At 39.0% G+C, this 72,089-nt stretch overlaps 4 protein-coding genes across 5 annotated transcripts; all 4 read right to left on the bottom strand.

Annotated features, from left to right (window-relative positions):
• Positions 1–1,583: 1,583 nt before the first annotated feature.
• LOC110694935 lies at positions 1,584–2,561 on the bottom strand. The gene is made up of 2 exons (XM_021872130.1): positions 2,148–2,561; positions 1,584–2,069 (listed from the first exon to the last, which is right to left on the bottom strand). Exons 1-2 carry the CDS (start codon positions 2,559–2,561, stop codon positions 1,584–1,586), a joined length of 900 nt encoding a protein of 299 aa, XP_021727822.1.
• A 24-nt stretch (positions 2,562–2,585) lies between these two features.
• LOC110694937 lies at positions 2,586–3,785 on the bottom strand. Its single transcript, XM_021872131.1, has one exon. It carries the CDS (start codon positions 3,783–3,785, stop codon positions 2,586–2,588), a length of 1,200 nt encoding a protein of 399 aa, XP_021727823.1.
• A 22,341-nt stretch (positions 3,786–26,126) lies between these two features.
• On the bottom strand, positions 26,127–27,603 carry LOC110694994 (protein FANTASTIC FOUR 1-like). Its single transcript, XM_021872186.1, has one exon. The coding sequence runs from the start codon at positions 27,404–27,406 to the stop codon at positions 26,426–26,428; it is 981 nt and encodes a 326-aa protein (XP_021727878.1). The 5' UTR covers positions 27,407–27,603; the 3' UTR covers positions 26,127–26,425.
• A 6,964-nt stretch (positions 27,604–34,567) lies between these two features.
• On the bottom strand, positions 34,568–53,493 carry LOC110694995 (probable transmembrane GTPase FZO-like, chloroplastic). 2 transcript variants are annotated; one of them, XM_021872187.1, is made up of 11 exons: positions 52,668–53,493; positions 51,170–51,735; positions 50,989–51,057; positions 47,947–48,144; positions 45,333–45,467; positions 42,070–42,156; positions 41,216–41,650; positions 40,698–40,862; positions 37,887–38,117; positions 37,566–37,681; positions 34,568–35,242 (listed from the first exon to the last, which is right to left on the bottom strand). In XM_021872187.1, exons 1-11 carry the CDS (start codon positions 53,185–53,187, stop codon positions 34,960–34,962), a joined length of 2,805 nt encoding a protein of 934 aa, XP_021727879.1. In that variant the 5' UTR covers positions 53,188–53,493; the 3' UTR covers positions 34,568–34,959. The 2 variants fall into 2 exon arrangements, with proteins under 2 accessions (XP_021727879.1, XP_021727880.1); XM_021872188.1 differs by having other exon boundaries at positions 45,333–45,464; positions 52,668–53,489.
• Positions 53,494–72,089: the final 18,596 nt, after the last annotated feature.

Consider the following 72,089-nt stretch of genomic DNA (forward strand, 5'->3'; position numbering starts at 1 on the left):
TGGTACCCCTCTTGGTGCCCTTGTTGGAACTCGTGTTGTTGATGAAATTGTTGATGCTGAAATTGTTGATGTTGTTGTAGATGTTGCTGCTCTTGTCCTTGCTCTTCTCCCTCTTCACCGGGAGCCCAAGGAAAGTCCATTGCGAAAATCAAATTGCCTTGGTCATAGATGGCGGTGGCTTCCGGGTCAGGGAGATAGGCATAAGGACGCCTACTCACCAACCAGAAGTAGGGGTAGTTCCCCTCTACATCTGTGAGCCACTTCATGGCCCTCAATGACTGCATGTCCAACTGTGTCGGTCCTGGGACAATCTCTTCATCTGCAAAATCAAGGTTAAGAGCAACAACAATAATAGTAATCATGCCACCTATGGTGATATTGCCGGATCCCATGGCAACATCTTCAAGGTGGTCTACAAACCAAGACCCCACATCTAAGCTAGTGTTACCCTCACTCAGGTGCCAAAGGAAGTAGAGCTCCCTTGTGGACACCACCCCCGAGCTATCCCCCCTAGCAAACGTCGTGTTTGCTATAGTGCGCTGTGAGAGTCTGAATGCAGGGTGGATAATGGCGGTGGCCTTATCGGACCTAGGGTTGTACTCAAAAGCCCCCCTAGATTCTTCTCCAAAAATCTCCCGCATTATAGCCACGGGGTTGCCTATCCTTAGGTCTGATGGTTCGTGTTGTGGGCCACCCAAAAGCTTGGTTAACTCTAGCTATAGTCATTTTGTGATGGGTGTTCATGAGTTGGAAAGTTATGCAGCGGGGGGTCCTCGTGGTGTCCCGATGCACATAAAGGGTGGAGAGGAATTCAAGGGTTAGTCTCCTATAGGTTTGGGCATGTAATTGTAGCCAAGAACCTAAGTCGGTACCCTCAAACAACATCCTAACATCGTCACCCACTCCTAGGGCATTGGCTACCTCTTCATCGTAAAACTTAGTGGGCCTAATTCGCCTCCTACTATTCCTAAGAAAGTTGGCCGAAAAGGCCGGGTCATTGAAAATTATTCCCATTGTATCCACTTGAGGTGGAGCAACGGGAGGAGGAGGCGATGGGTTCCTAAGTCTAGCGGAGGAGGTATTTCTTGGGCGATTTCTTCTTGACATGGTTGGTTCTTATGCAAAACAATTAAACACGCCACAAAAATTAAAGTCACCACACCAAAAAATTCAAGGCTCAATCAACACTAACACAACACCACACAAATCACGTTGGGGCTCTAAGTACACCACCTAGAATCAAGTTTAATCAATCATAAAAACAACCAAGATGGTCTTCACTATTTCAATTCACAACAATTCAACACCAAGGGTTGAAAAATTCATGCATTCATGTCAACAATTCATCACAATAACAACACAACTAGGCTAGCATGCTCTTCATTCACCAAATAAAATCCTCCAAATCCTACTCACTTACAAACACCCAATTTTCACAAAATTCATAAAACACTATCAATGTCAACAATGCTTAACATATATCAACAATTATTCCCTCACTACCAATTCAAACAATTTTACAAGCAAAATTAAGCACAAAATATCAAGATTGTAAGTATGGAAGTAGTGAGTAGAAAGAACGATTATATCGGGTCTAACGTGGGTGTAGAAAATGAAATTTTCTCATATCCCACATTCAAGGTCAATCTTCCTTCTTTCATATCAATCACCACTCTCGCGGTGTTCAAAAATGGTCTCCCCAAAATGAGGGGTACTCTTGAATTTTCTTCCATCTCCATTACTACAAAATCCCATGGCACAAATACTCTTCCAACTTGAACCGACACATCTTCAAGAATCCCCAAAGGTAGCCTAACCGTGCGGTCGGCTAGTTGTAAGGTTATTGTTGTTGGTTTCAAGTCTCCAACTTTCAAGCTCTTTGCAATAGAATAGGGCATCAAGCTCACACTTGCCCCAAGATCACATAAAGCATCCATAGCTTCCAAATCTCCAATCTTCACCGGTATTGCATAGCTACCGGGGTCACCAAGCTTTTGGGGAAGCTTGTTTTGAATGATTGCACTCACCTCCTTAGGAAGGGAGATGGTTGCACTCTCTTCAAGCCTACTCTTGTTGGATAGAAGATCTTTCAAAAATTTTGCATAGGTAGGCATTTGTGACATAGCATGAAGAAAGGGGATGTTCACTTGAAGTCCTCTCATGACTTCAAGAAATTTTGAAAACTTCTCATTCAACTTCTTCTCTACAATTCTATGAGGAAATGGAATAGGGGGCTTATATACTCTCATAGGGGGCTTTTCTATTCTTTCTTCATCTCCCTCATCTTTCTTTGTGGCTCCCTTATCACTCTTTTGCTCTTTTCTCTCAACTTCAACTACTTCATTTTCAAAATCATCCTCACTTCTCACCACAACTCCCTCATCTCTCTTTTGTGGCTCCTCTTCACTCATAACCGGGCCCTCATAACCCCTTCCCGATCTCAAAGTAATAGCCTTAGCTTGCTCCTTTGGGTTCACTACCGTTGAGCTTGGAAAGTGACCATTAGGATTGGAGGATGAACTTCCAACTTGTTGTGCAATTTGAGCCAATTGGCTCTCCATTATCTTATTATGTGCTTGGAGTTGTTAGATGTTTGCATTCATATCCGCATTGTTCCTTATTTGTTGTGTCATGAAAGTTTCAAGAACGGACTCAAGGCTAGTCTTTGTAGGAGGTGGAGGAGGAGGAGCGGGTTGGTTATATTGTGCTCTTTGTTGGTTTTGATCCCTTTGGTTAGGATGGCGGTATGGAGCTTGTTGGTTTTGAGAATGAGGTTGGTTGTAGTGGTTTTGAGGTTGGGTTTGATTTTGGTTGTAGTTATTTTGTGGGGGGCCTTGGTTGTATTGCTTCCATCCCGTGTTTTGTTGGGGCTTCCAACTTTGATTGTGGGATTGGGAGTATTGTTCATTCCTTTTCCCAATTGCCGCCGCTTGCTCTTGATTTGTTGAGTTGCAATAAGAGGACAAGTGATCATTTCCTCCACAAGTCTCACAAGACATGACTTGTGAGGAAGAGCTTGAGGGTGTGAGGGTGGCTTGATCTAGCTTGTGAGCTAGCATATCGAACTTTGATGCAATAAGATCTATTGCACTAAGATCATGAATTCCGCCCTTCTTTGTTTGAGGTTGCCTTCTATCACCTCCATATGCATAATGCTTGGCCACTTCTTCAATCATATTATATGCATCATCCACCAATAGCTTTTTGAGGCTACCACCGGCCCCAGAATCAAGGTTGGCCCTTGAAATAGGAGTAAGACTGTCATAGAAGCTTTGTACAATGATCCATGATGTAAAACCATGGTGGGGGCATTTCCTTGTGTAATCTTTGAAACGCTCCCAAGCCTCACTCAAGGTTTCATCAATGTCTTGATTGAAATTGGTGATCTTTCTTCTTAATTCGGCGGTCTTTTCCAGAGGAAAATACTTTCCAAGAAAGGCTCTAGTGACTTCGTCCCATGTACTCAATGATCCCTCTTCAACCGTTCTCAACCAATGCTTTGCTTTATCACGGAGGGAGCATTGAAACATGTGCATACGGATGAAATCTTCCGAAATGTTGTTTTGCTTGATGGTCGTACACAACTCAAGAAAGTTTTCCAAATGAGCAAAAGGACACTCATGAGGACTACCTCCGAATGGATCGCTTTGAATCATACGGATGAGTTGTGGTGAAAGCTCAAAGTTGTTTGCATTTGTGGTGGGAAGACGTATGCCACTCCGAAGTTGGAATGCGTTGGGGTGGTCATAGTCTCTTAACAATGGTTGAGGAGGATTCTCTCCCATGTTATCTTCTTCGTTAGTTCCAAAAACCTCTTCCGGATCGAAATCCGAATATACAATGGAAAACTCGGGTATGCCGTGCAAGAGTCTCCTCACGTTTCTCAAAGTCCTATTTAGCTCTGGATCAACGGGAATAAGCGGTGATTGCTTACTCTTTCGTGTCATGCAAAGTCAAACAAAGCTAAGAAAAACGTTAGCAATGACTATCACAAGTTAAACACACATAAACAAAAATTAAGGTAAGAAAACTACTATACATATACACACATCTAGTCTCATTCAACAATAATACATTCAATGTGACTTTGCTTCCCCGGCAACGGCGCCAAAATTTGATAGACCATCGTCGAGCCTACCAAAGATAATAATTCCTATCTTGGTCTCACTAACAATAGGAAGGGTAAGAAAGGGTCGAACCCAAGAGAGGCGTTGAATCAACCACCGAGTACTACCGTTTAAATAAGCTAAATGAATTCTAAATTGGGTTGGTTTTGAGTAACTTCTACTAGTTCAATTCAACTAAGACTTAGAGGAAATTAACAATATTTAGAGGAATTTAGGGCTCGGGTTATACCACTCAACTTCATCACAAATCACAATTAGCATGCAACAATAAAGGTTAATTAATGGGATAAATTAGGGGAAGTTATCTAAGGCACCCAACTACTCTCTCAAGCTAGAGGGATTACTTGAATCATGAATACAACCTACTCTCGTGGTTACAAAGCATAAAACAAGTGTTAAAGCATAATCACGATGACATAAACATTCCCTTGACTGGAAATTCCTATTCTCATGGCATTTCGGGTCAATCAAGCATAAGGGAGCTAACTCAATTTCATCTCTCGATCCTTCGTTGAGGAAGCTTGGATAAATAGTTCTAGTAATGGCCATATACAAGAACTAAGCAATTAAACCACTTAAGCTCAACTAATTAACATCCCACAACAACCAAATTAGCACATGCAACAAGTAATTAGTGACTACATTGAGGGTTTTGCCCAAACCCTAGAAATTAGACTACTCACAATCCATGGAGATTAAAGCAATTAAAGATTTCAAAAAATTCATGAACAAGTTCAAACTAATGATTAAGCTAATTAACAATCTAAACATGCAAGAACTAGCAAATAATTAACAACAAAGTAAAGAGAAGTAGAAAAGATGAGTAAGAAATGGTTACTATGAAGCTTCAAGGTGAGCAACAATGGTAGACTTTGTCTTCTACAATGATTGAATTTGAATAATTCCAAGCTAATAATTAAGAACTAACTAATGATTTGAGAATTTAATGTTCTAGGATTACAAAACTAAGAGAAAGCTATAAAAACCTTGCTTCCCCATACAAATGAGCCAAAAGGGGGTATTTATAAGACCCCCAAATAAAAAGGACGGAGAAAACAAGAATCGGGCTTGACTGCACTGGCACGTCCGTGCAGACCAAGCTGCACGGACGTGCTGCCTTATGCACGGCCGTGCAGGGCATGGAAGAAGCTGCTGCTTAGGCTTGCAATCTTACACGGACGTGCCAGTTATGGCACGGACGTGCAGCCTCTTCTGCACGGACGTGCCAACTTAAGCACGGTCGTGCAGGCCTTGGCAGAATGTAGTTAACTTTCTGGAACCTCCTGCACGGACGTGCAAGGTCTGGCACGGCCGTGCAGGGTCTTTTAAGCCCTTTTTTCCATCTTTTCTTCTATATTGCTCCTTTCCTTGGCTTCTTTCAACCATCTTCTTGCTTCTAACCTCGGCTTTGTATCCATGGGCTTCATTTGGTCGTCTTTGAACCTAGAATCTCAACAAAAACACTAACAACCCGTGAAGCATAGGTTACACAAAAATTGCATAATAATAGAGTAAAAGTGAACTAAAACACAAATTTTATCAAGTAAACTAGGTTCAAAAACACCCTAAAATCATATCAAATAGCAAGTTATCAAGTACGCTTTGGACGTGTGTCATCCGAAACGATGTCCATAAGTTCTCCAGTCGGTTAGGGACGGAGGTTATCTGACCGTTCCCTGGTCAGTGATTGCTATTGCTTCTCTTTTTTGACAGTCGCAACTGGTCGGCCTTTCTTTTCTTGCCGGTTTCTGGTAGGGCAGGCTCTTGCTCCTTGACATCGTCAAAGTCTATTGGCTCCTCACCCTGGCCGACTGCTGCTGCCGTGGGGTTGACGTCTGAGAGGTAGCACTCTCTAGCCGTCTTCTGGTCCCTGCTTAGGGAGCCAACAGAACCATCATCTTTCTCAAATTTCAGCAGCATGAGGGATGGAATGATAACGGCCTTGGATTTGTTTAGAGTCTGACGGCCCAAAATCATATTATAGGCAGTCAACTCTTCCACAACTAAGAACCGGACGACCATGTGGCGCCCCTCTCCCTTCTCTCCCAGCCGAATGGGTAGGTCAATCCGTTCGATTAGGTGCACAACTACACCCCCAAAACCAACCAAGGGGTGAGTGACCTTGTGCATGCTGCGGGGCTTGTACTTTAGCTTGGACAGACACTTGTAGCTGATGATGTCTGACGAGCTACCTGTATCAATGAGGATCCGACCAACCTTCTGGTTGGCCATCTTGCATTCAATGACAATGGCGTCATCATGCGGCCTGGCCCTCATTGACGGAGCTAACATCCAGCCGTTTGACATGGTCCTTGGTGCCCCTGATGGTCAGCCCCCCATCGATAAAGCCGTCTGCTATGGTGTAGATCGGCTCCTTGTTGGTGTCCGAACTACCAGTAGGCTTTGCTGGCTTTTTTGATGGCTGTCTGGGGTCCATCTTCAGGGTCACCTTAGACTTGAGGATGTAAGATTTCAACAACCCCTTATCAGCCAATCTATCCAACATCCGCTTGAGGCTATAGCTGTCGTTGGTGTCATGGAAAATATCCTCATGGAAGTGGCAGTACTTATCTTAATTTCGGTTTTTGGCCGGACCTTTCATAGCTGCGGGCTTGTTAATAGTCACCAGGTCTTTTATCTCCATAAGGATGGAGTAGTAGTCTTTGTTAAACTCGTATTTTGGGACGTACGGTTTAAACTCTTTCTTTTTCTTCTGGGATGGATGATCAGAGTTGTCGACTGCCCAGATTTCTTTTCTCTTCTTACACTCTTTAGCTTTGTGAGTCAGTTGTTCTTGCCGACTCCCCTTTTGTTTGTCGTACTTTTTGGAGTCCGACTGCTTACTGGTGGAGCAGAGCTTCGTCGCCTGTTTATAGGCTTCTGCCTCCATCGGCGCCTCTTGAAGAGTGGAGATCCTTTTCCGGACAAGGTCGAACTTGAAGGCCGACCCGTCTTTCAGACCCTTGAAGAAGTTTGTGTAAGCAACATCGTTAGACAGTCCTTGGATCTGGATTCCCATCAGATTGAACCGCCAGACATATGAGCGGAGCCCTTCCCTATCTCCCTGTTGTACCGCGCCCAAGTCAAGGCTTGTCTTTATGGCGGGTATGTTCATGGAGAAGTTTGAGGCGAACAAGAATGCAAGCGTCCTCAAATTTTTGATGCACCCAGCCGATAAATTGCCGAACCACTACTGGGCAATTCCCTTCAACGTGGCTGGGAAGCACCTGCACCATGCGGCGTCATCCAACCCCTACAAGTACATGAGGTGGGTGTATGCCAACAGGTGGTCTTCTAGGTTGGTGGTACCATCATACGTACCCACCATGACATTCTTAACCTTGGCCGGCTGTGCCGCCTAAGTTATCTCCTTAGAGAACACAGAAGGTTGTTCTCCAAGTTTTAGCAGACAAAACTGCCAGTCCAGTGGCTGGACGTTATATGCCGCCTGACCCCCGAAGAGGGCAGGCTGCATGTAAGGCTGGGCATAAGACCTGTATGTTTGCTGCGGCACATACGGGGCCGAGCCGATCATCTGAGGACCTGTATGGACGGACGGGCCGCCTGACAGGCTCTTTTGTGCAGATTGAGAATACCTCATCGAGGTATTCTTGAAGCTGTCTGGGAAACTCGACGTTGAAGCTGACTCAGACAGTTGCTGATTTTTCTTTTGCTCGATGTAAAGGCGAGCATCAAAAAATGTCTTCTTGGAGCCATTCGGCTGAACATGCCGAATTGACTTCCTCTTCTCTGTCACGGAGAAGCGGAATTTAGAAAAATTAATCAAGGGTCGAGTCCCCTCCTTTGTTTTAGGATACGGAGTGGGCTCTCGGTCCTTGAAAAACTTACTCTTCTCAAAATGAGAAGGCTTCTTGGCCGACTGACCCCTGCTGGGACCAGCCATCCTCTTAGAGATCAGGTCCTTCATCTCTCCCTTGAAATTCGTCATGAATTTCATGAACTCGTCTCGGGTGATGTGAAAAGACTTTCCTGCCGTCTGGGGTTGGTCGGATGACTTACTTGAACCTGCCTGACCGTCGCCCCTTTCCTTATTGTCTTTGGAACGGATGCGCCTTGTAATGAGGGATCCATCAGCGCCCGTATATGTTTCGACCTCTGGTTCTATATCATGGTCTAAATAGACCTCAGCCGTAGGCTACTTATTCTCAGGAGGCAGTACAGTCTCTTCAGAAACCACCTTAGAGGTACTCTCCCCACAGACGACGCCAAATGTTTAAAGGTTTTTGTCGCTCGGGAGAGTAACGTCACCAAGACTAATTTCTCTACGCCTGTACCTGCAAAACATTGGAGACTCCGGTTGGGTGGAGTTCCGCCTCCAACGATCATATTAGAATGGGTACAGAGAAAGTAAAAAGGTGCGGAAAAGGTAAATCTAGATCTTCTCAGATTCCAAGATCAGGTGTTTTCTCTGATGTGAGAGAATTGATTGTATTGTAATAATTGAACGTGTCCCCAAAATGGGGGTAATCTCCTTATGTATAGGGTTGTTGGTAAATGTGCCCCTACCTAGGTCATTCAGACCTAGATTTGGGGGGATGCGCCGTTTTGCGGCTTTTCTCGGGGATTGGGCCTTGAAGGCCGTCTTTTTCCCCACTGATTGAGAGTGCCACGTGTCAGCTAAGGTGACACGTGTCACCCTTTGATTAGGCCATGTGGCCTGGGTATTTTTTTCTAATACACTGTTCATCCATAGGTTGAAGTCCTTGTTCCTGGTCCTAATGCGATAGAAGCGGTGCTTCCCATTGTGCCAATTGGACGGCTTTTGCAGGACTACTAAGTAGTCAGGGCGTGTAATTAAAATAAACCAGTTGTAACACCTCCAAATCTCCCTCTACGGAATATGTAGAAAATACGTATAAATATCGTAGAGATAGACTGGGGCGTATTACCGCCGCGTGATAACGCAAGGCTTATACTTTAAAATACCTTTGCAGCGGAAAATCTTTATTCTTATTAATAAAACTTTAAATAAAACTTGTTCATAATTTGTGACACAAAAACGACTCCAACTTTTCCTAAGCTAGGTGAAATTCCCATGGACTCCCGTATGCATCAATCAACTTCCACGTAAAACGTTCACCTGCTTACCATAAATGGTAAACAGGGCAAAGCCAAAACAAAAGCACGTATTAGCAAATTATGCTAAGTAGATTATGTGTAAGATAAGTAAAAGATAATTTAAATCATTTAGATTTAATTCATAAGAATTCCAATGCCGTACTCAAGTAAGAGTTTTTCCAATTCAATTCTTTCAAGACAAATTTAAAAACTTAATCGATTACATTCCAAAACCAATTCCTCACTAAGTGTGCACACCCCCAAGTGGTTTACTTTATGAACAAAGGCCAATCTTGAGGAAAGGCTAGGTCATGCAAAGTCCATAGCCTTCTCTAATCCATTCCCTAAGTGGGATTCATAACCATATCGATTGATTGCTTAAAAGCACCTTTTAAAAAAAATACGTTATACTTGGACATCAATAAACTTGTAAATCATTTTTAATCTAGTCCTTTTAATAATTTTAATCACAATTCAAAGCCTCTTTGATTAACCAAAATCATTAATTTCAAGCTATCATAAAACACAATTTCATATAGTAAAACATAATTTCATACAGCACATAATTTCATAAGAACTATATTAAAACATAATTTCATAGTCAACTTTCGAAGGTATCAAACCACATAACGTACCTTAATTCCGAATATCAATCAACACTTCACACTTTCAAAATTCAATCACGAATACACCTTGCAATTAACATAACCATACGGTTATCACAACATCTTTAGACATAAACCCAAATCTAATGTGCATGGACTATAAAACTCTTTTAAAAATAATACTTTAATATAAAATTATAACTGTGAAATAGGTAATTATATTTTAGAAAACTAACCATGAAGAAAATAAAGGAATAGGATTAAAGGAAATTGAATTTGCGTTGGAAAGGATAGGCAGAACTTGCAGAGGTCATAACTCCTTTGATATAACTCTGAATTGGGTGATTCTTGAGCCTAACCTCAAGGATGTTTTAAGAGAAATATTTTTTTGTGAAATAGAAAAATCCAAAAACTGACCAGAAGTTCCCGAAAACTGGATCTAAAGATATACGGGCAGATTTTCTTTTAGAAAAGAGGAAAAGAAAAATAGGAAAAGTTTGAGGGAAAAGAAGAGTAAAAGAAAAGAAGGGAATTGAGTTTTTGGTGTGAATAATATGAGAGTTATGAGGGGGTATTTATAGGTGTTTAGGTGATGAGTTTATAGAAATTTAGGGTTGTATAATTTATGGAAATTTTAAAGAATAGAAATTAGGGTTTTAAATGTATGGAAGGATATTAGATTTTATTTGGTCATGAAATATATTTAGTAGGTTTTGAGCTTGGAGTGCAAGTATAGAATAAGATCAAGAGATTTTAGATTTAAGAATAGAAATAAGGAATTTTAAAGGATTTTTATTTTTAATAAAATAAATTAAAACCATTTAGAAAATTCATGAGTGGCCGAAAATATTGACATATAATAATTAATTAAATCATATTTTTATTGTATAAAATCCGAAAATTAATATATTTCATGAAAATAATTAATTTAGAAAAATATTAAAACAATTTAGATTTTATTCTATGAAAACCGAAAATACATTTTAATTAATCTACCGAATTAATATAATTTCGGTTTAGCTATTTAAATTTTGAGAAATCAAAAATACTATTTATAACATAAGTATAAAATAGTTTCATTTGTTGGATTATCCAATTTAATTAGTTTTGTAAAATAATGATTTAGGCGCCAAAATTTAAATATCATTTTGGCTCCAAAACTAAAATACTCTTTAGAAAATAATTAATTTAGAAAAATACGTCAAAATACGAGACTAAAATACCTTTCAAAAATACGGGGTATTACACCAGTCGTCTGTCTAGGCGTTCATCCGCACCATATTGTGCATTTCGCAGAAGACCGGGAAGTTGAGGGTGAAGCCATTCCTTAGGCAAGTCACCAAGTACCCGAAAATGTTGGCCCAGCTGCTCAGCACCAGCTGGAACAACGCAATATCGTATTCGTCCCGCAGCTCCTTGACGAATGAATGAAGGGAAAAGCGGAGGCCTACCTCCAAGGCGGCCCGATACACATTAAAGCTCCTACTTTGAGCCCCTTCATCATCTGAGGCAGCCACCAAATAGGAATGCTTCGGTGGCTGAATGTGGTAGCCTCTCCCAAGCATGAGAAATTCTTTGAACTTGTCGAATTTGTCATGAAGGAAGGCGGGGGCTATATCGCCGATTGAGCAGGCGTACAGGTCATCGAAATTGACCGCATTTGTTTCCTCGTTTGCCTGCTCATCGCTCGGGCTCTCTTTCTCTTGCTCAGCAACTTATGGTGGCCGAACCTAAATCATAGGACAATACTCTGTCTAATCAGCAGCTTTAGCCAAACTGCCACCCATCGAGCCTGGCCTAGGTCAGTCACCACAGTGCCTTCAAGCACTAAAGGCCTCTTTCCCTTATCTTTTTTCACTCGATCAGCGTCCGCCCGACTTTTAGAAGGTGGAACGTTGCGAGGGGGCAGGTCGGACGGTTCAGAGTTATGGATCCCAGTCCGTGGCCCGGCCGACCTGGTATTTTGTGTTGAGGGTTGTTGGGGATTTTAGCCGGACGCTCCTTATTGCCCAAACCCAGCATTCGCCCGAACTGAGGAAGGAGGTCTCTCAGAAGAAAGTAGCTCGGACAACATTAAGACCGATCTGGTATATCATGAAGGGAGTCGTTCTGGATTTTGGCCGGACGCCCCAACATCAGTTCCCCTTTTCTCCCTGGTTGAAGACTGGGAAGGAGGATTTTGGTGAGCATGTTGCCCGGACGAAGAGGCAGTTTCCTCCACTACCGAACATGCACTACCATTGAAAGTAGCATCCGTGTCCTCTACGTCCATATCATTTGGATTATAGGGAACTAAAGGATCGACCATACTGTTGTCCGGGTTTCTTGCTGCAATACGCTCGTACGTCTGCCTCGTACACACCATGTTCGATTACAGGGGCAGAGAAGAATAGGTGGGGGTGAGTTGGTATGCACTAGAAATGGACCCACTCCAAAGAGAGGAGAAGTCGGCTTCGTCCACTCTTGACTCCTTATTTCGAGGCGAACGGTCGACTTCATGAGGAGAAACGGACGAATCCGTGTGTTGTGCTAGTTTGTGTTTAAAAATAAATACAATTATATAGAAAAGGAAGCAATAAAAAGAAAAAGCAGACGGTTACCTATATACGAGTAGAAATTTTGAGAAACCTTGAAGATCTTGATAAATTGACCGACAAACTCAAGAAGCTCGAACTGAAAACTCAAGTATACGGCGGAGCTCTCGAAGATTGGGAAGGAAAGCACTTTCTCTCTCTAAAAGCTCTAACTACTCTCTAGAAAAAACAAAGTTACAAAGTGATGCTATGAAGTTAAACCAGCCCTATATATAGGCAAGATTTGTGGGGGCAAATTGTTAAAATTACCATTCCCATCTAGAAGCTCAAATGGCTCTTTTTGAAAAACCTAACCTAGAAGCTCAAATGGTTAATTAAACCGTTTTGTCAATAAAGACAGGGAAGTTGTACGGTTACCTAACGTCACGTCAAAATAGACGGTTGGGTCAGCGAACCTGAACCGTTATTTCGGAAAATGCGGAGGACAGTTGTATGAAAAAGTTCAAACATCAAATTTAAGCCCCACTGTGATCATGCACTTAAGCATGGTGGCGTCCAAAGGGAAAGAAGCTAGAGCAAAAGAGTCGCCAACAAGTTTTAGAAACTTGTAAACCGTTCACGGGTGTGAAAGTTACACCCCATTCACGATTATAGAGATCGCTAACTCCATAGTGGTCCGGAACCATGACTGGATATTCGGGGATGACGGTACGAATCCAACCTAAAAGATATTGAACCCGCCCTAAATCGGCCTTTACTTAATTCTTAGATATTCATGTGCGCTTTCCGATCAACATACATCCAACAAATTAACCCTAAACTTATTTAATCTATGTTGGTTGATTATTAATCCACAAATAAATCTATGATTGGTGATCACTTGAAATAAATCATATTAACCTAAATCAAATTATTAATTATCTTATTAAGCGTGATTTCAAGTACAAATTCTCCTTTAAACCTGCAAGAAAGGGTGTGATCAAGCAATAACAATGAATAATGAATAATCAAGCAGCATGATAATTAATGACACAACAAATCATCATCATAATAAGGAAATATCCTCAAAATAATATTAGCAAGATCCTAGACATGATATTAAACGGATTAATAACGAACCCTAGCATGTCACTAAATAATAAATATCAAAGCTTTAGCCTAAACATGATACTAGAAACCAACATGATATTAGGAATATTAATATAACACCCTAACATGATACTAGCAAGCATGATGACATTAGAAATATTAATTAAGCATCCTAACATGATACTAGGAATTAAAATAAACATCCTAACATGATTTCTATATCAAAGGAATAAATATTAGGGAGATCAAATTACTCACTTTGATGCCTCATACCTCTTTCTATCAAAACAATACACACGTTAGTAACTTCAAGAAAGATTAAATCAAACAAACCAAATAAATCAAATAATTGAAATATAGATTAGGGACCAAACCTTTAGAACTATCAACCTTTCACGTCGAGGTCAAAGGCAAATTTAAGGTTGGCTTGGAGTATTCGAAGCTCGTGAAGGAAGTATGATATCAAGAAGGTGTTGGGATGTGTTTAGGCTAGGGCTAAGGCTAGAAAGAGAGAGAATAAGCTTTAGCTTAGAGAGGGAGGGGATTAGATGATGATTGTTGGTGATCAATCTTGTTGATGATTGAAAACGGGGTGAAACGACCTCTATTTATAAGAAAAAAGAGGGTCGAACGATTAGAAAACATCCGAATTCGAATAGGAATAAAACTCCTTCGATGGACAGCAGTTTTTGCGGTTTTTATTTTATCATAACTTTTGATCAAAAAATTGGAATAAGATAAATAATATGTAGATGGAAAGCTCTTGAAGTCTACTTTCTAATTCAATTAGAATCAGATTAAAATATTTTTTAGATTAAAAGATAGTTCCGAAATAGAAGGATGGTGTCAGTTTTGGATAGAGTTTGGTATTTCATTCATATCTTTTTTGTTATAGCTCGGAATTGGGATTATAATATATCATAAGAAAGATAATTTCAAGGGATATCCAATAATTCAAGATTTGGATAAAAATTATGAGACACAAAAATATTATCTGACTGTCTTTCAATTTGAATGGAACAAGGATTATAAAAAAGAGGAGTTTTATTCAATTTCAAACTCTTGATCTTTATCTTTCGAAAAGGATAGATTAGAACCTTATAGAGACCTCTAGAAGCTCCTAATAAATCCTAATTGTTTAAAGAATGGGATTAAGGTTAATGGACCCTCCACATGATCATTGGGTCGTAGGTAAGGTGGACCTAGGTTCCGTTTGGGTTTGGTTTAGTATTTTGGCCATAACTTATTTGTTTTAAGTCGGATTTGGGCTTATAATATATCGTTAGAAAGCTCTTTTCAAAACCCATCCAAAAACACAATCATTGGACCCATATTATGGACCAAAATAGACTGGTTTGATGATTTTATAAATTGGACACGAAATGAATGATTTTAAGGACTTGAAATGAATGATTTTGGGTTTAAAGAAACAAAATGAATGATTTTGGCTAAAAACATTTTAAGAAAAGGTTAGAAATAGTCAAGGCTTAAGGGAAATTCACGAGACTCTTCAACTCATCACCTAACTCGATAATCAAAGACATGAAAGGTACTCATCACTGGGTTTAGTTTTTGGGGAGACATAATCCAGTGTCTACAGAAGCCTCCACTTTGACTGAGTTTGGAGAACGTAAGTTTCGAAAACAAAAGTCAAAGTAAGTCAATAGGGACGGAGAATGATTCAGAATGTTCTGCAATCCTAAACCATTTTTTTTTTAACACCGATACCTGTAGAAAAATGTTAGTTCTACAAATAAGGGAGTTAGAAACGCGTATCTTGCACCGTTGAGTACAAGCCTTTGGGTAACATCTTTTGCTTTGTTTGACAACCTCCACAATGCTTCGTGAACGCAGCCGAAGGTAACAATGCTTCGCTATCTTCATTTGTATTGATAATCTTCCACACCCTAGGGAACATCGTCAAAGGTGACCATGCTTCGCCATCTTCAATTTTGTGGCAGTGCCTCGCCACGGCAGTGCTTCGCCACAGCAATGATTCACCACTGTTGACAATCTCCTCCATGCTTCAGGACATCGTCGAAGAACGCAGTGTGTCGCCATCTCCAAAATATCGTCATTGCTTCGACGTCACTAATCAATACTGACAACCTCCACACCCTAGGGAAAGCTTTCCAAGACCCCAATCTTGTCAATGCTTTAAGCGAGGTTAACCCATGCTTCGGTATGCTGAATATGCGCTCCTCCAGTGCTTTGGTGGACTTAACCAGTGTTTCGGTGCGATGAAGTGTGCTCCTCGAATGCTTAGGTGCAATATGCTCTGCCAATGCTTCGACGTGTTTAAGTGTAACGAGCCGGTGCTCAAACACTTGTTCTTTGTAATGAGCTAATGTTTAGGTGCTTAAGTCATTGAAATGATCGTCATCAGGCCGATCATCAACCAAGATTGCAATCGGGCCGATTACTAACCAAGTCAATTGCTTAGAGGCTAAATGGCGCACCAAGGAGCCCAAACATTAAATGTAGTTCGCATAATCCATTTATGGGACTCACAGAGTCTGACGCTGGCTGTAGCAGGTGTATCGCGCAACTTCAAGCTTCATCACGCAACTTCAGGCTTCATCACGAAACTAGAGAAAAAGAGTCGCCAACAAGTTTTAGGAACTTGTAAACTGTTCACAATTGTGAAGGTTACACCTCATTCACAATCATAGAGATTGATAACTCCATAGTGGTCCAGAACCATGACTGAATGTTCGGGGATGATGGTACGAACTTAACCTTCGAAGTGGTCAAACCCGCCCTAAAATAGGCCTCTACTTGATTCTTTATTGACATTCATGCGCGCTTTTTGATCAACATACACACATCAAATTAATCCTAAACCTGTTTGATCTATGTTGGTTGATTATTAATGCATAATCAAATCTAATAATTGTGATCACTTGAATTATATTAAAATCATGTTAAACCTAAATCCAATAATTAATTATCTTATTAGGCGTGATTTCAATTACATATTCCCTTTAAACCTGCAAAAAGGTGTGACTAAGCAATAGCAACAAATCATTGATAATCAAGCCGTACTAAAGGTGGACTTAGGCTCGGCTTGGGCTCGTTGTAGTATTTTGGCCATATCTCATTCGTTTTAAGTCAAATTTGGGCTTATAATATATCGTTGGAAAACTCTTTTCAAACCCCATCCATATAAACAATAATTGGACTGGGAACATGGACCAAAATAATCAGATTGGACGTTTTGAATAATTTGGGCACGAAATGAGTGTTTTTAAGGACAAAAAATGAATGATTTTGAGTTTAAGGACATGAATTGAATGATTTTTGGGTTTTAAGGACACGAAATGAATGATTTTGGGTTTGAGGACACTTTGGATAAGGTTAGGGACATGGTATAGTTGTAAGGAAACTTTGCATGACCTTTCAACTCGTTGCTGAACTCATCAATCAAAACGTGAAAGGCACTCATAAATGGGTTTGGTTTTTGGGGAGATACAATCAGGTGTCTACACTATGATAAATTGGGGTTACTCACTCTTGAGACAAAATAAGGTTACCCTTCAAATGAGGTTACAAACATGAATAAATAATGGTAACTCTAATAAATAAATGTGTTACACCCATGATTTGAAAATTCAATTTCGGTCGCTATTACAAAAAGAATCGTGTTGATTTGTAACGAAATTGATGCGTAGGTCGCAAATCGCATCATGGTTGTCGCGTTGTAGGCGTCGATTGAATGCTACCTTAAGATGTGTGAATGCGCTTGACAGTCGTAGGAAGATGTGGAATTGATATTGAATCAAAAAGGATAAGAGACAATAAGGGAGCCACCAACAAGTTCTTAAGGAATTTGTAAGTCGTTCATGGATTTTAACGAAAAAGACAAATACAACTACGATTTTTTATCCATGAAGGTTACACCCCATTCATAATACATGAGATTGCTAACTTCATAGTGGTCCTGATCATAACTGGATATTCTTGGATGATAGTATAAAACCGAATCAGTAAATCAATTCTGCTCGTATTGGCCCTCTATTCGGTTCTTATAGCGACATGTATTATATTTTTAGAATTTAAAAGACATACAAACAATTATTCAATTTGCTCCAAAGTAAATTATGCTAAGTCGGCTGAATATTTAATGCACATGTAATTGCTAATATTGTGACCACTTAATTAAACACATAATTAATGGCATCCTAATAGTTTGTCCATAATTATCTTAATAGGCGTGTTTTAATTAACATGCAATATCATGATTAAACAAATAAAGCAAAAAAAAACATAATTAACATGAAGAACACATGACTAAGAATTGGAAGTAGCCTAGGTACTAGTAATAATTTAAATAATCCTAAAAGTAATAAAAATAATTAGAGTAAATAAAACCAAGAGATGAAATATTCACTTTGAATGTGCAACTTTGAATACTACATCATGAATAAATCTTTAGTAACTTGAATAAAATAATAAATTAATAGAATTAAATTTAAAGAAATAAATTGAAAAGGTTGATTAACCCTCAGGATTATGCTTTCACGTCGTTTTAAAGGAAGAACTTTCAAATATTGTTTTGGATTTCGAATTACTTGAATATGATTAGAATAAAGTTATAAGAACTATATAAATAGTAAATCGAAGCTTTATGTCAAAGCCTTTACGGTTGTATGGGTTTGAAAGCTGGTCGTTAAGGTGTCCAATTCATCTATGAAATATATAAATAAAGTGGTATTTATAGACTAAAAATCCGAGAGAAAGAATTTGGAAGAATATAGAATTTCACAAACATGTTGCATGGGTCAGCAGTTCTAATTTGCGGCTTTTGTTTTTATCATAACTTTTGATCCCGAACTTTTATTAAGGAGAATAATATACCGTTGGAAAGCTATGGTAGTCTAATTTATTTCTAACCTAATTTTAATTAGATTATTATAATTTGTAGAATTTATGATAAAGACGAAATAAAGCAAGGGTGTTGGTTTTGGACCGGGTTTAGTATTTGGCTCATTATATATTCGTTTTAAATCAAAATTAGGTGTATAATATATCATTAGAAATCTTATTTCAAGGGATAAACAACCATTTAAGACTTTCATAAAAATTGTGAATTTTAAAAATCAAAATTGCTCGGTTTCTAGATGCGGTTATGAAAAGGGATTATTAGGTTAAGATTTGTGAATTTTGGGTTAAGAAAAGGATGTGGGCTATGGAAATGGCTAAAATGTCTTAGGAAATGATAGTGAAGTACAACCAAAGAACTATTCATGTAATTCTTCGATCCGTTACACAAACCGGACCATATTAGGTAGTGAAAGTTGTTTTGTCATTGAACTTTATTTAGTGAGACATTTTTAGATGTCTATACGTTATATTTAAGTTTTATGTATTTTATGATGATTTTTCTCATTTTTTTGAAATCTTATATTATGATATGGAGTGTATTATAGCCCCCGTTATTATTGCTATAGCTCTTTTACTAAGTACTATTGTAACTTTCACGAATTCTAAATTTAAAATTCTTATTCTATAGTAACAAAGAGAGGGGGAGTTTTAAAAAAAGAAAAAGAAAAAGGGGGAAAAAGGTGGGGTCACATGAGAAAAGAAAACAAGAAGAAAGGAAGAAAAGGGGGGTTGGGTTAGTTCAAATTTCAAAGAGAAAAATAAGTTCTAGCTATCACACTCTCATAAGGTCATCCCCAACTACCCCATTACTAAAAAAAAGGATACTTTGATCTACTTTAAGCCAACTTTATTAAGAAATTGGTCGAATTTCATGGAGAAGTCGGAAGCACCCATAAAAAAAGTGCTCAAAGAGTTTAATTTTTTTATTTATTTATTTTTTTGTTTTCATCAGATCACTATTGGTAATGTTTGATTCAATTGAAATTTTGTTCAAAATATCTGGAAACCCGATATCGTTTGGTTTTTAAAAGCAGCATGTTAAACCTAAAAATCTCGAAAATCCGTTAAGTTTCGAATTATACATAAGGACCAAGTTTTTATTTCTTGTTGGTCACACCGTATGGTTAGCCAAAAATAAAACTTGTTGTTTATCATATATTTAGATAATAATTTTAATATTATTATCATTCCTTATTAAATAACATAGTTTACCTTGTACATTTCAATAAATGTTTTTTTTATATGGCTGTTTATACTATTTTAAAACATCCTTATCTTTATATACAATATTTCATATATAAAATAAAAAAAATATAAAATAAAACCAAAATATATCAGCAATGACACTGGTACAATATTTTCCCACAAAACTTCCTCTTGTTTTCCCATGTGTTTTTAGCAAAAAATAAAAAAATAATAAATGTAAATACATATTTATATATTTTATCTTCCGTAATAATTGAAACCATGAAAATAAGAGAGTTAGTGGTAAATAAACTTTTTTATTTATTTATTTATTATTTTTTATAGTATAAAATATGAAGTTATTAACAACATTTCCAATGGAAAAATAATTATCAAATTAGCTTTCCATGCTACAATGGTTAGCAGCTGGCTTTTTTGTTAAAATGATTCTGACTTTCTTAATTAATTTTTTAAATTTAATTTTATTAATATACCAATCTCCCAATCTTTTAGCAATTTTTTCACATTGCTTAACTTGGCGATGCTAATTATATATTTTATCTCCCATGGTCAAGCTAGCAGCTAAGGACGTTTGAATATTGGAAACAAGTCCTTGACTACAATCATTATGAATGTTGTTAGAGTAATATATTATTATATGTACAATAAGACTAAACAATCATAAATTCGTTAGTCCTCGTTATAATTAAGGAGAGAAATCACGAGTCAAATACCATCATAATATATCAAAATAAACCGAAATTATTTTAATCCAGATATAGACCAGCAAATATTTATTGCATTTTATTACCAGATAAGATAAGCACATGATTTATAAGCAAAAGCTAAATGCTTTAAATTTTGGTACAACAAGACTAGACCATTCAAAAAAATCAATCCCAAGGATAAAACACCTCATGACCTTTACCAAAGATACTAGGACCAGATATTCCCTTACGTTCAACTTCCCAACGAACATCCCCACAACACCTCAACCTATCTCTTCTATACTTGTAAATATCACAAACTTTGGAGCCACCACTCCATGTAAAACCACATAAATAAAGAGTAGTTCCCCAAATATTAGGCCTGAACTTAAAACTATAAACATGTCCATAACTTAGGACATGAGTACCAAGATCATCGTTCTTTGATTGGCAATGTATGGTGAGTAACTCATTTGTTTCCAGTGATTCACAATGGAAATAGTTGTTTCACGATCATACTTACACCAGCCTTTAGCAATTAGTGTCTTTTGGCAATCACTTTCATTAAACGACTCAGATACATGTGCAAGGTTGACAAGCGAGGTGAAAATTAACAATGCTAAGAAAAGTGAAGCCATTTATTAGAAGTTTTTTTTCCTTATAAAATACTTAAAGTTTATAATAGAGTAACACATACATATAATGTACCTACTTTTATATTGTGATCCCCAAACCACAATAAATTAAATTTTATATTGATGAGAACATTTAATTAAAAAAAAAAATCAAATGTATCTTTTTTTACTCAACTTATTAGCTTATTTTTAGAAATAAATTAAGAAGATACATTATTTTGTCAATAATGATCAATTTAAACAAAAATATTAATAAAAGATTATTTCCTTAAATATTTTATAAAATTAATGATGACATAATTAATGACACATGTAAGCTCTCTCTCTCTCGCTCTCTATCTCTCTCTCTATAATAATTAGAACTTATCAGCCCATTTTCATTGTATTCTCCGTCCTAATTTCTAACAATGGCAATTTCAGATTATCAATAAAATTAAAAGATAATCGAGTTCAAAATGATGGTTTCTCACTTCTTGATTGTCTTTATATTTGGTAGTTATCAAACTGCTCTCTATTATCTATAATATTATTAAAATTCAAACGGACATGCTACCACCATAGGTCATCGTACTTTTTATATGATTTGGCGCCACATGAGCGCTATGTGTTGCCTTTATGTCTCATCACTTACACCTAAAACTCTTCGTATGTGTAATTATGTAACTTTCATATTTAATTTTCCCATAAAATGTAACTCCTTAGTAATTGCACAATATTCTACAATTTAATTTGTAAGACATTAATCACACACCAATGGTTATTGATTCCTTAGATGCTAATTTTCTACATAAATTAAGTAACAAAGTCCAATCGAGTATATTTACATAGGTTATTATATTACTTCCTCTGTTTTTTTTTAATGCATCACTTCTATATTTGGTAATTATATACTATATTTTACTATTTCTCTCTATTCCCTAAAACCTCACCTAAAATATTTTATCATTTCTCTCTCTTTTTCATGTTCCGCACACACTTATATGATTTTAAAAAAATATTCTTACTCACAAACTATCTCTTTCATAGTTCACATTATACTTTTTATCAAAATAAATCAATCGCCCACTTGCATAACATAATATTAAAGCAAATAACTCTCCTAAATCTCTGCGTAAGCGAAGGGAGTATTATGTAAAGTAAAAATGAATAAAATTAGCACCCATTAATCTTATATTTATTATTATGTACTTATTCACTTACAAATATTATTGAATACTAATCTTTTAAATTTAATTTTGATCAAACTTAAAAAGTTATAGTGATCTAGGCACCGACCGGGCCAATAACTAGTTTTATTTTAAATCCTCCATTAGATTTTGTACAATATCGACATACTTTGTATATATTGTGTTGAGTAAATTGCAAGTGGGGGAATGGTTTTCTCTTTGTTGAGATGTAACTCCTCTTGCCTTTGTGTGTGAGGCTTGAGTAGTTCAGAAGAGCGTTTGTTATCATCAGTTTGAAGTGGATTTTCTAGATCCTGGTGATCCTCAGGTATGGTATTTGTATCTTCCTAATATGATTTGTTCTCTAACATGGAGAACTCTTAGGAGCCATGGGATAACTTTCAAATACGTAAACTAACATGGGTTTTGATTTGGGGATTTTACCCCCGCCACGTGGACAAATAAGAGTGTGACACGTGTCACCTTAGAAGGAGTCCAAGTGAACCTCTCAGGACTTGACACGTTGCATGCAGATATTCATCAGGGAATGACGACCTTCAGGGCCCAATTCCCGAGAAAGCCGCAAAGCGGCGCAACCCACCAAATCTAGGTCAGACTAGCCTAGGTAAGGGCACATTTACCAATGACCCTATAAATAGGGAGATTTACCCCATTTTAGGGGCACGTTTATTTTATTACAACACAATCAATTCTCTCACGTCAGATGATAGGCTCGATCCCGTATGTGCCCCATCAGCCATACAGGCCATTTGCCCAGCCTTACTAGCAGTCTGCCCTCTTCGGGGATCAGGCGGTATATAACGTCCAGCCACTAGACTGACAGCTCCGTCTGCTAAAACTTGGAGAACAACCTTCTGTGTTCTACAAGGAGATAACCGAGGCGGCACATCCGGCTAAGGTTAAGAATGTCATGGTGGGTACTTATAATGGTACCACCAACCAGAAGACCACCTGTTGGCATACACCCACCTTATGTATTTGCAGGGGTTGGATGATGTCGCATGGTGCAGGTGTTTCCCAGCCACGCTGAAGGGCATTACCTAATAGTGGTTCGACAATTTGTCGGCTGGGTGCATCAAGAATTTTAGAACGCTTGCGTTCTTGTTTGCCTCAAACTTCTCCATGAACATACCCGCCATAAAGACAAGCCTTGACTTAGGCGCGGTACAACAAGGAGACAGGGAAGGGCTCCGCTCAAAGTCAGGCGGTTCAATCTGGTGAGAATCCAGATCCAAGGACTGTCTGACGATGTTGCTTACACAGACTTCTTCAAGGGTCTGAAAGACGGGTCAACCTTCAAGTACGACCTTGTCCGGAAGGATCTCCACTCTTCAAGAGGCGCTGATGAAGACAGAAGTCTATATACAAGCAACCGAGCTCTGCTCCACCAGCAAGCAGTCGGACTCTAAGAAGTCTAACAAGCAAAAAGGGAGTCGACAAGAACAGCCGGCTTAGAAAGCTAAAGAGAGCAAGAAGAGAAGAAATCTAGGAAGTTGACGATTCTGATCAACCATCCTAGAAGAAAAAGAAAGAGTTTAAACCGTACGTCCCCAGGTACGAGTCCAACAAGGACTGCTACTCCATCCTCATGGAGATAAAAGATCGCGTGACTATTGAGAAGTCCGCAGTAATGAAGGGTTCCTCCAAAAATCGGAACAAAGACAAGTACTGCCATTTTCATGAGGATATTGGCCATGACACCAATGATTGCTACAGCATCAAGCGTTTATTAAACAATTTGGTTGATAAGGGGATGTTGAAGTCTTACATTCTCAAGTCCAAGGTGACCCTGAAGACGGATCCCAGACAGCCGTAAAAAAAGCCAGCAAAGCCTACTAGTAGTTCTGACACTGATAAGGAGTCGATCTACACCATAGCATTTGCTTTTTTCAGAGGGGGTCCAACTATCAGGGGCACCAAGGACCATGTCAGAAATATGGATGTCAACTCGGTCGATGAGGGTCAGGCATCTACTGACACATTTCCTGAGGTCATCATCTCTGAGAAGGACCGAGGCGAAGTCCGCCGGCCGCATGATGATCCTATTGTCATTGAATGCAAGGTAGTCAACCAAAGGGTTGGCCGGATCCTCATTGATACCGGTCTCTCATCTGACATCATCAGCTGAAAGTGTTTGTCCAAGCTGAAGTACAAGCCAGGCAGCATGCACAAGGTCACTCACCCCCTGGTTGGTTTTGGGGGAGGAGTTGTGCACCTAGTCGGCCGAATAGATCTACCCATCTGGCTGGGAGAGAAAGGAGGGGGGCGCCACATGGTCATCCGGTTCTTGGTCGTAGAAGAGCTGACCGCCTATAATCTTGTTTTGGGCCGTCCGATTCTGAACGAATCCAAAGCCATCATTATCCCATCCCTCATGCTACTGAAGTTTGAAAGAGATGACAGTTCTGTTGGCTTCCTGAATGAAGACCAGAAGACGGCCCAAGAGTGCTATCTCTCAGACGTCAAGCCCACGGCGGCAGCAGTCGACCAGGGTGAAGAGCCAATAGAATAGACGATGTCAAGGAACCAAGGCCTGCCCCACCACCACTCGGTAAGAAAAGAAAGGTCGACCAGTTGGTCACTGTCAAAAAAGAGAAGCAATAGCAATCACTGACCGAGGAATGGTCTGGATGACGCGCGTCCAGAGCATACTGTTAAGGTGAGGATGGTTGCCTTTGCAAAATTGGGGGCAGACTTACACAATCTGCTGAAGGAATTAAAGGAAATCTTTGCCTTTGAAGTGGAAGAGATGTCAGGCATCAGCCCGGATCTTGCTGTCCACAAACTCACCGTGGATCCAAAGAAGAGGCCTGTTAGGCAAAAGAAAAGAAATCACGGCGAAGAGAGAAGTCAGGTGGCAGCCGCCGAAGTAAAGAAGTTGTTAGATGCCGGGTTCATTTGGTAATGTCACTTCCCAGACTGGGATGCAAATGTTGTTCTTGTGAAGAAGTCGAATGGTACATGGTGCATGTGTGTTGATTACACAGATCTGAATAAGGCATGTCCGAAGGACAGTTATCCGCTTCCAAAGATTAACAGTCTGGTCGACTCTACAGCCGGACATGCTTTGATGAGTTTCATGGACGCCTATTTAGGTTTTCATCATATACCCATGCGGAAGAAAGATCAAGAGAAGACGACCTTTGTCACTGATCAGGGGTTATGCTATTATATTGTGATGCCGTTTGATTTGAAGAATGCGCCTGCTACTTTCCAACGAATGATTAATACGGTCTTCATTAATCAAATCGGAAGAAATGTAGAGCATACATTGATGACATGATAGTCAAATCCAAACTACAGACGGATCACCTTGCTGACCTCCGAGAAACCTTCACCACACTCAGGCGGCACAAGGTCATGCTCAATCCCAAGAAGTGTGTCTTTGGTGTTGAGTCTGGGAAGTTTCTCGGATTCTTGATTGATCAAAGGGGGATAGAGGCCAACCCAGAGAAAATACAGACGGTTATTGACATGAAGTCACCTCGCACTGTAAAGGAAGTTCAGAAATTAACCGGTTGTCTGGCGACATTGGGGAGATTTCTCAGCAGGTTAGGCGACAAATGCCTCTATTTTTTCCAAGCGATCAGAAAGAAGACCATGTTTGGATGGGGGGATGATACTGAGTCGGCCTTTCAAAAATCGAAAGAACATTTACACTCTTTGTCAAGGCTTGTTAGCCCTTTGTCCAAGGAGACGCTTTACATGTACTTAGCCATCTCAGATCATGCCCTTAGTGTTGTTCTCCTTGCTGAGAGAGACGGCATCCAGCTCTCGGTCTATTTCATTAGTCATGTTCTTCGAAATGCCGAACTCCGATACCCAACAGTTGAAAATTTTGGTCTCGCCTTGTTCATGGCAGTCAAGAAGTTGAACTCCTGCATTAGATGAACTTACACTATCTGCAACAATGCCTTGGTATGTATATATGCCCCTGATCACACTGATTTCGTGGAGAAGAAATTGTTCCGAAACCTTCTAATAAATGATACCCTCGTCTAATTTGTAACAGATGGCCGGGTTTAAATTGGAGCATGAATCTAGTTTTGTTTATGATTTATAAAGTTAGTTGTCAAGTTTAAGAGTACCGTGTCTTAATTGCAGGAAAGATTATTAAAATACTACGTAAAAGGCATATACTTCATCAAGTTGCCTCATTTTAAATGCAATCATCTCAATCATCAATTTTGAAACTAACATCTGATCAATGAAGGCCTAATCAAATCACCATTATAAACTTCCACTTATCTAAACGATAGCTAGGGGGGTCAAACTCGTTCCCTCGTTCGACATATTAATATAATCAACTCAACTGTATAGGTGGAAGAAAATAACAAAGAGTAAGGTGTTCTTAAAAATGCACACTAGCTTGAGAATCAAACTATAAATTTGATCAAGAGCTAGCAACCCAAAATGGCTCCCAATTTTGCAATTCTTTGCACCTCCTAGCTGCTCGTTCTTCATTACACCGGCTTCTTCTACTAAAATTACTTGATTCAACTTCATCTACAACATTTCCACTACTTCCTTCCATCTCATTATATAACTGTCCATCATTAACTACATACTCATCATCATTGGCATCGCCTTCATTGTTGTCGTTACCATCATAGAATTCATCTCCTTGGGAATATTCTCGGTTGCATTCATCTTCAACCTCACACGAGTTTTCTAGGAAACGAAGCGTAAGCCTTCCATTAGTCCTCTCAGCCTTGAAACAACTCTGACTGGTGCCAACACTAACTGCCTTTATAACTAACCTCCCATCTTGCCGTTGAGATTCAACTTGAAATCCACCCGAACAACCACTCCTAAAGGTACTTATTGGTGGTGGGAAGCTATTGCTGCTCGTCGACCTCTCTTTGATCATAGTAACACAAGACATTCTAGGAGATTTTTCAAATTCGGATACAAAAGATGAAGAGATTAGTTCATCCCCACTATCACTGATAATGCTGCCAGTTTCACTCCCTAGGCTTTCAGTACACATCTCCAAGCTTTTCTCACTCAAAACTGAAGCTGATTTTTTGACAAGAGGATGAACATACTCTTTCTCTTTCTCCTTATCCTTGTCTCCCTCTTTCGCAGTTTCGGAAATATGAGTTGGGTTTGTAAGAGCTTGCAAGAAACTCCAACCACCCAAATCACCATTTCTTGAGGTCTTCTTTGGGTTGATTATTTCACTACAAATGTCAGTCTTGTGGGAAGTTTGTTGTTGGGTATGTGAGTTGTCTGACCTTGGAGACCTAGGAAAACTCACAGTAGACAGTGAAATCTTGGGTGCTGGCTGAGATAATTTGAACCCGATGATCCGAGGCTCGGCGAGCCACGGATCAAACTGTGATTGCATCCCTTGGCACACACTTGTTGACATAGTGTTAAAACTGAATACGGAGGAAATAAAACAGGGGGAAAAATCAGAGTTGATCAAGTTAACAAATTTATAAGGCTAGAAATTAAGTTTTGCTGATTATTTAAAGCAGAAATAAGAAGATATGTAGATGGAATTGTAGTAAGAGGAGATATGAGGAGAAGAATGGTTTGATATGAAGGAGAAATGGAAGAGGTTGTGAATTTATAGGCCAAGATTAAGTACTGTAGTAGTGATGAGAGAGGATCTTCCATGCCCACCAATACTTTTTTTTTTTTTTTTTTTTTTTTAGCTGTTGAAATCCACCTCACACTATATACATTAAAATAAAAGAAAGAGAACAAAGGAATCAAATTAAATTGGGTAAGAAAATTTTTAACCAGGACGGTTAATTCATAAAGTAGCGATTAAACTTTGTAAAACACTCACTCACTCACAAGGAAGACACTAACTTATATAGCTGGCTTTATTGAATTCATAAATACAATAAACGTTCTTTGTACATCACGATGGGGTTTTTGTTATCTTAAGACTCTTGGCCTAGTGAAGATTTTGGATTTTTTACTAAATTGAGCTTTGTTGGCTAACTATTTACCAAATTGGTCTCGTGGCAAAAGTATTTCCCAAACTGAGCTTTTGAGGTAAAACGCTGTCTTTTACACCTAGAATTTTTTTAAAAAAATTCAAGAAGTAAAACGCTATCTGAGACAGCGTTTTACTTGGTTGACTTTTTTTACCCAAACTTCGTATTCCTTTATTTATTAAAAAAAAAATACCTCAATACAGTAAAACGCTGCCTGAGGCAGCGTTTATACCTTTAGCATAAAACGCAGCCTGAGGCAGCGTTTATATCTGTAGCATAAAACGCAGCCTGAGGCAACGTTTCTTGCGGAGCATAAGTTCAATTTCTGGTGTGTTTTTCACATTCTCACAAACGCATTTTACACTCTTTCTCTCACTAAAGTAACCCTCATTCTCACAAACACCGAACCACCGCCGCTGCCACCGCCGCCCCTGCCGCCGCCCAAGTGAAGGGAAGCTATTGCCGGCATTGTCTCACTCACTCACTCTCTAAATCCGGCCTAAATTCGTAGTATAATTTGACATTGAATAGTTGGTAGTTTTTGTATGTTGTAGCAAATTGTGATGTAAATTGTACTAATTTGTTGCTAATTAGTAATGAAAATGTGATAAATTGTTGATAATTATTGATGATAATGTGGTACATTGTTGAGGAAAATAATGTGGTTTATTTTTGATGAAATTGTTGATGGTAATGTGGTTTATTTTTGTGAAAATAATGATGAAATTGTTAATGGTAATGCGGTACTAGTATGTTGATAGTTGTATGCGGTACTAAGAGTTAATGAATTTGGTGTTGATAGTGAGAATGGGCTTGTTTCATTGTTGTCATATTAGCTAGACATGTAGGTTCTTGAAATTTGATATAACTTTCCATTATCAAAGCTATGTATGTTATGTATTGTTAAATTAGGGTTTATTTACGTTGTTTTAGAATTCGATTATCCTTAAATGTGTTTTGGTTGTTATGTAGAATATGGCTACACAAAATGTAGTGTTGTTATGCCGGTGGGGAGGTGAAATTATGTGTGATGGATCAAATGTTGAGTATAGTGGAGGGAATATGGAACTTATAACACTTGAACCGAACATGACTGTGATTGATCTGATGAATGAGGTTCACAGTAGTATCGGCTCAAACACAATGAATGTTGAACTGAACCTTAAAATGAGGTGTGAGACTGGCCATGGGGTTCAATTGTTACCTGTCTCTACAAACAAACATTTAAAAGCTTTGAGAAGCATTGTTGCAATGAAGGGTGTTCCCAATAATATATATGTAGAAACGGGCTATATGTACCTAACAAAGTACTTGGGCAGAACAACATCCTACATATGTCTCCGATTACAACACCGCGTCCTTCCAAGGCCCCTCAAACCACATTCCACCGAATGAATATGGGATGGGAACTTTCAGTCGCTTGCTGCATGACGATCAATTTCAGATGCCGTTTAGTACTCATATAGGTTTATCGGTTCATGCGGGGGGGTGTGGGACAATGTTCGGCCAATCCGGTCCGTCGACATCAAACACCGTTGCTCCGTCACCGATGTGAGATGAGGTTCAAGCATCACCGTCTCAAGAAGAGCCAAGTCATTTTGATAATATTGTGAATAACGAATTGTCGGTGTACGATGTGTATGCGGATACTGATGATGAGGACGATAATGGGGAGGAGGATGATGGGCTTGATGACATGGATCTTGAAGCTGGGCAGATGGAAATTGATGAGCCCTTGGTTAGAACTGCAGTACCCTGGTTTAGTCAGATAACTGAGAATTATGAAGTTGATGAGTATTGGGCCGATTCAGGAAGTCATACATCATTTGTACCAGGGGGAGAATTCGAGAAGGGGATGTACTTTGACAGTAAGAAAACGCTTCAAGAAATGGCGAAGATGTATTCTATACAGAGAAATCAATTCTACACCACAGTGACCTCAAATGAGAGTGTCCTTCATCTGCGTTGCAAGAAGAAATGTGGATGGTCTCTAAGGAGTACCAGGACAAGTGAGCACTCGCGTGGCTTCACCATAGTCACATACAAAGGCCCGCACCGCGAGAACTATGTTACCAAAGTACTATCTACTGATCACCCACACTTGGATTCATCCATAATATCTGAGTTTGTGAAGTCCTTTGTGTAGAAAGATCCGACTCTAAAAGTTGAATTCATACAGGAACTCATCTGTACAATACATGAGTCCGGATAGTATTAGTTAGTTGATCTTTTTGTGGTACTCAGATATTTAACAATGTTGTATATAACGCTTACATTATTAATACAAGAAATGTTTTTTAAATGACTCTCTGTACAATTTGAAGATCATTTCCCTTATTTGTCCGAATTTGACTTTTGTCAGTAAAACTATATCTTTTATCGCCGTTATATATATCAAGCAGCATATATTTGGTCTCCTGCACTTAAAGTGTTGTTTCACGATGGTTGTAGTGCTGTTGGGGTTATTTCCAGTGTTTGATGGTTGTCGGTGGTGGTCGATGGTGGTGGAAAGGTTGGGGCTGGTGGTGGGAATGCTCTTGCATTGTTTAGGGTGTTTTGCATTGCATATGGGTGGTGGAGAGTGGCGGCCGGTGGTGGTGGGGGAGGTGGTTGATGGTGGTGGGGGTGGTGGGAATGCTCTTGCATTGTTTAGGGTGTTTTGCATTGCATAGGGGTCGTCGAGAGTGGCGGCCGGTGGTGGTGGGGGAGGTGGTTGATGGTGGTGGGGGTTGTGGTTGATGGTGGGGCTGAGGCTGAGGCTGAGGCTGCTGGGTGAGGATGATGTCTAGGGGCAGCAGCAGAGGGACATGAATAGCAGCAGATGGACAGGAATAGCAGCAGATGGACAGGAACAACAGCTGGCTGCTGGTGATGCAGTCAAGCAGAAAAACGCTGCCTCAGGCAGCGTTTTATTCTTTAACATTAAACGCTGCCTCAGGCAGCGTTTTAAAGCCCACATACATATTCCAGTATATTTTGCCAAAATACATACCAACAGATCAACACCATAAAACGCTATCTGAGATAGCGTTTTACTTCTTGAATTTTTTTTAAAAAAATCTGGGTGTAAAACGCTGTCCGAAGTTTAGTTTGGGAAATACTTTGTCTGAAACAGCGTTTTACCCCAAAAGCTTAGTTTGGGAAATACTTTTGCCACGAGACCAATTTGGTAAATATTTTGCCAAATTAGCTCACTTTGGTAAAAAAATCCGAAGATTTTAAGGAACATTGCATATATAAATTGTTTTTTGTAAGGGGACAATTTCGGAAGAGATTTCTATGTTCCTCACAATAATAATTTCGAATTGTAGTTAGGTGATCTTGACTATACCTATGGACAATAGTAATCATACCCTTTATATATATATATATATATATATATATATATATATATATATATATATATATATATATATATATATATATATATATATAATTTATGTTGCTGGGGTGTGGGGAAATGTATTTTGAAAGTTTATTTTATTGTTGTATCATTAATTTTAGGCATAAACTAGTAAAAAATACATAGAAAAACCTTACCCTTGACCATTTCACTTGACCATTATTTTCCGTCCATCCCTTGCACTTTATTTTATGTCCTAATCTCACATAGTTATTGCACCTTTTATTTCCAGCCCTTATTCCACATTTTGTTTAATAATTTTTTTTTCTAAAACAAAAATAGTCATGAAAGTTTAATAACAGGACAAGGACAATTGCATAAAAAAAAACTCGAAAAGAAAAACAACGTCTAAATTTTATAAAACACGGATTTATCATTAGTGGTTATGTTTAGTAACGGGTTCGGTTCTTATGTGGTTTAGTATTATTTGGAGTGGTTCAATTTCAGGTTTATTAAAATACGGTTCGGGTTGGTTTTCGATTTCAAATAATCGGTTTTTATCAGTTCAGTTCTCATTTGGATCGATTGGTGTCGGACAATTATACGGTTTCGATTCGAAATTTGACATTGCTATTAATCCTTTTTTAGAAAAAAAAACATAAGAAACAAAGTTGTATCATAATGGAACTTATCTAACAAAATTAGATACCACTAATTTTTGTGAATTATCAACCTAATAATAAAATTACTCTTCAAATGGGGTATTTATATTTGCATTATTCACGTGTCTTACATTGCTCATATATTCCATTAACTTATGAAAACAAATATTACTACGTGTATTACGTAATTATTGGATTTGTTACCGTATAATTTACTTCCTTCATATTTTTTTAGTTAACACCGTTTGACTTTTACACTATTTATTCACTACACATTAACTAACTTTTGTGATTTATAGCTACGATAAATCATAGTCAAATGAGATCTAATTTGAATCATCTCCATGTATATTTTATTAATATCCACTTTTTATAATTTTACAATGTCGAGAATTAGATATATTAATCGTTAAAATAGTGCGTTGGCAACCGTGATAATAGAATTGTGTCAATTAAATAAAAACGGAGATAGTATTAGATTGAAGGGAGTAATTTTATGTCTTTATTTCTTAGAGGGCCAAATACATCATAATAGAGAAAATACAAGTTTATCGCTTTCATAAATCCAACAAATTTTAAGCAAAAAATAAGTGAAATATCAGAGGCTAAACCAGTTGAAATATCAGAGTGTAGGAAGCATATGATATCCATGTGAATTGAGCAGCTTTACTCGACCAACTTTAGGCCCTCAATTTCGTATCACGAAAGGTATCCCTCAATATAAAACGCAAGCTCTCTTAACCACAAACATTTTTGGCTAAGCCAGATAATTTCAGTTGCACAAATTTGCTCAAACTGTAGATACAACTTCACTGCATAATCCTATCATGTAAAATATACCTTTACATTTTCACTAATAACGTGAGCATATTGAAAGTTGATCAAAACCTGAAGAGTTTATTCATATTCCTTCCGTTCTTAAATACTCGCAACAATTTGATTTTAAGACTTTATTCATAGATTAACATTGACTATATATTTTACTATTGTATTATATTAAGCCCCTATTATCTTCATTTGAGTTTTTGCTTAAATTAAATTATTTTGTATAAATTTAAATTATTTTTGTTGAAATTCAGTTATTTTTTACGAACATTTATTATTTTACTAAATTTAAATAATTGTTATTTTAGGTCAAAGTGTGCATTCACAAGTGTTTCAATTAAATTATTACGAGTATTTAAGAATAGAGATAGTTTTTCACTTTAACGGGAACATTAGGCAACTAGGGTAGCATAACATTTACAAAGAAGGGTGATGGGACGATGTACTTGTAATTTTACCTTATAGAGACTAATAAATCCTGCATCCTAAGATTAAGGATAGCTTTAGTAGTTAGAGCTTTCCTCCCAATCCCATTCTCATCATCAGCCCATGTGGCTCTCTAAACACCAAAAAATCCTAACTTCAACCCCACAATCTATCTACGGCTTAATTTAGACACTGTCACTCGAAATTAATCATCCGCAATTCAAGCACGCCCTTGTTGTCGAAAATATCATTTACTATTCACAAAATAACTGCCATTTCCCCAAGTTAATAACATCATACATACCAAACAAAGGGTAAAAGTCCAAAAAGATCTTTGGATTCACTTTCATTTTGTGTGGTATAAAAAGCACATCAAATTGAAATTCACCAAAGAGAAAGCTGAGTAGCCAGAATCCAACTAGGTATACAACTAGCAAAAAGCAATTTCAGCCAGTACACTAAAGATAATTTAAAGAGTCAAATAGTCGGCTACTAAACAAACATACAAAAGCATTTTTAGCGTAATCTTGAAAAGCCTATGTTATTAAGGAGGCTAAGAATATGTGCTCCTAAGAGCCTAGCTAACGCACAATTTGGAGCCTAAACCGTCGAATTTGCTGCTGTAATCCATCTTTAGCAAATAATTTAATCGATGTGAACTAACTAATCAAGGGTATAAGTATCTTGCAAACTAAGCAAAAAAGTTCTTACTGTTTGTTTCGTCACACGGCTTTTCCCTTGAGAGACAAAGGGACTATCTCAACTCGACTTTCTTCGTCATGGCTTTACAGTAAGCTCACCATATTATATGGATTATATAGGACCAGCTTTATTAATTTCCAAGTACCTTTAATCGGGAAGACAAAGGAGGAATCAAAAACATCGCTTACACAAGCATTTCAAAGCCTCCATCTTCTTCCCGTCATCTCCTTTAAAGCTTTTGACTACATTAAAGTATTGCCTTTTTTCTCCCACTGATAATTCAGACGTACCTTTCACATAAGATTAAAGAAAAGTATGTACGAACGCAACGCTTCATGAGAATGCAGAGATGTCAGCAGACTGATGATTGTTAAAATAACAATTCAACAGATAAACATATACCCTGCTGGACGGTCCTGAGAGAATTTCGGTTCTATAAAAAAAACACGTAGTGGAATGCAGCAGAAGCTTGAAGGCAGCTTGATGGACGAATCTGAATCTCTCACTATAAAATAACATCATTATTTTTAGTATAGTGATAAAGACTAGAGTCGTGGAGCTACCACATTTAGTATAAGCCAATAATCACTTAGAAGAAGTCAAAACTTGTTTAATCAAGGAACTAAAAGAACAAAGGAATAAACTTCATTTAAAACAGTTTGACACAAAGTATTCGTTTTACAGCATGCAACGTTCCATATCCATTAGCGAAAAGCCAGCAGCAACTGACACATTTTTGTGCCAAGATTCAAAGCCACGAGAGCCACACATTTAATCACCACAAAATATGTTGACTTACAAGCCTACAACCACATTATCTGAGAACGTTTCGGGAAAAAAAAAAACTAATGCAGCCGTTTCTGATTGATCATTTAAACAGCCATCCATATTATTGTATAAAATAACAAAACAATTTAACAGAATATAGTCATATAGAGTTCACGAATCACTTACTATACATTATATACCAATGACGCAAGATTTTTCATCAGTAGAAAGGGATTGCCAAGAAAGCTCATGATAAATGTAAATTCTGAAGTTCAACCTGTAATGTTTGTAGTTTTTTCTCAACAACGGTCAGTTGTTCTCGAGTTTCCAACAACTTGTGTAATCTTTGTTGTGCTGCTTCCTCATATGGTTTCCCGACTAGGGATACAAAGTCTTCCATATTCTTGACGGTGGTCGACAAATCCTTTTGCATGGCATCCACAATTTCTTTTTCTACAACATCCGCTATATTTTTAACGCTATCTAGAACCTTTTGCCTACGAGCTGGAAAATTTGAGATAGCCAACAAACTGACAAAAAAATGAGGACCTGTTAGCTTAAACCATATTTAAAGAGCATGAATTATAAAAGGCTCAAAAGTCCACAACTTCAATTCCCAAAATTTAACCAAACTGAAGGAATTGAGCACTTAACAGTCCCTAATTTTAAATCCCCTGATGGAATAGCTACTTCCAGTGCATAGTATGACCATAGCTTTCTCAATTGAGCAGATGAATTACATAGCACCTATTTCGGAATCATCTAAAATCCATTATAATTAAAAGCAATCTCAAAACACATGAAAAGCCATGCAAGACAATTCTAGTAGTCAAATTTTGAATTCATAAGGCTTACTGATCTTTTGTTTCTAACAATAGCAAGACAATTCTAGTCATTTAGTAAGCAAATCAAAGTTCAAACTTGTAATATTGGTAAAGATACTGAAAAAACATGTGAATTAAGCGCACATCACCTTAGCAGCTTAGCCTATAGGAGGTGACCAAGTAGGATAGACTACTATTCAGACCAACTTTAGGTTAAGCTTTTTACTCAGTTTTTTTAAAAAAAATTACTTATTGAAGAAGGCAATAATAATTCATGTCATCCAAATTAACTCTACTACAAGTGTCAGACTGAGATGTAGGATATTTTGTCTAAAGTTAACTCTACAAGAAGTGTCAGGCGCAGCCGCACAGGTATGTGTCATCCAAGTCTCAGACACCCATTTACAAGTGTCAGACAGCCCATCTTAAATTTTGCATATTTGGTCCAAAATGAATTGTCCTGCATGTTTGGAATGAAAATTTGAGGAGCTGGAAATGAAATCACAAAAATATTTCCATTAAAAGTTGTGTTGTTGCTGAGGGGTACAATTCTCCTTGCTTGACGGTAAATGATTCCTTACCCTCCACAATCTCCTATAACCCTCTCAAACAGAGTTAACACATCATGTACCCTCCTTAATCTTCTTCCTCCCTCATTTGTTTCCATTCCATGGTAACATCAAACAATCCATACAAGTGATGTCATCACCCATTCCCTCTCATTTGATTCCACACCATTACATTTTCTCCAACCATACCAACACACCCTAAGTGTCATACCCATGTCCAAGTTTCAAGTATCCGATGTGGGTACTCAGGGTGAAATGTAGAGTCAGAACAGCCTAGATGTTCATATAATGCATTTATGCCCAGAAAAAATACACAAGGATTCTTAAAATCTCGAAAAAGACAAGAATTCAATACTATTTTTGCATATAGAACTACATTAAATTTTAATGCAATAGTATAAATCAGAGAACTCTCATTAAAAAATTACAAAAAATTACAACGGTTTTCTGTAATGACTCATAATATAAAACAGATAATGAAAAGTTGCATGTCTTTTACCCTAAAACAGAGGGAGTATATCATTAACAAGGAAAACAGTTTGATTGAGGTCCCATTTGTCATGCAATTGTTTAGTAAAGATAAGAATATATTTGTATATACATATATAATATGTCAACTCCTACCATTTTCATCAATAATAATAAAAAAAATAATAAAAAAAAAATATTAAAAAAAAATTCTACATCCCAGTTAAAGCGTCCGCTTTTGCTTGTCACAAAATTTGAGAGAAATCATACGAACTTGTCACATTGTATGTTGTTGTTTGGTTTAGATTGAATCATGTGTTAGATTACATCTTGAGGTAGAAGTGTGGGTGATATGGGATATTGGATAATATTATCATTTATATAAGACTCAAGTTTAAATTTATGATAGTAAGCCTACATATTTAATTACTAGGTTAGTCCCGTGCACAGTTATAATAATAAAAAATTCACTTGTAAGTGTGTAACATAAATTTTTAAGTAAAACATAATAAATCGTGATCCCTCTCGTTAAATTTATTGAGCTAAAATGAAGGACATAAATATTCTAATTAACTTCATAGCTATAATAAAATTTTTACAATGTTAGCTTTACCTTAAAAAATAAAAATAAAAAATTGATGTCAACAATAGTTTTGGAGGGAAAATTTTTTATAAGAAGCTGTCACGTGGATAGTTATGATGTCAGCTGTAATTACTTTAGTATTAGTTATGGATGGATTGAAACATCACTTCAAAGAAATGTAAACATATTTTTTGTGAAGGAACTCAGGAATAAAAACTACCCATAAAATACCAATTAACATGTTCAAATAAAATTCTGATAAAGACCATTGATAAACTATATAGACCATTAATGATGCTCCATCAGGTAATAGGCCATAACTCTCATCATTAAAAGAACAGATTCTATGTGCACAGCAGATATTGTGGAATCAGACAATTCAACAAGGAGATGGAAAAAGATATATTACCCGCCAGCAGAACAAAGCCCAAGTGCTAGAAGGTCTTCTAATGTAGTTGGCAACACTGATGTGAGTAGTGAAGCAGATAAACCAGCAGCTCCTAGACCTCCAAAGGCTCCGAAGAACTGCAGAAAGAGAAGAAAGGGGCAGTTAGAAATGGTTCAACCTGTACATTAAAAAACAAAACAAAGGTGAAAGTAATATTATGCTGTGGTTGTGGGAAATATCTATCAGGTAATACTAATTTGAGGTAAAGAGTAACATAGGCTCATAATTTCCAAATGTGAACTCAAAATATATGAAAGAAGATTTGCAGAAGACAGCACTCACCACTTGACGAACTTCTTGGTCAAACAGTTTTGAAGCTGCAGTACCACTAAACTTTTCTATTGATTTTAAGCTCTGGGTATCAACTTCTCTCAGCAGAAGATTACTGGTAAAGTCCCCTTTGTGGTGTTTGTCAAAAAGTACAGACCATCTTTTCTCAAATGTCTCCTTATACTGCATACCTTCACGCATGTTGTTTTCTCTTAACCAGGACATATATTCCCTAAGAATTCTCTGTTTTTGGAACCAAATTAATTAAAGAAAACAAAGACTTCTGTTATAATTATAAAGTAAAAGAAAATAATTTAGTGCCAGACAGGAAAACAAAAACGACTAGAGAAACTTGCTCTGAGTAGACAAACATTAAAACAACTAAGTTGACCAAAATTAGGAAAATCTTTTTGAACACGGCCATAATAAAACTCGCAAATTTCAAATTTTCTCAATTCCATCCTCAAAAAGTATTAAAAGCTGGCCTAATTTCTTGCCCACTTGATCCACAAGCTTTAAATATATCATTCGAACCAACCTATTTGAATAGAATAAGCTAAAATATATACGTGCAAAGAGATCAGCATTTTTTTCACATCAATTTATAACAAGGAAATTAAAATAAGTATGCGACCATGTGATGATCAAAAGTACAATTATATTATTCCAATACATCTTCAGAAAAGTATTAATTGTAGTTTAAGTGTATTCCTCCATTCAACATTTTATTTTTTGTACCAAAAGAGGAAAATAGATTAATTACTAGAAGCATATTTAAATGCTGAGCAGTTTTAGATCAACTAATTAATCCACATATCTTCACATAAAGACATATTGGTTGGTTGGAGTAGTTAATACAAGGTGAGTAAGATAGTCTCATTCTAGCCTCTTTGACAAGAGCATCAGCTACTTTGCTCACTTTCCTTGCTCCATGCATGTTACTTAGCTTGATAAACCAATGCAGTGACTTTGGCCTTCTAAATGAAGGTTCTTAGCTACGATAGCCAGGTAGATTGTGAACAGGAATGATCTACATCTAAACAATCCAGTATTACGGAATTCCCGTGTTCTTTGTCAGCAAAAATGAAGCCAGTTTAGAATAAAAATGCAGTTCATCAATCACATCTCACTAACATGTCCCACTAAGTTAAGAGGCAATTCATTGAATGGTTTTGTTAACATATATGTTACCATAATGCAAACCACAAAAAACCAACAACCAAACAAACAAAACGAAGAAGAAGAAGAGGGGAAGTGTGGGAAGGATGGGGGGGGGGGGGGGACTATTCTACTCTTCTTGAAGAAATGATTGATTTAGCTTTTTAATGAAGGTTCTTAGTTTAAAGAACCAGGTTCACAGTGAATATTATGATATCAAAAGATGATCTACTTTAACGCATCATATCAATTGTCAGCAAATACGGAGCAGGTTCGATAAACCATGCAATTCATCAAACTCGTCTTAACTAACATGTCCCATTAAGTTGAAATGCTGTCTTGTTGTCGTGCAAACCACACACACACCAAAAAAAAAAAAAAAAAAAAAAAAAAAAGGATCTACTACCATTCATCCTGTAATAATTGAGCCAAACAGAAACACCTGACACTCGTGAACTACAGTCAACTAAAAAACGGAAATGGTTTCCTTCCTCCCCTCTTATTAGCCCAATTTCAGAATATCTGCGCCTGCTGGAATATGTATCATTCACTCAAATCTAAATTTACTTTGCTGGTGACCTAAAGTTTGGAGTGCTATAAATGCTACCAGCAAGATGGCCAAGATCATTAAATCCCGCAATCTTTCTTCCTTTCTCAAAAAATTGGAATGCAACATTTCATTGATTATCCAACTTTGGATTTTCTGTCATTTATATGTGAGGATGGCTTCTGTCCTAATACTCTTGTGGATAACTACAGGAAAAAAAGACGCTAAAGTAACAAAATAATGCAATCCCCATAGTGAATCATCACAAGCAAAGAGGTTCGGAGGACTTGAAGACAAATCAAAGAGACAGTAAGCAAGCACTTAACAGATATCTCTATCTGTCCTGGCACTAGAGTCAAAAACAGTAATAATTCCAAGAATTGCTAGAAATAATCCTCCGTCATTTTTTATATGGGCTAAAAAAGAAAGTTAAGGGATCAGCAGAGAATATAAACCACTGTCAATAGATGAACAAGATAACTGAGGTGTCAGACCCAAAAATCAGACATTTAGATGTAAACACAATAAGTATGAAAATTCACGCCAGATAGAAGCAACGTAGTTTCCATACATGATATTCGAAGAACTAAATTTGGAGAAATTCAATTATTTGAGACTAACAATTCAAAAGTAAAGAATTGGAGAGCACCAAAGGGTGGGAAGAGAAAATATGTCTTCCCCCCCGCCCTCCCCAGCCCTCAGCAAATTAAATAGTGGAGGTAGCAAATTATTTTATCCTATACACCGTACTGATCTATGCAAGCTGGTTAAAAGGAATCCAGTCAAAAGACCCAGCAAAATCCTCACAAGGAAGCTAAGTTGGCAAGGAAAAATAAAATAAATCAAAATCTACATCCTAATTGACTATAGAAAAAGATTCTCATGCCAAACAACCTTCTTTTATTAACCAAACACACCCTCCCTCAAATCAAAAAATCAAAGTAAAAGCCCTCCACCAAGGTTCCAAGTAAAGTTTCCCTTTGTAATGACCCAATATGGTAGCAAGACACATTCACTTCACCTCATTGCAACTCCACATAAAAGGCTAAAAGCAGCAGCAGTGCATAGCTGCTTGAAGGGGAAGATACAAGTGTATAGTCACTAGGAATCTAACTTACTTGAGCATCAGCAAGTGCAGGGTTGACAATGTCATTTTGAATACTCTGTGTGGCGGCTGATGCAGATTTGTCTCCTCCCAAAAACATTGAAAAAGCAATATCCAAATTGGATAGCTGCAGGGTAGATTCCACCAGTTTTAACATACGCTCTTTTGCACTGCCAACCTACAGTTATACAAATTACACCCAGGCATCAGTTATCATCTCATAGATTTTTTTTTCAGATAATCAAGCAAGTTAATACTATAAATATAGACTCAGACCAAGTGTACTTTTCGCACAATTTCTAAATATACTTCATCTACCAAAGGCTCAATTATTGCAAGGGTGGAGAAAAAAAATAAACAACTTTCTATTATGTTTATGGGATCCAAGACTAGAGAATCATGGTAGCAAGAATAAAAAAATCTAACACTCTTTTCAAATTTTCATTTTATCCCAGTTGATTCAAAAGTTCAAATCAATAGACTAGTGAACAAAGCAATGATGAAACAAGATTAACTAAGCCTGCCGTATACCAGGGAGAAAATTTGCCGCCTCCACGAATTGCTCTCGTTTTCCATTTTCATTCCATACTCCTCAACACTGCGAACTAACTCCTTCACTGATATTAAGTCCTTCTGGGCATATCTGCAGTCTTGTGTCACCAGTGTTTGACAGGCAGACAATAGTCGCTCAGCAATTGCAAGAGGTGTTTGAAGCTTAATTGTCATCCTCTCAAGACCAGCAGTTGTTGAACCATCCATGAAGTCATACAGAAATTTCTCAAATTCATCAAAAGTCTTAGAGCTTGAGTAGGATTCAGACATTAACAGATTTTGCTGAACTGTTCCATCAGTGCTCGCAAGTTTTGCTTCGAGAGCAGAGCGTGCAGATACAGGAAATAGTGTTACATTTTCTACATTCAGCAAATTCCGCACATTATCTCTTACAAATGTAATGGCTTCATCAAGCTGCATCAAATTAGTAGAAAGGGTTATGTTACACCTCAGGAAGGACTAACAGGTAAAAACAAAAGGCATATCATGCGCAGTAGCTAATTAGGACTGCAATTCACAGTCCCAATTCCCAAACTCTACACAGTTCTCAATAAAATGTCTGGTTCCTCTACAGCGCTATGCTCATTGCATACCTGCAGAGGATCTAAGGCAACAATGAGATCCCAAATCTAAAAATTCAGTGTACATAGGTCATGAACTCTGCTGGCTCATACGTCTACTAGTTGTTTTTCAATATTCAAGAAAAAATATTTAAAAAGAAAAAGGGAGCACTTTTTTTATTGTATCTTGTCTCCTGGTCTATTATTTGCTTATAACTAATCACCAATTAGGTTTGTGATAAATTCAATGCTCAATTTAAGTTACAATTATACCTCATTGCCATTTCTGTACAGATCGGCTTTATTCAACAAGAATAGTACTTTTTTCTTCCACTGCTGAGTATAGCGTAGGAATGCAATCTGAAAAACATTAAATGAGGTCCAAAATCAACACCAGTTTGAAATAATATTCAAAAGCATCAAGTTATCCTAATGTGTTAAGAGGATAATAGCTACACAAGACTAGCTAGCATAAGGTATCTATCATTTGCACCATTTACTTCTACAATCAACCATACTAAGTTTCATCAATACTCTTATCAGTTCAGAAAACACAGTCAACATGCAAAAAAAAGCTTATTTCTGACCTTTAAATAAAATGTAATAACAATTGTTTCCAAAGGAACTCAAATCATGTAAAACATAGCCTAGGCATTTAGGCAAGGATATATGAGCACAGATTGGTTGATTTCATCTAGAATAAGGTCAGCTCAGGATTTCCTAAAACCTTAAACTAGAAGAAGGAAATCATCATACCATAAGAAAACACAAACATAGGAAATACTTTTTCTATACCTTCCAACACCAAAAAAAATGTGGCGTGTTTATCAATTATTTGCATACCTACTGATTAATAGATGATCTAAAAAATATTCCCATTGCAAGGTCCATGTTTTACTTAAACATCCAATATTTTAGTAATTATTTGCTATTTCTACAATAACTACTCAATTTCTGTTATTGTAGTTCCATAAAGAGCAACTCATTATGTTCTTATTTGGCAGATGAAATAAATTATTTCACTTAACTTGGCACACCATTTTTCTCTTCCATACTCTCTTTTTATCTTCAGAGGAGTAGTATCAACAATGTATTCTGCAGTTTTCTTTGCTTTTATTAACAAACTGGAGAAAGTATTATATGCTAGGACCTGCAAACTCTGTTGAGTGGCATTAATGCAACAATATTGGTAGCATTCTAGCATGTTTTTCCCCTTTCTAGGCCCACTTTACCCTTTCTTTCCTATTTTTAATCCTTTTCATACTTATTCATCTATTACTTAGTTAACCCTATCTTACCCTTTTATGCCCCTAATTACACTTTTCCCCTTGTTTTTTCAGTAGTTTGATACTCTTACGTGCTTTGTGTTGTAGGAAAAGAAACCAAGGATCAAAAAAGGGCAATAAACAACAAGGAGGACTCAAATAGGAGCAGTGCAAACGCTCCAGCTACAATAGAGCAGGCTGCAAATAGTTTCAAGCGGCCTCGTGGCCTTGAGTGACCAAAATCTTGGCATTCACGAATCTTCTGAAGGAGAGCTCAAAACTTTTATCTACCATCCAATTTGTTTTAACCACTTTCAAGTTGTAATTTCAGGGGTAGCATAAACAGTTTCATACAGAGTACATCAATAAATTAGGACAGCTTATATTTTTTGGAAAGCTCAGCCTTTAAAAGAGAGTAATTTATTAAGAGAGAAGTTGAAGAGTTCTTGGAAAAAATTGAAGATTTATTAAACATATTAGTAATTTTTCTTTAAAACTTTCTCATGTTTATCCTTCTAGTATTTATTTAGAAACCAAAAGCATAAACTTTTAGCTCTCTAACTCTCTTAATCTTAATTTATTCTTAATCTAGCTATTTAGTGTTGATTGCTTGAAACTAGTATGTTTGATTAGTGATAGATTATTCTATAAATAATGATTTAGTCCATATGGCCTATGATTTCTCTTTTTAGTTCCCATCGAGCATGATGTTATTTACCATAGTGACTAGTTGAATCTCAACTCTAGCAGAACTATGCCAATTTCCAAAGACATCTTGATTAATGCTATGAAAGAGTTTTTAAACATAAGTAGTGAGTAGTCTCTTAGTTAGGGGTTAATTGGAGACCCAACCATGCATGTTTGTGACTACTTGGAGGATTTGGGGGAATAATTAAATGGTTTTTTATGATTCTTGAGTTCCCGTTTAGTTTGATTGCATTGATGGAACCCTCATTAGTGCATGTTTAGGATTCTTGATTTAGTTAAGCTAAGTGTTACCCTCTTAAATTGATTGATTAGTTGGATTTAAATGTGTCCAAATAGGTAGAGCATGTGGATTTAATATTGTGTCAATAGCAATCGTGGCTATAAAATTTATTAGCTAATGTTATCTTAATGTGAAGTAAAAGAGGAATTCTTGCTTGTCTATCAATTTGTCATCATTCCAATTGTTCAATCTCGTAATCTATTTATGGTTCGAAGTAGGTTATCAACATTTAATTCTCTTCTTTGATTTTCACCGGTTAAACTTGTGCACGTTGTGTGTTGAACCTATCCTTAACGTTTTTCCCTATTGTTAGTTCTTTTAGATTTCATCTTTATAGTAGTGGAACTAATCAACTCATCCATTTTGATCTAGCTTGTCACATGCTTTATGGTGTATTATTCTCATGACTCCTTTGGAGATGACCCTTGATTATCACTTTACTTAAGTTGGTGATTGGCATAGTTGGCAACGACCAATTATCTCCTCATCACATTGCACTTTACATTCATAACATTGAAGAAAATTAAGAGAACATTTCTTAAGCCTCAACCTTTTACAAATATTGAGTTAAGGTACAATCAACAAGTTGAGGCTCATGAGTTTTAAGAATTACTTTACAAGGAATCAAACGAGGAAAATATAACCACTTTCCAACCTTCATTTATACGTATTCTTTCAAAACAATCAGAAATTTCAATTGCACTCTTTAGATGTTCATGATCCTACATCTGCAACAAAAAGCTCTCCACATAATTATGACGCCGCACAATACCTGCTACAATTAAAACAATTTATTTATGTTTATCCATATTATAATGGCTAATTGACCCCTAAAAAAGAAATTAAACTTAATTTTTCTTGAAATTAAAAAATCACATTCTTAGTATATTTTTACATAGATCAGAAATAAAGCATTCTGTCTATTTAATTGCTCACTTTCCTTTTTGGTCCATCTTACTTTATATTGTTAACCATAGCTCACTAATGTCAAGTCTAAATAAAGCATCGATTGATACAAATTATCATAGTAAACATAAAATGTGTACTGTCTTATGAATGTAAACTTTATAGCTTAATTTGAATTAGTACAGACAATTTTTGGGGAAGAAATAAGATCATCAGACATGTCAAAATAAGTTGGATATAACACAGTCAACAAACCCCTAGTATAAGCCAATATCATAAGGACAATCATCTTGAATTGGAGAAGATAATGAGTTGTGCAGCCTGGTTCTCAATTTTAACAATGATCATGACAGAATAGCACAAGAAGCAAACCATACCTCACTCTCACTTAATGGACGGTCAGCAGAAAGAACAAAAAGGAGTAAATCAGCTCTAGGCACAAATTCTTCAGTGAGGCGCTGCTGTCTTTGCAGAATGACATTAGTTCCAGGTGTATCAACAATAACCATCTGCTTTAATAGAACAAAAGGTAATTCATTTACCTAAGCAAACGGCTCACAAATATTGCCTCTTAATTAAAATAGGGTAAACATTCTGCATTAAGAAATGTCAATGGAACCATTTCTTTACGTATCTAAAGCTGTAACTATTAAAAACTTGTCTAATGATTGCATCATTCTTGGCAGAGATCATGCATCTATTACTCTACATGGCTATATGCAAATAAAATCTAGATTTTAAAAAATCAATGCTTCTCAAAAGAAGTCCAAACTGCAAACCAGATTATCATTTTTTGTACTATTAATGCAACATTGCTATTGCTGAGATATGAATCCAATTCAGGAAATACTCCTTCCTTTCCAAATTAGTTTTGACATTTGTCTTGACACATATCAGAATCCAGTAGGGTATTATTATATAGAAAAGGCAGATGTGATAGGAAATAATAGGCTATATTCAAGTTAATGTGAGATATTGTGGCTGTGTGGAAACATGACTTTTTGGTAGTGGAAAGAGGGACGAATTAAAAAAAATAGTGGGATCTTTCCAAAATAGAAGTACAAAAACTACTCCTTCAATCACTTTGTCCCTTAAAGTTGGCCCCACTTTCCTTTTTAGGTTCTCCCTTTGAGTATTCCCCAACGATTATTGACCATGGCAATAAGGGTCCACCACTTTACTCTCACATTCATTACATTTGGTTCCACCAATTTTATCTCTCATCAACTATGCCCCAATTAAAAATTGAATAAGTACCACCTCGGGATAAAGGAAGTAATCTGGGACACATGATAAATAAAGTGTGGAAACTAATCTGAGACAATTGAGGTAGAAAGATACTGAAAATTAATAGAAACTAAGAGTTGTAACATAAATTTACACAAATATGTTATTTCTAAAACTTGGTTTTTCATTAGCAGTTGAAAAAGAGAAAACAAGTAATAAATTGCATCTATAAAAGATTAATAAGACATGAAGTGAAATTAGACCAATTATCAAGTCATAAACTGCTATATTACTCTCCCAGCTATCTTATCTTACATACTCTAAGTAACCCTCTATTCTCAATTATTCCCAAATTCTTCCAATTACATACCAAGTGATATTTCGAATTTTGAGAAACTCATACATAAAGCTGCTACAGATTAACCAGGGGAAGACTGCAGCCAAACACTACAGATAAAGACACATAGCAACCCTACACAGTTTATGCATGGGGTCCACCATTGCCCACAGAAGGCAAATATTTCAACATGTTACAAAAGTTATTAAAAAAATAAAATAAAATAAAATAAAAAAGGATTGCACGGGTGCATGCTGAAAAATAAGATGCGACAGTGCAACACTACATCCATGATCTTTGTTCTTCCTCTTTGTTGACAATTAATAAAATGCTAACAGCTATTGCACATAGAATTCAAGACTCAGGAGACTGTAGAGCTCAATATTACAAGGTAAAATAGAGCAATATGCTCCTGATTAACATATTTTTGTCATTGTAACATATGCCTTGAATCAATCTATCATTTTGGGTGTTTACAGCAACAACAAAGCCTTAGTCCCAAAATGATTTGGGGTCGGCTAACATGAATCGTCATAAGGAATCGTACGATTAAAGAAAAGGACATAACAAAATAATCATTAAAAAGAGTTTGAAAACAGGTGAGTAAAGTGAGCTAACAAAAGAGCATTTAAGGAAAATTAAGGGAGTTTAAAAAGAGAACCAAGAGTAAAATTCAAGAAAGTTTTAAAAGAGTGGTTAAATCGTTGAGGAAAGTATCATTTCGGGTGTTTCAAAAAAAAATCTATCATTTCGGGTGACCCAGCACAGTCTGCAAGACGGAGGTCTATGAGTCAAAGAACTCCAGTTTAGGAGTGTAGGGATAAAGTCCCTAAAACATACGCTATCCGTTACAATGGGCTATGGTGTTCTTTCACAGCTTATTTTACGGGCCTAATCTGTTTTAGTTTAAGGAATTAATACATGTTCCCCTAATTCTTAACCTCGCCTACTTCCATAATCTATATTCTTCAAGATCACTAAAAGCACTTCGTCTCACCTGCCTTTGTGGAACAGCTAATGAATTGATAATGAACCACATAAAATGTGTGCTTTTGACGCCTCTTGTTTATTGATTTCACTTTATCTTTTTTCTTGCCTATAGTCATCTAATTTCTTGAAGGGTGTTTTCATGTTTGTAAAAAGTAATGAGGTATAGCAGATAGAAAGGCTTGAAGGTTTAACCATAAATACGATAGTCTTATAATTCATTTAATGACGCAAACGTGATGAAATATGACTGAAGATGACTGAGATTGGGTTCAATAACACCACATATGCTCTAAATCTACATAAAATAGGGATGTTGCTCAATAAAGTAGTAGGCATCTGATAAACAAACATTAAATTTATGGAATATATGGATGCATAAGCTTATGAGCAACGGCACCAGCTTCAATTTAAAAAATTAAACAACCAAGAGAACCAACCTTCTTTAGAATTTTGGCAGGTAGGTAGCAAATATTTTGACCATCAGGAAGCCTTACACAACGTTGCTCCTCCTTTGCATCCAAATCAGCATAGCGCAAGAAAGTAATCTCATTGGTGGTGGGAACTACACCCTCCATCACAAATTTTCCTCCAAGGAGTGCATTGATGACTGATGATTTTCCGGAGTTAAATTCACCCTGGTACAATCATAAAGACAGTAACAAATTAACCGAGTAATAAATTTCTTCAACAAAGATAACACATTATGTTGTAGGGTACACTCATAGAGAAATCTAATCATCAAATTCTTAAAATGAACACAGTTTTGCTAAACAGTTCATTGTTGCACAGTTCACAATCAAAGAGCAGAAATAACTGATCCAAACTGAACACTTCCAGAGTCAAGAGTTCAGTGTTAAGGTTCAAAGAAATTTTGCAAAGTAACTAAACATTTTAAGCTAACAGAAACTGAGAAAAAAATAAATAAAAATTAATTTTCCCACATTTAAAAAATGAGCCTATCAGAAATTTCTTTCAGTTTTTTCTCGTGCTAAAAACTAGCCATTCAACATCAATGGTAATAAAACTATCTTTCAAGTCATTTACAATTATTTCCCAGTTCAATAATCACATTTACACAACATTTTTTGCACAATTGGCTGATTTTAGCAAGGCAAAGCATGCTGGAAAAAATAGGTCTTTAGCATTAGAGTTTAAAGCTTGAACACTGCAAATATGGGGATATCTTTATTACTCCCTCCATCCCATAATGTTGTTCCCACTGTGAAATTTTCCTTGAAATAAGAGATTTGGGACAAACATGATTTGCAATTAATATTGTACATTGCATGTGTAATTTTATTGAAAAGTGCACAATTCAACGTTGGGAGAAGATAAAACATTAAATGCTTTTGTTGTATTCGACTTATGTTTGAATCAAAAACAAAACGCACTTTCCATGAATTCTATATTCAATCTGGGCAAAATTTTCTGAAAATGTGAGGACAAAATGATTAAATAGGGACACCATAAAAGGAAATGGGAAAATCATTCTGGGACACCCAAAATGGAATATGGGAAAAACATTATGGAACGGAGGAGATATGAGATTTGACAAACATTACAAAAATTGAGACTAGCAAGTTCTTATAAGGTTTAATGAGTTTTGACAAGTTCAGATAAGTAAAAATGAGAACACACCCTTAGATGGATGAATAATATAAGTGATTTTAGGATGAAAATCAAATAATTTCATCAGGAAGCAACAATTCTTGAGGTAAAGTTGAATGATAGTTAAACTATAATTTTATCATAAAACGTCCAGCTAATAATAGCATACAACGATCACTTTCTACAGGGTATTCGACTAACGTTAAACCAAATAAGAAATAACTCTAAAGCTTATCATGCCAAAATAATTATTGAGATGTATAAAGAAAGCTTAATAATAACTCTCATGTTCAGAAGATCAAATAATCCTCTAAGACTCTAAATAGGAAATTCCTCATATAATGACCTTATTGAGACAAAGGATCAATGATCTGCACTCTTTTAGTTATCTCTCTCAACTCTAGAACTATTTCCTCCCTTATCCACAAAACCCTTCATTTGCTCCCTTCACTCCCTTTTTGCGTTTTATCAAATCCACCACCACCACATCCATTGTCTTTTACCATCATAACCAATCAGCCAATGATCAAGTCAGCCATGAGCCACCACAATCATCTTTGGCTATCTCTCTATCACTGTCTTATCTGTCTCTTTTTCCCCTTCAATGTCTTTCTCTCTTGTAGCACAAACGTCTCCTAATAAAAAAGATAAGCCTTGATCTTCCTAATTGCACTAAGACCTGGCACATTTAAACTTTAGGAGTTGAGCTACTTAAACCTAGTTTTAAAGTGTTGAGAAGAAACAGCTAAAACAAGTCTTGAAGCCATTAAATGATTCACATTGTATGCAATGTTTTAAAACAAAATTCATAAGCATTCATGATTTATGAGGTTATTGATCATTGATTACAATGCAATATCACCCAAATCCAAACAATTATGCAGTAGAAAAACAACAAATACAGATACCCAAATCAAGGAGAGAGAAAGATGGATAGTGAGTAGCGACAAAAAAGGGAAATAGCCAAGAAAATTTATAAAAGAAAACAAGACGTTGTACATGTAAGAAGAGACAGCAAGAAATATAGGAAATACTAGTATTTCCATCCTTTTCAATTGCAAAAATTACAGGAAAAGACCCAAAGACCCAGATCTGGATCCAAACCCAATCTATGGCTGCTGCTCCTCCTATTATATCAGCAATTAAGCTTAAGCTGAGTGTTAAGTTCACATTTCTAGGTTATTTATTGGGGATTACAATTACAGATATTTGGGTAAAATTTCTGCCTGGTGCAGCCCCTTCCATATTTCATGTCCTCAAGATGAATAATGATGCAAAAAAAGATGAAGGAAGGAGGCAAAGGAAGTAAGGCCTTGAGTAAAGAAAGGAAAAACTTCAATGAAAAATAATTAGTCATTTAAGACTGAGAATGAGAATATAGAGAGAGAGAAATGCATCAGAGATCAAAGGGTTCCAAGTTTGAAAGAGGGCTTTTTGTCATTAAAAGTCCTGCCAGAAAAGAGATACTCTCTATTATGATCAAAGTTTAAGAATGGTAGGCCAGGAATCTTTAAACAACAAAGGCTACTTTGAGTTTTCTATACCTCAGTCCTCAGAGTTACCTAATACAAGACCTATAACTTTCAGAAAACACCTTATAAAACCAAATTCATTAACCTCAGAGGAAGCGAAAGAAGATGTTAGCCAAGAAAATACATGAATGGGAAAATTTTATAATGAAGCTCTATAATTGATTAGAGGCTGATGATTCCCTGATATGCACAATATATTATTTTTACCCTAATGACCACCCGATCACAGTTACATTTTGTAAAATTATACCAACATGACAAAAATTTTCATTGAAAATCAGAGCTAATACCCATATTATCCTTGAACCAGAATTTTGTTGAAGTTCAGCACTCAATTACCACTATGACCAGCAAAAATGGCTCATCAAGTTGTGAGATAGCATCATTGAGAAGTGAAATTTCCTCCATCTGCATCAGTAATTAATCCTCTATCAAGAGTCACGTGCAACGAAAAACAAATGTTCAAGTGTTAGGACACTTTAAATAACTTAGCTACCCAATGTTAACAATAAATGATCACCAGTGGTGCAGCCTTCTCAATAGTGTCAACTGCTTCCATTAATAACCGTCTCTCCTTCTTTATGAACTGCATTTCTCTGTCCTCTAGATTGACAAAGCTAGCTATCCCCATATCAACAGAAAAGCCATTAGTAGTGTTCAACATGTGCTTATTGAAACTTAAATCTTCATCCTGGCGTCTTATGTCTGTAGCAAGTCTATTTGTAGCTGATGGGTCATATAAAATTCTGCTAAGACCATCACCACTAGACTTCAATTCCTGCAATGAAGTAACAACTCCACTTGCACTGGACATGAGCACCTTTGATACTTCATCAATTGACCCACCATTTGTTATCAATTCCACTTCAACAAACACCGGAATCTTGACATTATTATTAATAGAATTCATGAAATTTTCAGCAGGTTCTTCGGCAAGAATACTATAAATAAGAAAATCAGCACCCTCAGCACTAGAAGCGTTGAGTGCAGCTTTCACAGTTTGCACAATCTTTCCCACAACTGGAAGGACTACTGAGTCTGATTTTGAACTCATCAATGTATTCCTTGCTACTATTGGAGGAAGACCTGTAGATATATACAAGTGGTATCAGCCCATTAAAGTGACATTTGCTTCCATTGTTATCACTTTGAGCATCCAGTGTTTAATATTCAAGAGGCAAAAATAGGTGAGTATGTCTGTAATATTTTTGAAAGTTTGATCAAAATTATTGACCATCATACTAAACCTACTAGAATCAAGAAATGGAAATAACAAAAACTAAAAAACCACAAAAAAAAAAAAAATACTCCGTCCGTAGTCTTTAAAAACTTGATATCAAAAGTAAAGAACTCTAAACTGAAATTTAAACCCTCAATACCTCAACCACGCCATCTAGAGTAAAAATTTGTTGTAGAAACAGACACTAACTCAACCAAATATATCATCCCAAATGCAACCCATCGATAAATCAAATTTTGAAAACAAACGAAGGTCATATTTTGTTCAACTTATTTCCAATTATTTCAATATAAGTTCATCATATACGGATTAATAAGTTTGGGAAAAATATGTTCAGGTAAGTGGTAAGGGATACCCAAGTTCAATTTATAACTAAAATAAGTTTTAATAAGGTTTTATAAGTTCATATAAGTGAAAAATCAGGTGAATACAACACACCCAACACACCACAAAAACTAACAGCACACCAAAAAATTCGACGAAACCCATATCAATTATATCACAAATTAGGCAATTGAAACTCATATCAGTTATACCACAAATTAGGCAATGAAACTAACAACAAACCACAAATTCAACAAAACCCATATCAAGTATCAACTATACCACAAATTAGGCAATGAAACTAGCAACAAACAACATATTCAACAAAACCCATATCAATTATACCACAAATTATGCAAAGAAACTAACAGCATACCACAAATTAAAACAAATCGTACTTAATTACACTAAATTGTAAAAAATAATAACTGTAAAATAAGGTGCAAAATATAACCTTGATCAGATAACAAAACTCCACTAGCATTAACAGCAACAGCAATATCAACACGCTCAGCAACCAACAAATAAGCTCGGTCTCTAATCACAGACTTCAACAAACAAGCAGCCTCATAAAGCTTTCCACCACTACGCCCTTCGTCTCCATTAACAACCACAATTCCAACCCACTTCGAAACCGCCATATCCACAAAATCAACAACTGACCCATCATTCAGAACCTCAGAAGCATTTAATTGGAGCACAATGTTGGGGATTTTGATCTCAGGCCGCTTATACCCACCAGGGAAAAGTGTCCTAGGCGTCGGATTTTTGGGGACGAAAGCATCTGACGATTGAGCTGCATTGTTTTGGAGTGATTTTATGTTGAAAGAGTGGAATTGAGTGAGTTGGTGGGGTGGATTTGGGTGCCTGAATCTATGGAGGAAATGGGTGTTTGTGGGAATACTTGATTGTTTGGAAGAGAGGAAACTAGTGGAGAAGAAATGGGGTGAAGAGAGAGAAGTAAAAGATGACATTGATGGAGATATTGAAGGTGGTGCTATACTACTGTTATTGAGAAGATGGATTTGGTTTCATGGTTTTGTAAGGAGGTTGAGGAAGGAGTATTCAATTTGGAAAGCTTATCTAAAATCTTTGTCTCCTAAATTATTGGGAAAATTTGTTAGGGGAAATTTTGTGTAAAATTACACTAGAGATGGGCCGTTTTGTAAACAATTACCCATTTTTTTTATTTATTTATAACTACATATAGGTTAGCAAACGTTTGTCTAACACTACCCAACAACGTTTTCTGTCCAAATTATACGTTAGTGGGGCCCACTTCTTCTCTTTCTCACCCAATTAACTCCCCTCCCCAACTATATCTCTCCTCCCTCATTCACTTCCCTCCATTTTCACTCTCTTGTTAAACCTTCCATATTTCACCATATTCTTTAGACCTAAGCGAATCTCCACCATAATTTTTCATCTCCTTTTCAAAAAATTGACAGCCCTTACAGCCTTTTCTTTGTTATCTCTCTCTTTCCTACTCATCTTGTTGCTGTTTATGGTAATTTCAAGTCAATGACTGAAAGTATTAGAATGCAATTGAATTCAATCCCAAAGCCAAAATAAGCAAAACCCCCAATTTAATTCCACCCCTAAACCCTAGAAATCAAAATCGTCCCCAAACTGAATTGAAGCTGTTTCGGGGTTTTTTGATGTGTCCTGCGGGAGAGTTACAATTCCAAGAATGCCCTTCGACCGCCTGTACCTGCAAAATCACGAAGACTCCGGTTGGGTGGAGCTCCGCCTCCGACGATCAAGTCAGTGATGAATGGGAGGAAGAAAGTGCGTAAAGAGTAAAAATTACTTCTCGCATAAGGGAGAATTCCGCAATTAAGATTGCTCGGTTTCGGTGTAAGTGCATTTATGATTGTATTCCATGCCCCATTAATTAGGATTCTCCCACTATTTATAGTGGGGAGCATTGGTTCTCCATTTAGGGTTCCTAGGACACGTGTCAGCAGGGGATTGGAGCCCTGCTGACCAATGGCAGGGTGCCACGTGTCGCTCAGCCATTGGGCCACGTGGCTGGGGTAAGTCTACCCCAAACATTTGCCCCTCTCAGGTGCTGACGTGGCAAGGTGCCACGTGGCACCTGAGAAGAGAGCTGACAAAAGATACTAATATATATATATATATATATTCGAAACCCCTTCATATTCTAACTGAAGGAAGAGGGAAAAGCAGAAGGGGAAGGGTCGCGCCCCTTCGCCTTCCGGAATAACCCTTATAAATAGGGGAGGAAGCACACGAGAGCTCATTTACAAACTTCATGAAATTTCTTGAATTTTGAGAGCATCCGGCATTTGAGAGCATCCGGTACTTGAAATTCAGAGCACACGGAGATTTGATAGTTTGCGAGCAGCCGGTTTTCAGACCGCCTGTGAAGTAGCAAGCAAACAAAAGATTTTCGAAAGGGTACCTCAGAGAACCCAGCCGGTATTCAAACCGCCTGTGTCTTCGCAAGCATCCCCAAGAAATTTCTTGAGGTATTCAACACTTTACTCTAGGGTCCGTCTCTATTCCTTCTTGCTTTTCCATGTATTTCCGTTTGCGTCTTTTGCTTGCATTTTTGTTTATAAGTCCCATAGGTAGATGGACCCTTTATACCCTTACCCGGACCATAGTTGTGAACTCAGCCAGTCAATTAGTACGGTTGAGTCTAGGACTGGATCTGCCGCCTCTGATCTTTGGAATTTCCCCTTTTCAACGCCTGTATCGACCGACTCCGTGTCTGTGCAGGACACCATGGCCAGAATTAGGGGAACAACTATGGACCCCAATTACAGAGGCGGAGACTCAAACGAGTTATCGCCTGAAAATCAAGGCCCAGACGGGGCGATTAGAGAACCATCCGGCGGTACCCCCGCCACCCTAAGCGATAGCATTCTAGGCTCCTACAACGAGGAGACCTCTCCGGCTGAGGAGGCTGAGCAGCCAAAAGCTGCCAATGAGGCTCCCAACTCCCCATCCGGCTCTGATGACGGTCGGGTTGAAAGTAGTAGCTCCAGCTACTTAACCGTGTCAGAAGATAGCGAGGAGGCGGAGAGGCCTTCGTGGCAAAGCCGAAACGACCCTCTCATGATCGTCGTCTCCTTGAAGGACCGCGCCCTCATGCGGTCTTCTCTACAAGACTTTATCACCAGGCGGCCGCTTGGTGAAGGATACAAGATGACCGTGCCGGGGGAGTTCGGGACGGTTGTATGGGAAGATGACCAACCCAACGCTAACAGTTGGTTTGGGTGCTACGAGGCGGCTTTTCTAGCCAGTGTCCGATTCCCCCTTCACAACACAATCAAGGCCATACTTAGGGGGTATGGCCTAGGCGTTTGGCAGCTCACCCCGAATTCTTGGGTGAATATTTTAGGGTACATCGCCGCCTGCGAGATGCAGGGTCTCAACCCCGGCTGGGAGGCGTTTGCCCATATGCACTACTTGAGCCGGAGCCCAGGCGGCTGGAGGGCCTGGTACACCTTGACAACTCACCCCCAATACATGATGACCTTGGACAAGCCGTCTAAATGGTCGGACTGGAAGAACCGGTTCTACCTGGTCAAGGCCCCGTCTGAGGAGGAAAACAAGGAGCACCGGTCCTACAACCGGAAACCAGAGCTTATGGGGCAGAAGTGTCGGCTGCCCTCAGTTCCCGATAATGATAGGAGGGCCATTCTGGACTCCGGATTTTTTGAGTTGACCTCTACCTCTCTCTCAACCGGAGAGATAATAAGGGTACCTAAGAACTAGGTGCCCAAACACGAATTTTTCAAGGACGAGTGCTTTTTGTCCGCCTGTGGGCTTAGCAGCATGTTTAAGACCAAAGTTTATGAACCCTAGCCGATTAATTTGATGTCGGCTGACCTTTTTCTCTTGATTGAAATGTAAAATTCATATTTCTGACCGGGTGTGTTTTCGTTTTGCAGAAGAAGCTAAGAAGATGCTGCCCACCGCCAAGACACCCGCAAAGAAGGCTTCAGATATCCGCAAGGAGAATCTGGAGAAAAAGCTTGCCGCTCAGGCGGCTAAAAAGGTTAGCTCGCCTGACCTTCTCTATGTGTTTGGCTTTGATGTTGTTTTGGCTATTTATTCATCTAACCGTTTGTGGTTTGGTTTCAGGATGGGGGTGTTATTCCCCGTTCTTTACAAAAACAGATCCGGCAAAGGCCGTCTGTTGAAGAGCTTGCACTCAAGTTGCAGAAGACCGCTTCTACCGCCCGGGCAACAACCGGCGGTAAAACAATAAAGACCCCAGGCGGGTCTAACACTGAAACGACCTCGAAATAGGTCACTCCAATAAGGACCGCAACCGGTCCATCTGATGCCAGAGGCCAAAAGGCTTCCCAAAAAGGTACAAACCCCTTCAACCTCATGTTGCTCGACCTACCCATGCGGGTAAAGTCATACTCCTCTTCGCAGCCAGGAGATTCTCCGATCAGCCGGTTGTAATATACCCATCCGGTCTTTCAACTAATACCGGTTGTATTGTTGTTGCAGGCACTGCTCCGCGTGGAGGGGCTTAAAAAGGCCTACATCCGCAAACAGGAAGAGCTAAGAAGAGTCAAACGTTCTGCGGATGACGCACATAGCGTTGCTCACTATTCCATGATTGTGCATGACTTAGAAACTAAAGCTATAATCATGCAACAGGCGGATCAAGTCAAGTCCCTCCAACGGGCCCTCTCAGAGTCCATGCTCAAAATCGACAACCTCCAGGCGGTCCTGGATAACGCTGAAGATGAGCTAAAAAAGCATGAAGAGCCCCTCAAGCGGCTCGACCAAGCGGAGAAGAGCAGCAAACGACTGCAATTAGAGAATGACCGCCTGGTCAAGGAGGCTGCAGATGCTCAGCGCAATTTCAAGGCCACCTTAGAAGCTGATCAGAGCCGGCTCATAGAGGAGAATGAGCAGGACTGCCAAAACAGAATGAAAAGGGCGTTCTCCATCATCCACCCGGGTGCAGACTACAACGTCTGGGAGCTCGCCTACAAATACGCAGACCTGGCCATTCTGGCTGAAGAGGAGGGCCAGCCGAGGCCCGAACCGTATGAGCAGTGGGTGGACGCCGAGTTCCAGCGAATGCAGGCGGAAGCGGCTGCTTTGGAGGCGACAGTCGAGGATGAGGTTGCTCCCGGCTCCGTCCCCAACACCGACCCAGCTCATCCGAAAGGGATCCAGGCTTAGGGAACCTAGGTAACAGTGCAGCATGAGTAGCAACGACTTCTCGGCCTGCGCGCCGTGCATTATCTTGTAATAGCGCCGGAAGGGTCGGATTACTCTGTTGTTATTTTTCATTTTGAGTACTGATATTTTTACCGGCTGTGCCGGTTTATCTTGTAAACAATTTTAACATTTTCACCGGCTATGCCGGTTAATTCTGCTAAATTTCTACCGGTTGGTCCGGTTTTGAATGAATTTGCTTCTTTCTTTTTGCTGTTTTGAAAGTCTTGAATATCGCATTTTTCTTGCTTTGAATGAACTCGAATAAACAGCTTGCAATTGGTATCATCAAGCATCAAGTCAGCCCACACAAGCGGCAAGTCGGCTGTGTATAATAATTTTTGCGAGTATAGCCAAGAAAACCCAGCCGGTATTATTGCCGTCTGTGTCTTCGCAGGCTAGGCGAAGAAATTTGTGAGGGTAGGCAAAAGAACCCAGCCGGTACCATTATCGTCTGAGTCTTCGCAATTATTTGTATTTTTTGCCTTGTGTAAACCATGAATGTTTTTCCGCATGACTTTTTGGGGTTAGGATAGGTAATTGCCCCTGGACCGTCTGAGTCTTCGCAAGCAATTGTATTTTTTGCCTTGTGTAAACCACGAATGTTTTTCCGCATGACTTTTTGGGGTTAGGATAGGTAATTGCCCCTGGATAGGAGGCTGGCATAGATGAAATGGTGCCTGGCGGCTATCCATATGCTATAGCGCAAATGCTAACGACTTTAGCTAAGTGCTAAGTGCCAACCGTTTTTACCGATTTGCCGGTTGGGTTTTTGGGAAAGACCCTTTCAAAGGATTTAGGGTGTCAATTTGCCGGTTGGGCTTTTGCAAGAACCCCCTTTATAGATTATTGGCCTAACCCAAATTTTTGAGGCCTTCCTTCTCTTAGTCGATTAGGCGGTATGTTAAGTACCGTTTGTCTGTTTTGAGATCAGCCTTAAATGGTACTTGATCCAAAGAGGGGGTCGGTTGCATGTTTGGGAATGCTAACCCATAGTTCTTTGGAGCCATGGATCATTCAGGCGGGTAAGACCACCTGGTTTTTTATCACTAGAACAATTTTCCACCCAAATGGGAGATGTTCTCTTCGATGAATTCACCCAAATGGGCGTCACCGGCTGGTTCATTAAATTTCCGGGCCCGCTTGAGTTTTGCACAAGACATGGCGCATAGGAAATAGGTAAAGGGGGGCCGCTTGTGTTAAGCACAAGACATGGCGCATGTAAGCACTATATATAGTAAATCTTTCTCATTAATTATATAGAAATATACAAAAAACTATACAATTTCTAGAAGTAGTACTTTTTGAGATTATCTACATTCCAAGTTCTAGGCAGCTTTCTACCGTCTGGGGTTTCCAGGCAGTATGTGCCGTCTCAAACTTCTTCAAAGATCCGGTAGGGTCCCTCCCAATTTGGGGTCAGTTTGGCTTGTTCATTGGCCCTACCGGTTGCTTCCATTTTGCGGAGCACAAAATCTCCTACTTTTAGAGGCCGTTTGTGAATCCGCTTGTTGTAGGCTCTTGTCATTCTCAGGCGGTAAACCTCATGACGCAAGGCTCTTGTCATTCGCTTTGGGAGGGCATCTAGTGCAAGCCTCATGGCTTCCCAGTTGGCCGCCTCATCATATAGCATGATACGAAGCGTTGGCTCATAATGTTCAATAGGGAGCACCGCCTCAGTGCCGTCTGTCATAAGAAATGGGGTTTCACCGGTTGCCCCTTTTTTAGTGGTCCTGATGGCCCAAAGGACATGAGGTAGTTCCTCTGCCCATAGTCCACCGGCTCTTTCCACCTTCTTTTTTATACCGTCTGAGATCAGCTTATTGAAGGCCTCAACTTGTCCGTTTGCTTGAGGACAGCCAACGGATGCAAAACAATGGGAGATTCCTTGGTCTCCCAACCAGCTCTTGAGGACAGGCGTTTCGAATTGAGGTCCATCATCAAAGACCATAGACATTGGAACCCCAAACCGGGTGATGACATTTCTCCAAATGAAGGAGATCACGTCCTTTGTTTTTATGCCTTTGACCGCCTCTGCTTCAACCCATTTGGTGAAGTAATCCACTGCCACCAAAATATACCGGCGACCGCCTGTGGCAGGCGTATATGGACCCAAAATATCCATGCCCCATTTTGTAAACGGAACCGGGCTATGGATGGCTGTCAAGTCAGTTGCCGGTCGATGTATCAGCCGGGCAAACTTTTGGCATTTGTCACACCGTTTCACCAAATCCATGGCGTCTGCCTCAAGAGTGGGCCAAAAGTAACCCTGCCGTCTGGTTCTTCTTGCCAAGGACCTACCGCCTATGTGTGAGGCACAAAAACCCGCGTGCAGATCCTCTAGAACCTCTCTTCCCCTTTCAGGGGTTACACACTTTAGAAACGGCTGTAGATAACCCTTCCGGAGAAGTTCTCCATGATGCATAACAAAGCTCAGAGCACGCTTCTTGAGCGCCATTGCTTCAGAAGGGTCATCCGGTACGGTACCGTCTGCCAAGTAATCCCGGATGGGGTCCATCTAGGTGGCACTTCGGTCCAGGATACCTATGGGTTCATGATCAATGCTTCTTTTCTCAATGACTTCCCAAAAAAACCGTTCTAGGTGCATCACAGGAGGCGGATGATGCCAATTTGGAAAGGGCATCCGCCTGATTATTCTCGGACCGGGGCACCTGACTTAGATGAAATTCATCAAGTGACACAGCCTCATCTCTGACCGCCTGCAGATATTTGATCATAGCTGGATGGGTGGCCTCGTAGTCACCATTGTACTGGCTAACAATCAATTGAGAGTCTGAGCAGGCGCTGATTTTTACTGCCCCTGCTGCCTTACACATGCGTATACCGGCTAGCAGGGCTTCATACTCCGCCTCATTATTAGAGGCTTGGAACCGGAACCGTAGTGCATATTCAAACTTATCCCCTTCCGGAGAATGACATATGACGCCTGCACCACAGCCGTTCACCGTAGAACTACCGTCCACGAATAACTTCCAAACCTGATCAGGATTTTCCGGTTGCACCAGCCTAGTCATCTCGACAATGAAGTCGGCAAACGCCTGACCTTTCACTGCCCGCCTGGGTTCAAAATTTATTTCGAGGCTCTGTATTTCAACATCCCACTTGATCATTCTGCCAGATGACTCGATGGTGGTCATTGGGCGCTTGAGCGGCTGGTCTGTATATACAATCATCGGGCGAGCCAAAAAGTAGGGCTTTAACCGTTTGACTGCGAAAAACAGGGCCAACCCAAATTTTTCGATCATGGGGTACCAGAGTTCAGCATTCTTAAGAACATGGCTGATGAAATACACCGGGAGCTGATTACCGTCTCTCTTAGTGAGGAGAACGGCGCTAAGGGCATGATCAGAGACGGCTAGATACATATAGAGGACCTCCCGGGGCAGAGGGCTCACTAGCCTTGGCAGCGAATGCAAATGTTGTTTTAGCTTCTGGAATGCCATTTCCGCCTCTTCACCCCACTCGAATCTGGACCTCTTCCGGATGGCCTAAAAGAAATAGAGGCACTTGTCACATGACCGGCTGAGAAATCTTCCCAACGCCGCCAGGCAACCGGTCAATTTCTGGGCTTCTTTTACAGTGCGGGGAGACCGCATGTCAATGACTGCCTGTACTTTTTCCGGATTAGCCTCTATGCCCCTTTGATCGATCAAAAATCCGAGAAACTTCCCAGACTCAACACCAAATACACACTTCTTTGGGTTAAGCATGACCTGGTGCCGCCTGAGTGTGGTGAATGTTTCTCGGAGGTCCAGTAGGTGATCCGTCTGTAGCTTGGATTTGACTATCATGTCATCAATGTACGCCTCTACATTCCTGCCAATCTGATTGATGGAAACGGTGTTTATCATGCGCTGGAATATAGCCGGTGCATTCTTTAACCCAAACGGCATCACCTTGTAACAAAATAGCCCCTGATCAGTGACGAAGGCCGTCTTCTCTTGATCTTTTTTCCATAGGGGTATTTGATGGAAACCTGAGTAGGCATCCATGAAACTCATCAGAGCATGACCGGCTGTAGAGTCGACCAGATTGTCAATCTTTGGAAGCGGGTAACTGTCCTTTGGGCATGCTCTGTTCTGATCTGTGTAGTCTACACACATCCGCCAGGTACCATTCGACTTTTTCACGAGGACAACGTTTGCTACCCAATCCGGGTAGTAGCATTGCCGGATGAACCCAGCATCTAACAGTTTTTTGACCTTAGCCGCTGCCGCCTGAGATCTTTCTTCACCATGATTCCTTTTTTTCTGCCTGACCGGCTTCATTTTAGGATCCACGGCGAGTTTTTGGACAGCTAGATCCGGGCTGACGCCTGGCATCTCTTCCACTTCAAAGGCAAAGATGTCTTTGAATTCTCTTAGAAGTTGGAGCAGGTGTGCCCCCAACCGTTCATAAGCGACCGTCCCAACCTTGACAACTCTGTCAGGACGGCTGTCGTCAAGGACGACATCAATGCAGTCACCAGCCGACTGAGTTCGTTGACCATCTGACCTTTCCCCGGCTAGTGATTGCTATTTTTCTTGCTTGACGGGATCCGTCTGGCCCGCCTTTCGTTTCTTACCGGTTGCCCTTGGAGCCGGGACTGCTGCATCGCAGTTATCAAGGTCTATGGGGTTGCCGTCTCCGGCTGCCCCCATAGTAGGTCTGACGTTAGAGAGATAGCACTCCCTAGTCGTCCTCTGGTCCCCCTTAAGGGAACCGACTGTACCATCGTCCTTTTCAAATTTGACAAGCATGAGGGAAGGAACGATGACAGCCTTGGACTCATTGAGGGTCGGACGGCCAAAAATCATGTTGTAGGCGGCTAGCTCTTCTACAACCAAGAATTTAATCACCATATGACGTCCTTCCCCCTTTTCACCCAGCCGGATGGGAAGATCTATGCTTCCTACCGGATGCACTACACCTCCCCCAAAACCAACAAGCGGGTGGGGCGCCTGGTGCATACTACTGGATTTGTACTTGAGCTTGGTCAAGCACTAATAACTGATTAGGTTAGACGAGCTCCCGGTATCCATTAAGATCCGGCCAACTCTCTGATTGGCAACCTTGCATTCGATGACTATGAGATCATCGTGAGGACGCCTGACCTTGCCTCGGTCCTTTTCAGAAATAAGGACCTCAGGAAAGATGTCTTTGGACGCCTGGGTCTCCTCAACTGAGTTAACCAGCTTCCTGATGTTATCTTTGGTGCCCCGGATAGTGGGAGCCTCTCCAGCAAAGCCGCCTGCTATTGTGAAGATGGTCTCTTCATCCGTTTCTGAATTTGCAAGAACAACTTTTGCCGCCTGCCCCTTCTTGGCTAAGGTGTTACCCTTGGCTTTGGGCAAATAAGACTTCAGAGCTCCTTCATCGGCCAGACGGTCTAATAGCCGCCTGAGGCTATAGCAACCATTAGTGTCATGGCCAACATCCTCATGGTACTGGCAGTATTTGCTTTTGACCCGGCTGCCTACGGGGCTTTTCATAACAGCCGGCTTGTCGAGAGACATCCGGTCCTTGATCTCCATGAGGATGGAGGAGCAGTCCTTTGTGAACTCGTACTTGGGAACGTACGGTTCAGATTTCCGTCTGAGCTTCTAAGCCGGCTGACCTGATCGGTCTGCCGCCCAGACCTCCTTTCTCTTCTTTTCTTCCTTTTTATCCGGCTGTTGTTGTTGTTGCCGGTTGTCTCTTCAGTCGGATTTTTTGGAATCCAACGGCTGCTTTATAGCACAAATCTCCGTCGCCTGTATGTAGGCTTCAACTTCCATTAACGCCTCTTGGAGGGTGGCTACCCTTTTCCGGACGAGGTCAAACTTGAAGGTTGACCCATCCTTCAGACCCTTAAAGAAGTCTGTGTAAGCAACTTCATCAGACAACCCTTGAATCTGAATTCTCATCAGATTGAACCGCCTGACATACGACCGGAGCCCTTCTCTGTCACCCTGCTGTATTGCCCCCAGATCGAGGCTTGTCTTTTTAGCCGGGATGTTCATTGAGAAATTTGACGTAAACAAGTACGCCAAGGTCTTGAAGCTGTTGATGCAGCCGGCTGGTAAGTTACCAAACCACCGTTGGGCAATTCCCTTCAGGGTAGCCGGGAAGCATCGGCACCAGACGGCATCATCCAACCCCTGTAGGTACATTAGATTGGAATAAGCCATTAAATGATCTTCTGGGTTGGAGGTACCATCATAGGCCCCTACCAACACGTTTTTTATCTTGGCCGGCTGTGTCGCCTGGGTTATCTCAGGTGAGAACGCCGAGGGCTGTTCTCCCAAATTTAGCAGGCGCTGCTACCAATCCATGAGTTGGAACGGCTGCTGCACATTTCTTCCAAACGGACCCGTTTGGGTAAAAGGGGATCCACCCAGCCCATTCCGCGAACCAAATAGACCAGGCTGGATCACTTGGGGTCCAGACCGGGCGGATGGTTCACCCGTCTGACTCCCTAGACTCGTTCCCGTACGCCTGTTAGAGGTGTCACGGAAACTGTCTGGAAAGGTCGACGTTGAAGCCGACGCAGACGCTATACTTCTCTTTTCTTGGAGAAACGTCCGGGCGTGAGAGAATATCTTTTTTGAACCATTCGGCTGCATGTGCCGGATGGGTTTTCTAGGTTCCGCTTGCGGGAAGCGGAGCCGGTTTTGATCGAACCTGAGACCCTCCCCCTCCTTTAGCTTTGGATGAGGGGTAGGGACCCGGTCCTTGATTGCCTTCTTGTTAGAAGGCTTCTTGGCCGGCTGACTCTTCTTGGGAGTAGCTGACCGAATAAGGCTCTGGATTTCGCCTTTAAAACTATTCATGAAGGTCATGAGTTCGTTCCTTGTGACGGGAGCAGAGCCTTCTGCCGCCTGTGCAGCTCCAACCGGGTTGCCGGCTGGGTTGCTTGGAGCAGCTTGGATGTTTTCCCGTTCCTTCTTATCCCTGGAACGGGTGTGCTTGGTTCTGAAGGACCCGTCTGGGGCCACATAGGTGTCGAGTCCATACTCATCACCGCTTTCATGGTCCGTCTGCACCTCAGGCTCGGCCGATGGCCGCTTGTCCTGATCCGGTGGTACAGGGTTAGAAGCCAATTTTACGACGATTCGAAATTCTCGTCCTCGGCTCAGAAGTACTCTCCCCACAGACGGCGCCAAATGTTTCGGGGTTTTTTGATGTGTCCTGCGGGAGAGTTACAATTCCAAGAATGCCCTTCGACCGCCTGTACCTGCAAAATCACGAAGACTCCGGTTGGGTGGAGCTCCGCCTCCAACGATCAAGTCAGTGATGTACGGGAGGAAGAAAGTGTGTAAAGAGTAAAAATTACTTCTCGCGTAATGGGAGAATTCCGCAATTAAGATTGCTCAGTTTCGGTGTAAGTGTATTTATGATTTTATTCCATGCCCCATTAATGAGGATTCTCCCACTATTTATAGTGGGGAGCATTGGTTCCCCATTTAGGGTTCCTAGGACACGTGTCAGCAGGGAATTGGAGCCCTGCTGACCAATGGCAAGGTGCCACGTGTCGCTCAGCCATTGCGCCACGTGGCTGGGGTAAGTCTATCCCAAACAGAAGCCATAAACCCTAAAGTGAATCTCTAATGAAGTTAATTGATATAAATTAAAACCTTAAAACAAATTCAACATATCATGAACTGAAAATTAGGTTAAAACATTACTTGAATTAGTGATTAATTGCGTTGAATTGCTTGATTTTTCTTCTCTTTGATTTTTGGATGAGTTTGGCGGGAAAATAAATGAGGGAGGGGTGTTAATTGGGTGAGAAAGCGAAGAAGTGGGCCCCACTAACATCAAAATTGGACGGAAAACGATATTGGGCAGTGCTAGACAAACGTTTGTTAACTTACAGGTAGTTCTATTAATATAAAAAAAAAATAATCAGGTAGTTGTTCAAAAAAAGCCTATTTTTAAGGTAGTTCTACACAAAATTTCCTTACTACCGCGTATTAATGTCATTGTTAAAAATTATTACCACAAATTAAAAATTTTGTGAATAGTAAAAAAATCAAAAAGTTTGATTTTACTACTAGACTCCACTTTAGACCATTTATAACGTCATTTTTTCATCTAAACCTACATTTAACCTTAGTTAACCATTTAAATGAACCCAAAAAAAAAAAAAAAAAAAAAAGAAAAAACCTTAAATCCTCCTAACCCATAGTTACCCCAACTAACCCAACCCACATTTCTCTCCCACTTCTTCACTTTGACCCTCTGACTTCAAATTTCATTGAAGAACACTCTGTAAAGTGACGAATCTTCTTCTCTTATCTAAAAAATTGACTAGAAATTCAGTAATGGAGGAAAAAGGAGGGACCAGTGATGGAGGAGGACCGAAATAAAAAGAATTTACAATTTGATTAAAAATACCAAACCAAATCACATATTATGCTTATTTGATAGTTTAATTCAAAGAAAAATACAAAATTCCTATGTTAATCGACCAAAATCGTAATCCATAAACCCTAAAATGCAAAATCTCTAATATTTGAAAACCCTAGAATTCGAAACAATAAAAAAATTAATTTATGAGAAACAAATTAAACGTTTACCTGGAGCAATTGGAGGATAGATGAGAACAATTAGTGTGAATTTGGAGCAAGAAGCTTGAAGGATTTTTACCAATGGTGAAGGAGGAAAATCGATGAGGGAGATAGAAAAGGAAAAGGGGGGTTTTAGTTAAGTTAGTTAGTTGGGGTAAGCATGGGTTAGGGGATTTTATTTTTCTTTTTTTTATTGTCGTTTAAATGGTTAACTAAGGGTTAAACTTGAGTTAAGGGGGAAAGATGACGTCACAAATGGTCTAAAGTGGAATTTGGTAGTAAAATTAAAAATTTTAGATTTTTTACGGTAGTAATTCACAAGATTTTTAATTCGCGGTAGTAATTTTTAAAATACATTAATACGCAGTAGTAATTGACAAATTTTCCAAATTATTGCTAGAGAAGTGCGAAACATTTGTCAAAACAAACTTTTTATACCCGTAATTACTAGGAGTCTAGGATAGCTAATGCGAGAAAATACAAATAAATCTTTTGTATCAACGAAATTTGTTAGTCTAGTGGTTGAATTTTAAATAAAGCACCAGTTCCCACAACTCATAAAATTGCTTACTCACATGATGAATCGATATTTCTCCTTTCTTCTCAAGCTTCCCCTTCCTCTCATGAAACCCAGCCAACAACCACCACATTCCTCTATCTCCTCGTTAGTGAAGCATCGATCTTCACGTTGCTCACTAAAACCCATCACCACCACTAATCTTCCTATTTATTTGCTTGCCGAAACCCATTACTGTCACCACATATCTTCTCGTTTTCTCAGCGAAACCTATCCCCGCCACCATCAATCTTCTCACGGGATGGAGAACATGATCACCCCTACCATTTTAAGAAGAAGGAAATTTCTAGGGTATTACACTAAATTACCCTTAATAAAATTAAATGAGTAAGGAGAGAAGAATTTTGGTAGGAATTGGCAATGGGAGTGTAATTAATCTTATTCTGCTAGAGGTCGTATTTTGCTTAGATGGCAACCTAATTATTGATGTTTCAATTGTGGATTTTTTACGAAACTAAGCCTTATTAGTAAACTATTTACGAATATAGACGCATGACCAAACTATTTACGAAATTGAGCTTCTGAGGTAAAATGCTGCCTCGGTCAGCGTTTTTCCTCATTTTTATTTATTTTGTTTTAAATTATGTATTTTGTGAAATACAAAATAAAAAATAAAAAAACTGAAATACACAAAAACGCTGCCTCAGTCAGCGTTTTTGTGTTAGGCTATAACAGGCCTTAAAACGCTGACTCAGGCAGCGTTTCATTAATACTAGAAACACGTTGCCTCAGTCAGCGGTTTTGCCTGGTATATTCTTCCAGGCAGACGCAACGCATTCACTCTTCCTCAAAACTAAAAACTCAAACTCTCTCTTCCTCAAAGCTCTACCGTTGCCGTCGCTGCCGCTGCCGCCGCCGCCTGCTGCCTGCCACCGTCGCCGCCGCCTACTGCCTGCTACCGCCGCGCCTCTCCTCTTCTTTATAATCACATTTTTGGTACTTCTCACTTATTTGTTTTTAAAATTTTAAAACCTAGGTTAGTTTGATAATTATATAGTACATTGTTTTAATTTGATAATGTTGTTGATTATTCTAAGTTAGTTTGATGTAAATTGATAATTATGTTGATAATTCTAAGTTAGTTTGTTGTAATTTGATAATAGTTTAGTATAAAAGCCCTAAATTGATGTTAGTTTAGTAAGAAAGTTTATGATGAAATTGTGGGAATGTTTGGTAAAAATGTTGAAAATGTTGATGAAATTGTTGATATTGTTGATGAAATTGTTGTTTTAATTTGGTAAAATATCCTACATTGTCGTTTAATTACGAAAATTATGTTATGTAGAATACGTTGGTTGTTAGTGTGAATATGTTCGTTGTGTACTTTGTTTTGGTTGTTATGTGAATATGGTTAATTATGTTTGTAGTGTGAATTTCTTGGTTGTTATTGTGCGAATTGGTGGAGATTGCATGCAATTAAGATGTGTTTTTGGTTGTTGTATAGAATATGGCTGCACAAAACGCAGCTTTGTTATGCCGATGGGGGGGTGAATTTGTGTCTGATGGACCGAATGTCCAGTATAGTTGTGGAAATATGGAACCATTGCCACTTGGACCAGACATGACTTTCAACGATCTGATGAACGAGGTTCATAGCATTATTGGCTTAAACCGAATGAATGTACAACTTAACATTCAAATGAGGTTTGAGACTAATAATGCGGTTCAAGTGTTACCTTGTTCTAACGATAGACATTTGAAAGCTTTGAGGAGCGAGGGGTTATCCACATGAGATATATGTAGAAATAGTGTCTACGTGTACGCAACAAAGTACTCGACCAGATCAACAAGCTACCTATTTTTCCGGTTACACAGAGTCCTTCCGAATGCCCTCACAAGACATTCCATCAACTGAATATGGGATGGGGTCCTTCAGCAGACTGCTTCATGACGATCGGTTCCAGATGCCGTTGAGTTCACATATAGCTTCACCTGTATATGGTGGAACATCCACGACAATGTTTGGCCAATCTAGGCCTTCGACACCGAACACAGTTATATTCTTCTCCCATGCAACTCCAAAGTTATTCACCTACGCAGCATGATGATCATACATCACCGTCTCAACCATTGGTGAATCATCTTGAAAATCTATAACATATGGTGAATAACGAGTTGTCTCTGTATGATGCGCTCCGGGAAACAAATGATGAGGCTGAGAGCGAAGAAGAGGAACCAATTCTGGATAACATGGATGTTGATTCTACAGACATGGAAGGTAGGGAGGCCATGGTTAGAACTCCTATTCCTTGGTTAAGTCAAGTAAATGAGAATTATGAGGTTGATCAATATTGGGCCGAATCAGGTAGTCATACAACATTTGTGATCGGGGGGGAGTTTGAGAAGGGTATGTTCTTTGAATCTAAGAAACTGCTTCAGGAAATGGTGAAGAAGTATTCTATACAAAGGAACCAATTCTACACCACAGTGACCTCGAATGAGAAGGTCCTTCATCTGCGGTGCAAGAAGAATTGTGGTTGGTCGCTACGAAGCACCAAAAAAAGTGAGCACTCAGATACCTTTACCATAGTCACATACAAAGGTCCGCACCGGGACACCTGTGTCACTGAAGTGTTATCTACAGATCATGCACACTTGGATTCATCCTTAATTTCCGATTTTGTGAAGTCTTTTGTGCAGAAAGATCCATGCTTGAAAGTTGAATTTATACAGGAACTCATATCCAAGCATTTTCAGTTCGACGTTACTTATCGAAGAGCATGGTATGCTAGGGAGAAAGCCATAGCTGAAGTATTTGGAGATTGGGAGAGTTCTTATGGTCGACTTCCGCACTTCATGGAAGCACTCAAACAGTCAAACCCGAGAACCGTTGTTGTATGGAAACACAAAGCTCTGGTAGACGATGTTTATTACAACAACGTGGAAGTGTTTGAACGAGTATTTTGGACCTTCGGCCCTTGTGTTGAAGGTTTTAAACATTGTATGTCTGTCATCTGTATCGATGGGACGCATTTGTACGGGAAATTTAAAGGAACATTGTTGGTTGCTACAGGTGTGGATGCAAACTTCCAAGTATTTCCGCTTGCATTTGCGTTAGTCGAAGGGGAAAACATTTCCAGCTGGTCTTGGTTTCTGGGCTGCATTCGGGTTCATGTCACTCAACGGGATGGCTGACAGGGGTTAAATCGGTCGCTACAATCTAACTCTCAATCAAACAATACTTATACGAACACCCTATAACCAAGTACAATGGCAAATAAAGGTTCGGTCCACGAGGAACGAGAGTAATTGCAAATCAATCTTAAACCTAAGCTAGTTCGAAATCAATGGAAAATGGTGTTCTAAAATACTACTAACAAGATGGAATAAATCAATAAACTAAGACACTAGGGAGAACGGGAATCCGCCTAACCATTGGTAACTAAGCAACAAGGAATCACAGAGACAAACGGGATATGCAAAGACTATAAGTCTGATCAATATCATGTGATAGGAAGACAACGGGCAATACTAAGCTTGGATTTCTCATGCACTTAACATTACTCGATACATAATCAAACCACATTCAATAATGAAATATTCAATTCACAATCTCTTGTTCAAATCAAGAATATCATGCAATCAAATTCAAGATTCTAGGTTAGCTACTCCTATTATAATGAATTAACATGCAATCGCATATAATCAATTTAATCACAATCCGTTTATCAAAATCAATCCTCAATTACATAGATTACCTAGGCCGGGTTTCATCCCGAAACCCTAGCTAGGAGACTACTCACACATATTCATAATCAAAGCAATAATGAATTCCAAAAGCATAATAGATATAAACATGAATTCTGATTAAGGAATAATAAAGCTTGATTAATAAACAAGAATGAATAATACCAATTGTATTGATGCGAATCAATGGAAAATTTCAAAACTTTGATATCCGTCGTCAATGAATAATACAAAGAACCTTCGCAAATCTTGCTTCAAATCAATCCAAGAAAACTAAAATCTCTAGGAAATTCTCTAAGAAAACTAATGAATCTCTAATACTAAGAACGTTCTCCAATAACTCTCTACAAAAGCTCTCAAAACTATCTCTAAAAACTCTCTTTTAATCCTCTTAAAGTCGGGCCTTATATACGTCTTCTAATTCGGAGAAGTCAAGCGCGCAGTTAACCCTGGATCAGCACGGCCGTGCTAGCTTGTCAGTAAGTAAACCGGGTTTCTTCTTCAAGTTGGCACGGCCGTGCTATATATGGCACGACCGTGCAGCTTCCTGGCACGGCCGTGCTAAAAATGACACGGCCGTGCTGAATATGCTCTAGCACGGGGCTCATACTGAAGCTGACACGGGCACGGGCAACATCTGGCACGGCCGTGCGGGTGCGTGGATACTGACACGGCCGTGCTATTGGCTCGCACGGCCGTGCTGCCTTGCTTGGGGTTGCTTGCTTATAGGCCAGCACGGGTGTGCCTATGGTAACACGGCCGTGCTGCCTGTGCTATGTAATCAATGCACGGCACTTGAACTTCCTTAACTCCTCGGACTCCGGTCAAGGCTAGCTCGGTTACGCATCAAGGGCTCGGGATCCGATTAAACTCGGTTGATATTACCTGAAAACACATAAAAAACAAACCGAAAACCCGTGAAGCACGTAATATGGGGAACGTAAGCATAACAAGGTAATAATCGGCCAAAGCGGCCCCAAATACATCCAAAATCATCCTAAAATAATGCTCTAAAGCGCGCCCTAAAGTGCGCTTGTCAAAACCCCCCAAGCTACACTTTTGCTAGTCCTCGAGCAAAGACCAAGGGATACACACACACACAGGATCAAATAAACTATTGCCATTACATATAAATCCAATTTAGCACGGAATGAAGTCAATGGATCCTACTTAGAACAACCATGCACGGAATGAAAACTCACTCAAACAAGCAACGAGACACACAATCCAAGGTATCGTTGATCAAAATGCAAACAAAACCTAAACCAAGCATAGAGAACAAAGAAGTCATGCTTCCCTCTAAACCCAACCAAACCGGCCACGTCCTCCCCTTTTGCTTCAAATCACCACCCTAATTGGCCCCTCGTGATTCCTCGAAGGAACCGGAAAAAGTGATATTTTGAGGAAATAACAAAGGTATCCCGACATCTCGATTACGCATAATCTTTCCATAGGGTTGAAAGGTATCTCCCTCCACCATTTGAGAACCGAACACCTCTATAGTCTAAGGGTCTTAAAGGGTTGTAATGTATTGGCAATGGGTAAGGTAGGTGAAAACAATTTAAAAAATGGGGTTAATTCCTAAATGAAGCGCAAGAATCACAATTCTCAAAAACAATAGTTCAAAAGATGCAATTCACATTCCACAATAAACATTGATCACACTTTTACACATCCCAAACTCTCTATGTTATACACACTCAAATCACCTTTTTCAAACTTCAAAGCTTTTATTCATATGTCCTCGCCTTTTTCACAATTCGGACGGCTTTTCTCCTTTTTTTTTTGTTTTTGATTTTCTTTTCTTTTTTTTTTCTTTTTTTTTTCAAAAACAAATTTTCAT

Source organism: Chenopodium quinoa, unplaced genomic scaffold (assembly GCF_001683475.1).
Source record: "Chenopodium quinoa cultivar QQ74 unplaced genomic scaffold, ASM168347v1, whole genome shotgun sequence".
NCBI classification, from domain to species: Eukaryota; Viridiplantae; Streptophyta; class Magnoliopsida; order Caryophyllales; family Amaranthaceae; genus Chenopodium; species Chenopodium quinoa.

Coding starts and splice junctions, on each gene's coding strand:
- LOC110694937 (XM_021872131.1), bottom strand. CDS start 3,785: ATGGGAGAGAATCCTCCTCAACCATTGTTAAGAGACTATGACCACCCC.
- LOC110694995 (XM_021872187.1), bottom strand. CDS start 53,187: ATGTCATCTTTTACTTCTCTCTCTTCACCCCATTTCTTCTCCACTAGT. Junction 51,058..51,169: donor TTGAGAAGGCTGCACCACTG/GTGATCATTTAT, acceptor TTACTGATGCAG/ATGGAGGAAATTTCACTTCT. Junction 41,651..42,069: donor TGTACAGAAATGGCAATGAG/GTATAATTGTAA, acceptor AATTTGATGCAG/CTTGATGAAGCCATTACATT.
- LOC110694994 (XM_021872186.1), bottom strand. CDS start 27,406: ATGTCAACAAGTGTGTGCCAAGGGATGCAATCACAGTTTGATCCGTGG.
- LOC110694935 (XM_021872130.1), bottom strand. CDS start 2,561: ATGGAGAGCCAATTGGCTCAAATTGCACAACAAGTTGGAAGTTCATCC. Junction 2,070..2,147: donor AAGTCATGAGAGGACTTCAA/GTGAACATCCCC, acceptor CTATCCAACAAG/AGTAGGCTTGAAGAGAGTGC.